Source organism: Phoxinus phoxinus, assembly GCF_949152265.1.
Source record: "Phoxinus phoxinus genome assembly, chromosome: 1".
In the NCBI taxonomy this organism is placed as follows: Eukaryota; Metazoa; Chordata; class Actinopteri; order Cypriniformes; family Leuciscidae; genus Phoxinus; species Phoxinus phoxinus.
In genome coordinates this window covers 40,821,096-40,893,184 of record NC_136876.1, presented here as the reverse complement: position 1 = coordinate 40,893,184, position 72,089 = coordinate 40,821,096, and the positions used below count along the sequence as shown (strand labels likewise).

At 37.9% G+C, this 72,089-nt stretch overlaps 3 protein-coding genes across 3 annotated transcripts; all 3 read right to left on the bottom strand.

Annotated features, from left to right (window-relative positions):
• Window positions 1–22,418: 22,418 nt before the first annotated feature.
• On the bottom strand, window positions 22,419–23,930 carry LOC306995707 (ecto-ADP-ribosyltransferase 4-like). The gene is made up of 2 exons (XM_079607510.1): window positions 23,387–23,930; window positions 22,419–23,313 (listed from the first exon to the last, which is right to left on the bottom strand). The coding sequence occupies exons 1-2, from the start codon at window positions 23,435–23,437 to the stop codon at window positions 22,522–22,524; spliced, it is 843 nt and encodes a 280-aa protein (XP_079463636.1). The 5' UTR covers window positions 23,438–23,930; the 3' UTR covers window positions 22,419–22,521.
• A 17,797-nt stretch (window positions 23,931–41,727) lies between these two features.
• Window positions 41,728–44,366, bottom strand: LOC306995697 (ecto-ADP-ribosyltransferase 5-like). Its single transcript, XM_079607499.1, has 3 exons — window positions 44,273–44,366; window positions 43,555–43,639; window positions 41,728–43,478 (listed from the first exon to the last, which is right to left on the bottom strand). The coding sequence occupies exons 2-3, from the start codon at window positions 43,603–43,605 to the stop codon at window positions 42,687–42,689; spliced, it is 843 nt and encodes a 280-aa protein (XP_079463625.1). The 5' UTR covers window positions 43,606–43,639; window positions 44,273–44,366; the 3' UTR covers window positions 41,728–42,686.
• Window positions 44,367–56,716: 12,350 nt separating this feature from the next.
• Window positions 56,717–66,251, bottom strand: LOC306995674 (cytochrome P450 2K6-like). Its single transcript, XM_079607469.1, has 10 exons — window positions 66,025–66,251; window positions 62,205–62,367; window positions 61,865–62,014; window positions 60,493–60,653; window positions 60,111–60,290; window positions 59,894–60,035; window positions 59,382–59,566; window positions 59,161–59,302; window positions 58,805–59,057; window positions 56,717–57,061 (listed from the first exon to the last, which is right to left on the bottom strand). Exons 1-9 carry the CDS (start codon window positions 66,220–66,222, stop codon window positions 58,870–58,872), a joined length of 1,509 nt encoding a protein of 502 aa, XP_079463595.1. The 5' UTR covers window positions 66,223–66,251; the 3' UTR covers window positions 56,717–57,061; window positions 58,805–58,869.
• Between the last annotated feature and the right edge of the window lie 5,838 nt (window positions 66,252–72,089).

Below are 72,089 nucleotides of genomic sequence, written 5' to 3'. Positions count from 1 at the left end.
AACCTATGACCTTGGCATTGCAAGCACCAATGCTCTACTTTTTGAGCTACAGGAAAGCTCTTTCAAAAATGCAGCACTTTGATAGATATTAGAAGATCCTCCTTGTGTAAAAAATACAGGGGGAACGGATTCCGACGGCTGTTTTTTTGCCGTCGGATTCTGTTCCCCCTGTAAAAAAAAAAAAAAAAATCTGACGGAATCCGTTCTGCCACTCCCTTTATGAGAGGTGTTGATGTACTGGCTTAAAAAAAATCATATTTTATTTTGTGTGGGGATGGAGCTTATCTGGCACCAGTCTAAAGAAAAATATTTAAGAGTTTTTACTTTTTTTATGATAGGAAAATATGGGATTAAAAAAACTCTGCAACCCGGGACTTGAACTTGTGTCACCAGCTCTATGTGTCAGTGACTGACCACTGGGCAAATTTCGCTTTCCCTGGGAATCGAACCTATGACCTTGGCAATGCAAGCACCAATGCTCTACTTTTTGAGCTACAGGAAAGCTCTTTCAAAAATGCAGCACTTTGATAGATATTAGAAGATCCTCCTTGTGTAAAAAATACAGGGGGAACGGATTCCGACGGCTGTTTTTTTGCCGTCGGATTCTGTTCCCCCTGTAAAAAAAAAAAAATCTGACGGAATCCATTCTGCCACTCCCTTTATGAGAGGTGTTGATGTACTGGCTTAAAAAAAATTATATTTTATTTTGTGTGGGGATGGAGCTTATCTGGCACCAGTCTAAAGAAAAATATTTAAGAGTTTTTACTTTTATTATGATAGGAAAATATGGGATTAAAAAAACTCTGCAACCCAGGACTTGAACTTGTGTCACCAGCTCTATATGTCAGTGAACTGACCACTAGGCTGTGGGGACCTTATAATTTGGAGCACTTTGATAGATATTAGAAGATCCTCCTTGTGTAAAAAAATACAGGGGGAACGGATTCCGACGGCTGTTTTTTTGCCGTCGGATTCTGTTCCCCCTGTAAAAAAAAAAAAAAAAATCTGACGGAATCCGTTTTGCCACTCCCTTTATGAGAGGTGTTGATGTACTGGCTTAAAAAAAATCATATTTTATTTTGTGTGGGGATGGAGCTTATCTGGCACCAGTCTAAAGAAAAATATTTAAGAGTTTTTACTTTTTTTATAATAGGAAAATATGGGATTAAAAAAACTCTGCAACCCGGGACTTGAACTTGTGTCACCAGCTCTATGTGTCAGTGACTGACCACTGGGCAAATTTCGCTTTCCCTGGGAATCGAACCTATGACCTTGGCATTGCAAGCACCAATGCTCTACTTTTTGAGCTACAGGAAAGCTCTTTCAAAAATGCAGCACTTTGATAGATATTAGAAGATCCTCCTTGTGTAAAAAATACAGGGGGAACGGATTCCGACGGCTGTTTTTTTGCCGTCGGATTCTGTTCCCCCTGTAAAAAAAAAAAAATCTGACGGAATCCATTCTGCCACTCCCTTTATGAGAGGTGTTGATGTACTGGCTTAAAAAAAATTATATTTTATTTTGTGTGGGGATGGAGCTTATCTGGCACCAGTCTAAAGAAAAATATTTAAGAGTTTTTACTTTTATTATGATAGGAAAATATGGGATTAAAAAAACTCTGCAACCCGGGACTTGAACTTGTGTCACCAGCTCTATATGTCAGTGAACTGACCACTAGGCTGTGGGGACCTTATAATTTGGAGCACTTTGATAGATATTAGAAGATCCTCCTTGTGTAAAAAATACAGGGGGAACGGATTCCGACGGCTGTTTTTTTGCCGTCGGATTCTGTTCCCCCTGTAAAAAAAAAAAAAAAAATCTGACGGAATCCGTTTTGCCACTTCCTTTATGAGAGGTGTTGATGTACTGGCTTAAAAACAATCATATTTTATTTTGTGTGGGGATGGATCTCATCTGGCACCAGTCTAAAGAAAAATATTTAAGAGTTTTTACTTTTATTATGATAGGAAAATATGGGATTAAAAAAACTCTTCAAGCCGGGACTTGAACTTGTGTCACCTAAGAATCACCAGCTCTATATGTCAGTGAACTGACCACTAGGCTGTGGGGACCTTATAATTTGGAGCACTTTGATAGATATTAGAAGATCCTCCTTGTGTAAAAAATACAGGGGGAACGGATTCCGACGGCTGTTTTTTTGCCGTCGGATTCTGTTCCCCCTGTAAAAAAAAAAAAAAAAAATCTGACGGAATCCGTTCTGCCACTCCCTTTATGAGAGGTGTTGATGTACTGGCTTAAAAAAAATCATATTTTATTTTGTGTGGGGATGGAGCTTATCTGGCACCAGTCTAAAGAAAAATATTTAAGAGTTTTTACTTTTATCATGATAGGAAAATATGGGATTAAAAAAACTCTTCAAGCCGGGACTTGAACTTGTGTCACCTAAGAATCACCAGCTCTATATGTCAGTGAACTGACCACTAGGCTGTGGGGACCTTATAATTTGGAGCACTTTGATAGATATTAGAAGATCCTCCTTGTGTAAAAAATACAGGGGGAACGGATTCCGACGGCTGTTTTTTTGCCGTCGGATTCTGTTCCCCCTGTAAAAAAAAAAAAAAAAAATCTGACGGAATCCGTTCTGCCACTCCCTTTATGAGAGGTGTTGATGTACTGGCTTAAAAAAAATCATATTTTATTTTGTGTGGGGATGGAGCTTATCTGGCACCAGTCAAAAGAAAAATATTTAAGAGTTTTTACTTTTATTATGATAGGAAAATATGGGATTAAAAAAACTCTGCAACCCGGGACTTGAACTTGTGTCACCAGCTCTATATGTCAGTGAACTGACCACTAGGCTGTGGGGACCTTATAATTTGGAGCACTTTGATAGATATTAGAAGATCCTCCTTGTGTAAAAAAATACAGGGGGAACGGATTCCGACGGCTGTTTTTTTGCCGTCGGATTCTGTTCCCCCTGTAAAAAAAAAAAAAAAAATCTGACGGAATCCGTTTTGCCACTCCCTTTATGAGAGGTGTTGATGTACTGGCTTAAAAAAAATCATATTTTACTTTGTGTGGGGATGGAGCTTATCTGGCACCAGTCTAAAGAAAAATATTTAAGAGTTTTTACTTTTTTTATGATAGGAAAATATGGGATTAAAAAAACTCTGCAACCCGGGACTTGAACTTGTGTCACCAGCTCTATGTGTCAGTGACTGACCACTGGGCAAATTTCGCTTTCCCTGGGAATCGAACCTATGACCTTGGCATTGAAAGCACCAATGCTCTACTTTTTGAGCTACAGGAAAGCTCTTTCAAAAATGCAGCACTTTGATAGATATTAGAAGATCCTCCTTGTGTAAAAAATACAGGGGGAACGGATTCCGACGGCTGTTTTTTTGCCGTCGGATTCTGTTCCCCCTGTAAAAAAAAAAAAAAAAATCTGACGGAATCCGTTTTGCCACTCCCTTTATGAGAGGTGTTGATGTACTGGCTTAAAAAAAATCATATTTTATTTTGTGTGGGGATGGAGCTTATCTGGCACCAGTCTAAAGAAAAATATTTAAGAGTTTTTACTTTTTTTATGATAGGAAAATATGGGATTAAAAAAACTCTTCAAGCCGGGACTTGAACTTGTGTCACCTAAGAATCACCAGCTCTATATGTCAGTGAACTGACCACTAGGCTGTGGGGACCTTATAATTTGGAGCACTTTGATAGATATTAGAAGATCCTCCTTGTGTAAAAAATACAGGGGGAACGGATTCCGACGGCTGTTTTTTTGCCGTCGGATTCTGTTCCCCCTGTAAAAAAAAAAAAATCTGACGGAATCCATTCTGCCACTCCCTTTATGAGAGGTGTTGATGTACTGGCTTAAAAAAAATTATATTTTATTTTGTGTGGGGATGGAGCTTATCTGGCACCAGTCTAAAGAAAAATATTTAAGAGTTTTTACTTTTATTATGATAGGAAAATATGGGATTAAAAAAACTCTGCAACCCGGGACTTGAACTTGTGTCACCAGCTCTATATGTCAGTGAACTGACCACTAGGCTGTGGGGACCTTATAATTTGGAGCACTTTGATAGATATTAGAAGATCCTCCTTGTGTAAAAAATACAGGGGGAACGGATTCCGACGGCTGTTTTTTTGCCGTCGGATTCTGTTCCCCCTGTAAAAAAAAAAAAAAAAATCTGACGGAATCCGTTTTGCCACTCCCTTTATGAGAGGTGTTGATGTACTGGCTTAAAAAAAATCATATTTTATTTTGTGTGGGGATGGAGCTTATCTGGCACCAGTCTAAAGAAAAATATTTAAGAGTTTTTACTTTTTTTATGATAGGAAAATATGGGATTAAAAAAACTCTGCAACCCGGGACTTGAACTTGTGTCACCAGCTCTATATGTCAGTGAACTGACCACTAGGCTGTGGGGACCTTATAATTTGGAGCACTTTGATAGATATTAGAAGATCCTCCTTGTGTAAAAAATACAGGGGGAACGGATTCCGACGGCTGTTTTTTTGCCGTCGGATTCTGTTCCCCCTGTAAAAAAAAAAAAAAAAATCTGACGGAATCCGTTTTGCCACTCCCTTTATGAGAGGTGTTGATGTACTGGCTTAAAAAAAATCATATTTTATTTTGTGTGGGGATGGAGCTTATCTGGCACCAGTCTAAAGAAAAATATTTAAGAGTTTTTACTTTTTTTATGATAGGAAAATATGGGATTAAAAAAACTCTGCAACCCGGGACTTGAACTTGTGTCACCAGCTCTATGTGTCAGTGACTGACCACTGGGCAAATTTCGCTTTCCCTGGGAATCGAACCTATGACCTTGGCATTGAAAGCACCAATGCTCTACTTTTTGAGCTACAGGAAAGCTCTTTCAAAAATGCAGCACTTTGATAGATATTAGAAGATCCTCCTTGTGTAAAAAATACAGGGGGAACGGATTCCGACGGCTGTTTTTTTGCCGTCGGATTCTGTTCCCCCTGTAAAAAAAAAAAAAAAAATCTGACGGAATCCGTTTTGCCACTCCCTTTATGAGAGGTGTTGATGTACTGGCTTAAAAAAAATCATATTTTATTTTGTGTGGGGATGGAGCTTATCTGGCACCAGTCTAAAGAAAAATATTTAAGAGTTTTTACTTTTTTTATGATAGGAAAATATGGGATTAAAAAAACTCTGCAACCCGGGACTTGAACTTGTGTCACCAGCTCTATGTGTCAGTGACTGACCACTGGGCAAATTTCGCTTTCCCTGGGAATCGAACCTATGACCTTGGCATTGAAAGCACCAATGCTCTACTTTTTGAGCTACAGGAAAGCTCTTTCAAAAATGCAGCACTTTGATAGATATTAGAAGATCCTCCTTGTGTAAAAAATACAGGGGGAACGGATTCCGACGGCTGTTTTTTTGCCGTCGGATTCTGTTCCCCCTGTAAAAAAAAAAAAATCTGACGGAATCCATTCTGCCACTCCCTTTATGAGAGGTGTTGATGTACTGGCTTAAAAAAAATCATATTTTATTTTGTGTGGGGATGGAGCTTATCTGGCACCAGTCTAAAGAAAAATATTTAAGAGTTTTTACTTTTTTTATGATAGGAAAATATGGGATTAAAAAAACTCTGCAACCCGGGACTTGAACTTGTGTCACCAGCTCTATGTGTCAGTGACTGACCACTGGGCAAATTTCGCTTTCCCTGGGAATCGAACCTATGACCTTGGCATTGAAAGCACCAATGCTCTACTTTTTGAGCTACAGGAAAGCTCTTTCAAAAATGCAGCACTTTGATAGATATTAGAAGATCCTCCTTGTGTAAAAAATACAGGGGGAACGGATTCCGACGACTGTTTTTTTGCCGTCGGATTCTGTTCCCCCTGTAAAAAAAAAAAAATCTGACGGAATCCATTCTGCCACTCCCTTTATGAGAGGTGTTGATGTACTGGCTTAAAAAAAATCATATTTTATTTTGTGTGGGGATGGAGCTTATCTGGCACCAGTCAAAAGAAAAATATTTAAGAGTTTTTACTTTTATTATGATAGGAAAATATGGGATTAAAAAAACTCTGCAACCCGGGACTTGAACTTGTGTCTGGGAATCGAACCTATGACCTTGGCATTGCAAGCACCAATGCTCTACTTTTTGAGCTACAGGAAAGCTCTTTCAAAAATGCAGCACTTTGATAGATATTAGAAGATCCTCCTTGTGTAAAAAATACAGGGGGAACGGATTCCGACGGCTGTTTTATTGCCGTCGTATTCTGTTCCCCCTGTAAAAAAAAAAAAAAAATCTGACGGAATCCGTTCTGCCACTCCCTTTATGAGAGGTGTTGATGTACTGGCTTAAAAAAAATCATATTTTATTTTGTGTGGGGATGGAGCTTATCTGGCACCAGTCTAAAGAAAAATATTTAAGAGTTTTTACTTTTATTATGATAGGAAAATATGGGATTAAAAAAACTCTGCAACCCGGGACTTGAACTTGTGTCACCAGCTCTATATGTCAGTGAACTGACCACTAGGCTGTGGGGACCTTATAATTTGGAGCACTTTGATACATATTAGAAGATCCTCCTTGTGTAAAAAATACAGGGGGAACGGATTCCGACGGCTGTTTTTTTGCCGTCGGATTCTGTTCCCCCTGTAAAAAAAAAAAAAAAAATCTGACGGAATCCGTTCTGCCACTCCCTTTATGAGAGGTGTTGATGTACTGGCTTAAAAAAATCATATTTTATTTTGTGTGGGGATGGAGCTTATCTGGCACCAGTCAAAAGAAAAATATTTAAGAGTTTTTACTTTTTTTATGATAGGAAAATATGGGATTAAAAAAACTCTTCAAGCCGGGACTTGAACTTGTGTCACCTAAGAATCACCAGCTCTATATGTCAGTGAAATGACCACTAGGCTGTGGGGACCTTATAATTTGGAGCACTTTGATAGATATTAGAAGATCCTCCTTGTGTAAAAAATACAGGGGGAACGGATTCCGACGGCTGTTTTTTTGCCGTCGGATCATGTTCCCCCTGTAAAAAAAAAAAAAAAAATCTGACGGAATCCGTTCTGCCACTCCCTTTATGAGAGGTGTTGATGTACTGGCTTAAAAAAAATCATATTTTATTTTGTGTGGGGATGGAGCTTATCTGGCACCAGTCTAAAGAAAAATATTTAAGAGTTTTTACTTTTATTATGATAGGAAAATATGGGATTAAAAAAACTCTGCAACCCGGGACTTGAACTTGTGTCACCAGCTCTATGTGTCAGTGACTGACCACTGGGCAAATTTCGCTTTCCTTGGGAATCGAACCTATGACCTTGGCATTGCAAGCACCAATGCTCTACTTTTTGAGCTACAGGAAAGCTCTTTCAAAAATGCAGCACTTTGATAGATATTAGAAGATCCTCCTTGTGTAAAAAATACAGGGGGAACGGATTCCGACGGCTGTTTTTTTGCCGTCGTATTCTGTTCCCCCTGTAAAAAAAAAAAAAAAATCTGACGGAATCCGTTCTGCCACTCCCTTTATGAGAGGTGTTGATGTACTGGCTTAAAAAAAATCATATTTTATTTTGTGTGGGGATGGAGCTTATCTGGCACCAGTCTAAAGAAAAATATTTAAGAGTTTTTACTTTTATTATGATAGGAAAATATGGGATTAAAAAAACTCTGCAACCCGGGACTTGAATTTGTGTCACCAGCTCTATATGTCAGTGAACTGACCACTAGGCTGTGGGGACCTTATAATTTGGAGCACTTTGATAGATATTAGAAGATCCTCCTTGTGTAAAAAATACAGGGGGAACGGATTCCGACGGCTGTTTTTTTGCCGTCGGATTCTGTTCCCCCTGTAAAAAAAAAAAAAAAATCTGACGGAATCCGTTCTGCCACTCCCTTTATGAGAGGTGTTGATGTACTGGCTTAAAAAAAATCATATTTTATTTTGTGTGGGGATGGAGCTTATCTGGCACCAGTCTAAAGAAAAATATTTAAGAGTTTTTACTTTTATTATGATAGGAAAATATGGGATTAAAAAAACTCTTCAAGCCGGGACTTGAACTTGTGTCACCTAAGAATCACCAGCTCTATATGTCAGTGAACTGACCACTAGGCTGTGGGGACCTTATAATTTGGAGCACTTTGATAGATATTAGAAGATCCTCCTTGTGTAAAAAATACAGGGGGAACGGATTCCGACGGCTGTTTTTTTGCCGTCGTATTCTGTTCCCCCTGTAAAAAAAAAAAAAAAAATCTGACGGAATCCGTTCTGCCACTCCCTTTATGAGAGGTGTTGATGTACTGGCTTAAAAAAAATCATATTTTATTTTGTGTGGGGATGGAGCTTATCTGGCACCAGTCTAAAGAAAAATATTTAAGAGTTTTTACTTTTATTATGATAGGAAAATATGGGATTAAAAAAACTCTGCAACCCGGGACTTGAACTTGTGTCACCAGCTCTATATGTCAGTGAACTGACCACTAGGCTGTGGGGACCTTATAATTTGGAGCACTTTGATAGATATTAGAAGATCCTCTTTGTGTAAAAAATACAGGGGGAACGGATTCCGACGGCTGTTTTTTTGCCGTCGGATTCTGTTCCCCCTGTAAAAAAAAAAAAAAAAATCTGACGGAATCCGTTCTGCCACTCCCTTTATGAGAGGTGTTGATGTACTGGCTTAAAAAAAATCATATTTTATTTTGTGTGGGGATGGAGCTTATCTGGCACCAGTCTAAAGAAAAATATTTAAGAGTTTTTACTTTTATTATGATAGGAAAATATGGGATTAAAAAAACTCTTCAAGCCGGGACTTGAACTTGTGTCACCTAAGAATCACCAGCTCTATATGTCAGTGAACTGACCACTAGGCTGTGGGGACCTTATAATTTGGAGCACTTTGATAGATATTAGAAGATCCTCCTTGTGTAAAAAATACAGGGGGAACGGATTCCGACGGCTGTTTTTTTGCCGTCGGATTCTGTTCCCCCTGTAAAAAAAAAAAAAAAAATCTGACGGAATCCGTTCTGCCACTCCCTTTATGAGAGGTGTTGATGTACTGGCTAAAAAAAAAATCATATTTTATTTTGTGTGGGGATGGAGCTTATCTGGCACCAGTCTAAAGAAAAATATTTAAGAGTTTTTACTTTTATTATAATAGGAAAATATGGGATTAAAAAAACTCTGCAACCCGGGACTTGAACTTGTGTCACCAGCTCTATGTATCAGTGACTGACCATTGGGCAAATTTCGCTTTCCCTGGGAATCGAACCTATGACCTTGGCATTGCAAGCACCAATGCTCTACTTTTTGAGCTACAGGAAAGCTCTTTCAAAAATTCAGCACTTTGATAGATATTAGAAGATCCTCCTTGTGTAAAAAATACAGGGGGAACGGATTCCGACGGCTGTTTTTTTGCCGTCGGATTCTGTTCCCCCTGTAAAAAAATAAATAAAAATCTGACGGAATCCGTTCTGCCACTCCCTTTATGAGAGGTGTTGATGTACTGGCTTAAAAAAAATCATATTTTATTTTGTGTGGGGATGGAGCTTATCTGGCACCAGTCTAAAGAAAAATATTTAAGAGTTTTTACTTTTTTTATGATAGGAAAATATGGGATTAAAAAAACTCTGCAACCCGGGACTTGAACTTGTGTCACCAGCTCTATATGTCAGTGAACTGACCACTAGGCTGTGGGGACCTTATAATTTGGAGCACTTTGATAGATATTAGAAGATCCTCCTTGTGTAAAAAATACAGGGGGAACGGATTCCGACGGCTGTTTTTTTGCCGTCGGATTCTGTTCCCCCTGTAAAAAAAAAAAAAAAATCTGACGGAATCCGTTCTGCCACTCCCTTTATGAGAGGTGTTGATGTACTGGCTTAAAAAAAATCATATTTTATTTTGTGTGGGGATGGAGCTTATCTGGCACCAGTCTAAAGAAAAATATTTAAGAGTTTTTACTTTTATTATGATAGGAAAATATGGGATTAAAAAAACTCTGCAACCCGGGACTTGAACTTGTGTCACCAGCTCTATATGTCAGTGAACTGACCACTAGGCTGTGGGGACCTTATAATTTGGAGCACTTTGATAGATATTAGAAGATCCTCCTTGTGTAAAAAATACAGGGGGAACGGATTCCGACGGCTGTTTTTTTGCCGTCGGATTCTGTTCCCCCTGTAAAAAAAAAAAAAAAAATCTGACGGAATCCGTTCTGCCACTCCCTTTATGAGAGGTGTTGATGTACTGGCTTAAAAAAAATCATATTTTATTTTGTGTGGGGATGGAGCTTATCTGGCACCAGTCTAAAGAAAAATATTTAAGAGTTTTTACTTTTTTTATGATAGGAAAATATGGGATTAAAAAAACTCTGCAACCCGGGACTTGAACTTGTGTCACCAGCTCTATGTGTCAGTGACTGACCACTGGGCAAATTTCGCTTTCCCTGGGAATCGAACCTATGACCTTGGCATTGCAAGCACCAATGCTCTACTTTTTGAGCTACAGGAAAGCTCTTTCAAAAATGCAGCACTTTGATAGATATTAGAAGATCCTCCTTGTGTAAAAAATACAGGGGGAACGGATTCCGACGGCTGTTTTTTTGCCGTCGTATTCTGTTCCCCCTGTAAAAAAAAAAAAAAAAATCTGACGGAATCCGTTCTGCCACTCCCTTTATGAGAGGTGTTGATGTACTGGCTTAAAAAAAATCATATTTTATTTTGTGTGGGGATGGAGCTTATCTGGCACCAGTCTAAAGAAAAATATTTAAGAGTTTTTACTTTTATTATGATAGGAAAATATGGGATTAAAAAAACTCTGCAACCCGGGACTTGAACTTGTGTCACCAGCTCTATATGTCAGTGAACTGACCACTAGGCTGTGGGGACCTTATAATTTGGAGCACTTTGATAGATATTAGAAGATCCTCCTTGTGTAAAAAATACAGGGGGAACGGATTCCGACGGCTGTTTTTTTGCCGTCGTATTCTGTTCCCCCTGTAAAAAAAAAAAAAAAAATCTGACGGAATCCGTTCTGCCACTCCCTTTATGAGAGGTGTTGATGTACTGGCTTAAAAAAAATCATATTTTATTTTGTGTGGGGATGGAGCTTATCTGGCACCAGTCTAAAGAAAAATATTTAAGAGTTTTTACTTTTATTATGATAGGAAAATATGGGATTAAAAAAACTCTGCAACCCGGGACTTGAACTTGTGTCACCAGCTCTATATGTCAGTGAACTGACCACTAGGCTGTGGGGACCTTATAATTTGGAGCACTTTGATAGATATTAGAAGATCCTCCTTGTGTAAAAAATACAGGGGGAACGGATTCCGACGGCTGTTTTTTTGCCGTCGGATTCTGTTCCCCCTGTAAAAAAAAAAAAAAATCTGACGGAATCCGTTCTGCCACTCCCTTTATGAGAGGTGTTGATGTACTGGCTTAAAAAAAAATCATATTTTATTTTGTGTGGGGATGGAGCTTATCTGGCACCAGTCTAAAGAAAAATATTTAAGAGTTTTTACTTTTATTATGATAGGAAAATATGGGATTAAAAAAACTCTGCAACCCGGGACTTGAACTTGTGTCACCAGCTCTATGTGTCAGTGACTGACCACTGGGCAAATTTCGCTTTCCCTGGGAATCGAACCTATGACCTTGGCATTGCAAGCACCAATGCTCTACTTTTTGAGCTACAGGAAAGCTCTTTCAAAAATGCAGCACTTTGATAGATATTAGAAGATCCTCCTTGTGTAAAAAATACAGGGGGAACGGATTCCGACGGCTGTTTTTTTGCCGTCGGATTCTGTTCCCCCTGTAAAAAAATAAATAAAAATCTGACGGAATCCGTTCTGCCACTCCCTTTATGAGAGGTGTTGATGTACTGGCTTAAAAAAAATCATATTTTATTTTGTGTGGGGATGGAGCTTATCTGGCACCAGTCTAAAGAAAAATATTTAAGAGTTTTTACTTTTTTTATGATAGGAAAATATGGGATTAAAAAAACTCTGCAACCCGGGACTTGAACTTGTGTCACCAGCTCTATGTGTCAGTGACTGACCACTGGGCAAATTTCGCTTTCCTTGGGAATCGAACCTATGACCTTGGCATTGCAAGCACCAATGCTCTACTTTTTGAGCTACAGGAAAGCTCTTTCAAAAATGCAGCACTTTGATAGATATTAGAAGATCCTCCTTGTGTAAAAAATACAGGGGGAACGGATTCCGACGGCTGTTTTTTTGCCGTCGTATTCTGTTCCCCCTGTAAAAAAAAAAAAAAAATCTGACGGAATCCGTTCTGCCACTCCCTTTATGAGAGGTGTTGATGTACTGGCTTAAAAAAAATCATATTTTATTTTGTGTGGGGATGGAGCTTATCTGGCACCAGTCTAAAGAAAAATATTTAAGAGTTTTTACTTTTATTATGATAGGAAAATATGGGATTAAAAAAACTCTGCAACCCGGGACTTGAACTTGTGTCACCAGCTCTATATGTCAGTGAACTGACCACTAGGCTGTGGGGACCTTATAATTTGGAGCACTTTGATAGATATTAGAAGATCCTCCTTGTGTAAAAAATACAGGGGGAACGGATTCCGACGGCTGTTTTTTTGCCGTCGGATTCTGTTCCCCCTGTAAAAAAAAAAAAAAAAATCTGACGGAATCCGTTCTGCCACTCCCTTTATGAGAGGTGTTGATGTACTGGCTTAAAAAAAATCATATTTTATTTTGTGTGGGGATGGAGCTTATCTGGCACCAGTCTAAAGAAAAATATTTAAGAGTTTTTACTTTTATTATGATAGGAAAATATGGGATTAAAAAATCTCTTCAAGCCGGGACTTGAACTTGTGTCACCTAAGAATCACCAGCTCTATATGTCAGTGAACTGACCACTAGGCTGTGGGGACCTTATAATTTGGAGCACTTTGATAGATATTAGAAGATCCTCCTTGTGTAAAAAATACAGGGGGAACGGATTCCGACGGCTGTTTTTTTGCCGTCGGATTCTGTTCCCCCTGTAAAAAAAAAAAAAAAAATCTGACGGAATCCGTTCTGCCACTCCCTTTATGAGAGGTGTTGATGTACTGGCTTAAAAAAAATCATATTTTATTTTGTGTGGGGATGGAGCTTATCTGGCACCAGTCTAAAGAAAAATATTTAAGAGTTTTTACTTTTTTTATGATAGGAAAATATGGGATTAAAAAAACTCTGCAACCCGGGACTTGAACTTGTGTCACCAGCTCTATGTGTCAGTGACTGACCACTGGGCAAATTTCGCTTTCCCTGGGAATCGAACCTATGACCTTGGCATTGCAAGCACCAATGCTCTACTTTTTGAGCTACAGGAAAGCTCTTTCAAAAATGCAGCACTTTGATAGATATTAGAAGATCCTCCTTGTGTAAAAAATACAGGGGGAACGGATTCCGACGGCTGTTTTTTTGCCGTCGGATTCTGTTCCCCCTGTAAAAAAATAAATAAAAATCTGACGGAATCCGTTCTGCCACTCCCTTTATGAGAGGTGTTGATGTACTGGCTTAAAAAAAATCATATTTTATTTTGTGTGGGGATGGAGCTTATCTGGCACCAGTCTAAAGAAAAATATTTAAGAGTTTTTACTTTTTTTATGATAGGAAAATATGGGATTAAAAAAACTCTGCAACCCGGGACTTGAACTTGTGTCACCAGCACTATGTGTCAGTGACTGACCACTGGGCAAATTTCGCTTTCCTTGGGAATCGAACCTATGACCTTGGCATTGCAAGCACCAATGCTCTACTTTTTGAGCTACAGGAAAGCTCTTTCAAAAATGCAGCACTTTGATAGATATTAGAAGATCCTCCTTGTGTAAAAAATACAGGGGGAACGGATTCCGACGGCTGTTTTTTTGCCGTCGTATTCTGTTCCCCCTGTAAAAAAAAAAAAAAAATCTGACGGAATCCGTTCTGCCACTCCCTTTATGAGAGGTGTTGATGTACTGGCTTAAAAAAAATCATATTTTATTTTGTGTGGGGATGGAGCTTATCTGGCACCAGTCTAAAGAAAAATATTTAAGAGTTTTTACTTTTATTATGATAGGAAAATATGGGATTAAAAAAACTCTGCAACCCGGGACTTGAACTTGTGTCACCAGCTCTATATGTCAGTGAACTGACCACTAGGCTGTGGGGACCTTATAATTTGGAGCACTTTGATAGATATTAGAAGATCCTCCTTGTGTAAAAAATACAGGGGGAACGGATTCCGACGGCTGTTTTTTTGCCGTCGGATTCTGTTCCCCCTGTAAAAAAAAAAATAAAAATCTGACGGAATCCGTTCTGCCACTCCCTTTATGAGAGGTGTTGATGTACTGGCTTAAAAAAAATCATATTTTATTTTGTGTGGGGATGGAGCTTATCTGGCACCAGTCTAAAGAAAAATATTTAAGAGTTTTTACTTTTATTATGATAGGAAAATATGGGATTAAAAAAACTCTTCAAGCCGGGACTTGAACTTGTGTCACCTAAGAATCACCAGCTCTATATGTCAGTGAACTGACCACTAGGCTGTGGGGACCTTATAATTTGGAGCACTTTGATAGATATTAGAAGATCCTCCTTGTGTAAAAAATACAGCGGGAACGGATTCCGACGGCTGTTTTTTTGCCGTCGGATTCTGTTCCCCCTGTAAAAAAAAAAAAAAAAATCTGACGGAATCCGTTCTGCCACTCCCTTTATGAGAGGTGTTGATGTACTGGCTTAAAAAAAAATCATATTTTATTTTGTGTGGGGATGGAGCTTATCTGGCACCAGTCTAAAGAAAAATATTTAAGAGTTTTTACTTTTATTATGATAGGAAAATATGGGATTAAAAAAACTCTGCAACCCGGGACTTGAACTTGTGTCACCAGCTCTATATGTCAGTGAACTGACCACTAGGCTGTGGGGACCTTATAATTTGGAGCACTTTGATAGATATTAGAAGATCCTCCTTGTGTAAAAAATACAGGGGGAACGGATTCCGACGGCTGTTTTTTTGCCGTCGGATTCTGTTCCCCCTGTAAAAAAAAAAAAAAAAATCTGACGGAATCCGTTCTGCCACTCCCTTTATGAGAGGTGTTGATGTACTGGCTTAAAAAAAATCATATTTTATTTTGTGTGGGGATGGAGCTTATCTGGCACCAGTCTAAAGAAAAATATTTAAGAGTTTTTACTTTTATTATGATAGGAAAATATGGGATTAAAAAAACTCTTCAAGCCGGGACTTGAACTTGTGTCACCTAAGAATCACCAGCTCTATATGTCAGTGAACTGACCACTAGGCTGTGGGGACCTTATAATTTGGAGCACTTTGATAGATATTAGAAGATCCTCCTTGTGTAAAAAAAAAAACAGCGGGAACGGATTCCGACGGCTGTTTTTTTGCCGTCGGATTCTGTTCCCCCTGTAAAAAAAAAAAAAAAAATCTGACGGAATCCGTTCTGCCACTCCCTTTATGAGAGGTGTTGATGTACTGGCTTAAAAAAAAATCATATTTTATTTTGTGTGGGGATGGAGCTTATCTGGCACCAGTCTAAAGAAAAATATTTAAGAGTTTTTACTTTTATTATGATAGGAAAATATGGGATTAAAAAAACTCTGCAACCCGGGACTTGAACTTGTGTCACCTAAGAATCACCAGCTCTATATGTCAGTGAACTGACCACTAGGCTGTGGGGACCTTATAATTTGGAGCACTTTGATAGATATTAGAAGATCCTCCTTGTGTAAAAAATACAGGGGGAACGGATTCCGACGGCTGTTTTTTTGCCGTCGGATTCTGTTCCCCCTGTAAAAAAATAAATAAAAATCTGACGGAATCCGTTCTGCCACTCCCTTTATGAGAGGTGTTGATGTACTGGCTTAAAAAAAATCATATTTTATTTTGTGTGGGGATGGAGCTTATCTGGCACCAGTCTAAAGAAAAATATTTAAGAGTTTTTACTTTTATTATGATAGGAAAATATGGGATTAAAAAAACTCTGCAACCCGGGACTTGAACTTGTGTCACCAGCTCTATGTGTCAGTGACTGACCACTGGGCAAATTTCGCTTTCCCTGGGAATCGAACCTATGACCTTGGCATTGCAAGCACCATGCTCTACTTTTTGAGCTACAGGAAAGCTCTTTCAAAAATGCAGCACTTTGATAGATATTAGAAGATCCTCCTTGTGTAAAAAATACAGGGGGAACGGATTCCGACGGCTGTTTTTTTGCCGTCGGATTCTGTTCCCCCTGTAAAAAAAAAAAAAAAAATCTGACGGAATCCGTTCTGCCACTCCCTTTATGAGAGGTGTTGATGTACTGGCTTAAAAAAAATCATATTTTATTTTGTGTGGGGATGGAGCTTATCTGGCACCAGTCTAAAGAAAAATATTTAAGAGTTTTTACTTTTTTTATGATAGGAAAATATGGGATTAAAAAAACTCTGCAACCCGGGACTTGAACTTGTGTCACCAGCTCTATGTGTCAGTGACTGACCACTGGGCAAATTTCGCTTTCCTTGGGAATCGAACCTATGACCTTGGCATTGCAAGCACCAATGCTCTACTTTTTGAGCTACAGGAAAGCTCTTTCAAAAATGCAGCACTTTGATAGATATTAGAAGATCCTCCTTGTGTAAAAAATACAGGGGGAACGGATTCCGACGGCTGTTTTTTTGCCGTCGTATTCTGTTCCCCCTGTAAAAAAAAAAAAAAAATCTGACGGAATCCGTTCTGCCACTCCCTTTATGAGAGGTGTTGATGTACTGGCTTAAAAAAAATCATATTTTATTTTGTGTGGGGATGGAGCTTATCTGGCACCAGTCTAAAGAAAAATATTTAAGAGTTTTTACTTTTATTATGATAGGAAAATATGGGATTAAAAAAACTCTGCAACCCGGGACTTGAACTTGTGTCACCAGCTCTATATGTCAGTGAACTGACCACTAGGCTGTGGGGACCTTATAATTTGGAGCACTTTGATAGATATTAGAAGATCCTCCTTGTGTAAAAAATACAGGGGGAACGGATTCCGACGGCTGTTTTTTTGCCGTCGGATTCTGTTCCCCCTGTAAAAAAAAAAAAAAAAAAATCTGACGGAATCCGTTCTGCCACTCCCTTTATGAGAGGTGTTGATGTACTGGCTTAAAAAAAATCATATTTTATTTTGTGTGGGGATGGAGCTTATCTGGCACCAGTCTAAAGAAAAATATTTAAGAGTTTTTACTTTTATTATGATAGGAAAATATGGGATTAAAAAAACTCTGCAACCCAGGACTTGAACTTGTGTCACCAGCTCTATGTGTCAGTGACTGACCACTGGGCAAATTTCGCTTTCCCTGGGAATCGAATCTATGACCTTGGCATTGCAAGCACCAATGCTCTACTTTTTGAGCTACAGGAAAGCTCTTTCAAAAATGCAGCACTTTGATAGATATTAGAAGATCCTCCATGTGTAAAAAATACAGGGGGAACGGATTCCGACGGCTGTTTTTTTGCCGTCGGATTCTGTTCCCCCTGTAAAAAAAAAAAAATCTGACGGAATCCATTCTGCCACTCCCTTTATGAGAGGTGTTGATGTACTGGCTTAAAAAAAATCATATTTTATTTTGTGTGGGGATGGAGCTTATCTGGCACCAGTCTAAAGAAAAATATTTAAGAGTTTTTACTTTTATTATGATAGGAAAATATGGGATTAAAAAAACTCTGCAACCCGGGACTTGAACTTGTGTCACCAGCTCTATATGTCAGTGAACTGACCACTAGGCTGTGGGGACCTTATAATTTGGAGCACTTTGATAGATATTAGAAGATCCTCCTTGTGTAAAAAATACAGGGGGAACGGATTCCGACGGCTGTTTTTTTGCCGTCGGATTCTGTTCCCCCTGTAAAAATAAAAAAAAAAATCTGACGGAATCCGTTCTGCCACTCCCTTTTTGAGAGGTGTTGATGTACTGGCTTAAAAAAATCATATTTTATTTTGTGTGGGGATGGAGCTTATCTGGCACCAGTCTAAAGAAAAATATTTAAGAGTTTTTACTTTTTTTATGATAGGAAAATATGGGATTAAAAAAACTCTGCAACCCGGGACTTGAACTTGTGTCACCAGCTCTATGTGTCAGTGACTGACCACTGGGCAAATTTCGCTTTCCCTTGGAATCGAACCTATGACCTTGGCATTGCAAGCACCAATGCTCTACTTTTTGAGCTACAGGAAAGCTCTTTCAAAAATGCAGCACTTTGATAGATATTAGAAGATCCTCCTTGTGTAAAAAATACAGGGGGAACGGATTCCGACGGCTGTTTTTTTGCCGTCGGATTCTGTTCCCCCTGTAAAAAAAAAAAAAAAAAATCTGACGGAATCCGTTCTGCCACTCCCTTTATGAGAGGTGTTGATGTACTGGCTTAAAAAAAATCATATTTTATTTTGTGTGGGGATGGAGCTTATCTGGCACCAGTCTAAAGAAAAATATTTAAGAGTTTTTACTTTTATTATGATAGGAAAATATGGGATTAAAAAAACTCTGCAACCCGGGACTTGAACTTGTGTCACCAGCTCTATGTGTCAGTGACTGAAAAGACCATTCATATAGGGACACATATTTTCTTTTCATAAAGGATCACCAAACTCCCCGCTTATATTTGCATGTTTTTTTTGTATTTAATATAATTTCAAGATGGAATGTTCAGAAATTATTATTACATGATTTGTTCAGCATTCATTGCTGTCTGTCTGTCTGTCTTCTTGTGAGTGTTCATCTATTTACCTGCATTGTTTTTGCTGACTTAAATTTTTTTTGTGAGTTTGTTTTTACTATATAAATAAATGTCTAACTATTTTAGTTTGTCTTGTTTTTTTATTTATTAGATTAAAAGATGTTTTAAACAAAATATACAATGACCATGTGTAAAATTAATAAAACAAATTGAGAAAAAAAAGAAAAAAAAGATTCGATTCATTTTAAGTTTAGAAAAGCTTATTTTTCCCCATCATTAAATAGTATCAAAATGTTCAGATTTAGGCATGACAAGAAATACAAATATCAGTAACAACAACCCGATCTCACGGCAATTCGTACGAATTTTACGAGGTGGCTAATTCGTACCAATTCATACGACCTCACTCGTACGAATTTGCACGTTTTTTGCTAAATTGTACATATTTTACGATTTGCCAAAATCGTATGAATTCATACGAATGACCTACCCCTGACCCCGCCCCTAAACCCAACCGTCACGTGGGTTTAGACAAATCGTACAAATTCGTACGAGTGAGGTCGTACAAATTCGTACGAATTAGCCACCTTTTAATCACTCGTACAAATTCGTACGAATTGGTCGTGAGATAGCGTTGGTAACAACGAGATGCATGTACAAGTTAACTGATTAGCACACTGTTAGACCTTACCGTTTTTTTTTACAGTAAAATACTGGCAACACTGTTGCCAGTAATTTACTGTTATTTGTACAGTTATTTACTGTATTATACAGTTTGTTACTGTAAAATGCACTAAATTAAAATTTGACTTAAAACTAATTTCACTTGCAGAAACCGACTGCCTTAAATTGACCAACTGTAATTTAAATGTGTAAAACTAAAATGTGTAATGCATTAATAATGTGAGAAAAGAGTTAAGAACTTCCATTAGAAACCATTAAAAAACTTAAGTACATAAAAAGATTTCCACTGAACCAGCAATTACATTCTGTTAAATAAAGCAACATGCAGCATATCATCGATGTTTCTAGATCTTCTGCTGGACTGAAGCACAGGCTCTACTCTTCAGCACAATGGTGACCCAAAAAACTACATTTTACAGTAAACTACTGGCAACAGTGTTGCCAGTATAAACCTGTTTTATAACTTACAGTTTATTACTGTTTAAATACTTTTCGTGGGTGTGTCTTTTTATCTTACACTGTTAACCCTTTCAACCCCACAGGAACATCCGCACTACAAAGAGTAAAAAGTAACATTGACAGTGTTGCAGTGAGATCATTAAGTGAATATGTAAGTGATTGTTGAGCATTAGTGATGAACACCTGCTGTTAACAAGCAGAATCACTGAAGGAAAGAGGAACACAAGAACAGAAAATAGAGAAACACAAGAACTACAACTGACTTCCAGCCATTACACATTATTACACGTATTATTAACCAGTTTGACTTTATTTCTGTCATCCATCTACAGAAGTAGTTATTGAGATGTTTAATTGAAAATGTTTGATTTGAAGTTACCATTATAGAGATCAGTGTTTGCTTTAGTTGGGTCGCTGATGCCAACACATTATTTTTTCTCTTGCTGCTTGAGCTGTGTTTTTGCAAGTCACACTTGTGCACACACACAGTTTGTGAATGATTGTGGTTATATTCACTATAATGACAAAATCCTTATGTGGCCTGTCCATTCACTAATAAGTTAGTTCTCACTCATTCAGAGTTTAATTCTCAATCAAAAGTGTTACCACCACTGTGAAACAACAGCAACAATGACTAATTTATTTGTAACACATGCATAACCAAAAATAAAAGAGCTACACTGTCTTGTAGAAACACAGAAATATCACAAATTAGAACATGCATCTCAACAATGGTAGGAATATATATATTTTTTAATTATTATTCATGCAGCAGAGCATGCTGGGAGTTTTATACTATCCTGGTACCCAGCATGCATTGCGACATGAAACTTTTGATCATCACCATTGTTGAGATTCATATGATGATTGTTGATGTCTGTGTGTGTCAGAGTCAAGCAGGAGTTAATACAATTTTAATGCACTACATGATTTCAAAAATTTTCAGTTGACCTGATTTCAGAATTATTGCTTTATTTCATGTAGTAGATTATCAGATATATGGTATTAAACCAGAAAGTCACAGCTCACATATATTAAAAAGTAATAAATCATGTATGATTTTGAAATCACAAAACCAAAAACTCCTGATCAACTTCCCCTTGACTTTTCTTGCTGTAACAAATGTGCTTTATACATTCACGGTTACAGCAGCCGGAGAGAGATGAATGAACAAAGTCTTTCAGTTAAGGTACAAGAGACCAACTAAAGCAAATACGGATCTCCATCATGGTGACAACAAACTTTATTATTAACTAAATCCCTGTTCATTCTCAACAAGAACTTGAAATAAATAATGTTAAACTGGTTTCACACTCAGTGTGGCTGGAAGTCAGTTGTAGTTCTTGTGTTTCTCTTTTTTCTGTTCTTGTTTCTCTGTCCTTCAGTGATTCTGCTTATCAGGAGTTCATCAGTGTCTCAATTCACTCACTTCTTTTCATTCAAGTGGACTATATTAGTGAACTAGTGTAGGGAATAGGGAATGAGGGTATAGAGTGTGATTGGGAACACAGCCTCTGAGTGTCACAGTATATTCCTGTAGGTATATTCCTGTATATTACTGTTTTAATGGAAAATGGTATGATATTGTAAGAATGTGGGCTTTTTCTACAGTAAGGGCTAACAGTGCAGGTAAACACAAAATAAAATTTGCAAAATTAGTAAAAAGTTACAGAAAGCAGCATGGTTTCCACTGTTAAACAATAAACAGTTCAGGTCACTTCTTGTTCCAGTGCTATTCAACACAAACACAGTCTCACACCAGAGATCTGGCTGATCTGTTCTGTTCATGACAGCAGTGACTTTAAACGTCTCATATGGAGGAATCAGCACCTCTTTCTCATCGGGATACTTTGAATATTTAGTCAAATTAGCACCTTCAAAATATATGGGCTGGTTTTATATGTCAATTGTTCCTTTTTCTAATAGGTTTATATGGGCATATGGGCATATATATTTTATATATGTGGATATATTTAATATATGTATATTTCATATATGTTCATATACATTTCCGTATGGGGGTACAGGTATCTAGAAAGCAAACTCCTATAAAAATTGTTCAGTTATGTGATGCAATGCCATTACATAATACCCCCCCCCCCCCTTCCAGTTCCAAAAAACTTGAATTATGCAACAGAAACCAACCTCTTTGTTCAAAACACTCATCAATCAATTTCAAGTTTATTACCACGAAAAGTTGACAGCATTCCTTGTGTGTTTTCTTCTGAATCTGTATCACTTCTGTTAACAGATAGTGACTTGAATACCATTGGTATGCCACTTTTTTATATCATTTTAATATCAGTGTATACACATAAATGGTGACTGAATGATTCAGTAAAATTTAGCTGATATCTTGGCATTCTTTTAACCTTCTTGACAATATGTGACATGTTGATAACTAGTATGAAGAGTGTACAAAGAACATAAATACATGTCTAACTATTTTAGTTTGTCTTGTTTTTTATTTATTAGATTAGAAGATGTTTTAAACATTCAAACAAAATATACAATGACCATGTGTAAAATTTATAAAAATATATATTTTTTAAGCCAAAGTATTTACCCAAATTGAGAAAGAAAGAAAAAAAGATTTGATTCATTTTAAGTTTAGAAACGCTTATTTTTCCCCATCATTAAATAGTATCAAAATGATCAGATTTAGGCATGACAAGAAATACAAATATCAGTAACAACGAGATGCATGTACAAGTTAACTGATTAGCAGGTAAACACAAAATAAAATTTGCAAAATCAGTAAAACATTACAGAAAGCAGCATGGTTTCCACTGTTAAACAATAAACAGTTCAGGTCACTTCTTGTTCCAGTGCTATTCAACACAAACACAGTCTCACACCAGAGATCTGGCTGATCTGTTCTGTTCATGACAGCAGTGACTTTAAACGTCTCATATGGAGGAATCAGCACCTCTTTCTCATCGGGATACTTTGAGTATTTAGTCAAATTAGCACCTTCACAAGTGTAGATTTCAAAACAAGATTTATTTCCAAAACCCTGTATTATTTTACGATCAAGAGATGAGGATGAAAATGAGCTTAATCGAACCTCTTTGCTCTGAACATCAAATTCAACATTTGTACCACGATAAGTTACATAGCATCTATTGTGTGTTTTCTTCAGAATCTGTATTGCTTCTGTTAACAGAAAGTGAAGAGAATACCACTTGAATGTCCCCTCTTTATATTGTTGTTTGTCAGTACGAGTGGCACTCGTGAAATTACTATATACTTTAGAGTCTTTGTTAGTGTACACATGAATGGCGACTGAATGAATCTGTTGCAAGTTATCCTCTGCTTTCTTGGCTTTCTCTTCACCTTCTTGCCAAGTCTGATTAAATTCAGCTGAGGCAGATTTTTCCTTCTCTAGATAAGTTGTGTTCACCAGGTTTGCCATTTCCCCAGTACAACCGTCATATTGATCATCAACTGAATTCAGTGCGAAATCCAATGGATATATCTTTCCTTCAACAGCAGCGCTGTGATCCTGCAGCAACAGAAATCATAATGATCACATCATCAGTGTTCATGTCTGTAATATTCATAGAACACAAGCTTACCTGTCCTAGAGCAGCTAAAATGAGAAGAAAAGCTTCAGTGATCCGCAGCATCTTGATTCAGTCAAATCCCTCAGACGATCTAGTAGATCTGAAGAACCAGAAACACAATAGCGTCTCACAAATACTAAATCTATCACTGCAATACAAGGCACAAATAAACTCTGTTCGCCAACATAAGACAGTTTTAAATTCATAGTGGCAGAACTGTTTGAAATAATCACTTAAGCCTGTGATGTTCACTGATATTTTGACCTTTTACTTTATCCCAAACTTACCTGAAAATACTGTTGTCTCTTTTTTGTCAGATACTGTTCTTTGCGTTATTTTTCAGGAGTAACGACGAGAAGTGAAGAACAGAAAAGTAATTTGCTCACAGCCAGACAGCAACGACACAATGTGGCTTATTTATATTGCAAATAATCTCTGTCATCATCTAGTTTATCTTTTCTGAACTCTGCCCAACTCCATGGAATCTCCTAAGTTCAGAAAACCTGCCTGACAGGCCCATACGGAAATGTAATATATGACATATGTCCCTATATCGCTAGTGACGCCGTCATATATTCTAAATACAATATATTGCTATCACATATATCTACATATATGTTGATATAGATTTTTAACATATATAAATTTGCTATATTAAATTAGTATATATTAATATGATGTATATGATTATTATTATGTATGTTTTGACCATATATGTCACCGATATGTTTAATTTATATATGCCAAACTATTTACTATTTAACTATTTATTTCAAGTCTACATATCAAGTCTACATATCCACATTTCATTTAAATTTCTATCTCATTATCCACATTTCATTTCAATTTCTATCTCATTTTCTAATCTTTTATAAATAAAATGTATTATTATTTATTATTATTTTACCTCTTCTTGACCAGCTCATAAAAACAAAACAAATACTACACAAATTCTATTTGAAGATATGTGACATGTATATAAAAAAGACACTACTATACATACATAAAATATATGGGCTGGTTTTATATGTCAATTGTTCCTTTTTCTAATAGGTTTATATATGGGCATATATATGGGCATATATATTTTACATATGTGGATATATTTAATATATGTATGTTTCAAATATGTACATATATTACATTTCCGTATGGGGGTACAGGTATCTAGAAAGCAAACTCCTATAAAAATTGTTCAGTTATGTGATGCAATGACACATAATTGCATCACATAACAATTATGTGTCATTGCACACACTCAAAAAAATAAATTGTTGAATGAACATGATTTAATCGTATCACCCATTATGCATCTAAGCAAGATTTGAATATTTTATTTGAACACAATATTGATTTGTAAATTGAACATGATTTTAATATGTCAATGCAACTTATTTGCAACTAATTGAATCAACATGTTTGTATTGTGTTAGACTAATCAAATGTATTCTCATTCACTCAAAGCACAGGAAAGCAGAATCACCAAAGGAGAAAATCAAATTTTTAAGTCACCATTATGGAGATCAGTGTGTGTTTTAGTTGGGCTCTTCACCCTTAAATTATTAACTAAGTTTTGTTTGGCTGCTGTACATAAGTTATAACAGCCAGATGAACAAATAGGAACGGTGATCTGATGATGTTGGTTGTGTATTAACATAACCATTATTTCACAATCATTTAACCTGAATCACTGAACTCATATAGAGTCCAATATATGAGTTAGGTTTATTTTATTAAGTTTAGCTGCATAATAGGTTTAGCCTTTTCAATGAAATTTAAACGATCAAATCAATAAAAAAAAAATATATATATATATACACACTTTTCTTTTTTAGGCACACACAGACATCAATAATCAGTGTATGAATCTCAACAATGGTGACATTTATAAAGCATGTTGCAGTGCATTCTGTGTTGCACCAATCAAAACTAATTCATAGCTCCCATCATGCATTGCTTCATGAATAAATAATGAGGTTATGATCAGAGGTGATCTGTTTCTCACCATTGCTGAGATTCATACGCTAAATCTTGATGTCTGTGTGTGCCTAAAAAAAGAAATGTGTATATATATTTTTTATTTTTATTGATTTGATCATTTAATTTCATTGATAAGGCTAAACATATTATGCAGCTAAAATTAATAAAATAAACCTAAATCATAAATTGGACTCTATATGAGTTTAGTGAATCAGTTTAAATGATTGTGAAATTATGGTTATGTTAATACACAACCAACACCATCAGATCACCGTTCCTATTTGTTCATCTGGCTGTTATAACTTATGTACAGCAGCCAAACAAAACTTAAAGTCAATAATTTAAGGGTGAAGAGCCCAACTAAAACACACACTGATCTCCATAATGGTGACTTAAAATTTTTATTTTCTCCTTTGGTGATTCTGCTTTCCTGTGCTTTGAGTGAATGAGAATACATTTGATTAGTCTAACACAATACAAACATGTTGATTCAATTAGTTGCAAAGAAGTTGCATTGACATATTAAAATCATGTTCAATTTACAAATCAATATTGTGTTCAAATAAAGTATTCAAATCTTGCTTAGATGCATAATGGGTGATACGATTAAATCATGTTCATTCAACAATTTATTTTTTTAGTCCATAATGCAATGTTGCATTGCACCTCCCCCTCCCCCTCCCCCTCCCCCTCCCCCTCATTTTTATTACATAATTTAATACATAATTTTTATTTGTATTTTTATTGATTTGATTATTTGAATTTCATTGAAAAGGCTAAACATATTATGCAGCTAAAATTAATAAAATAAACCTAACTCATATGAGTTCAGTGATTCAGGTTAAATGAATGTGAAATAATGATTATGTTAAAACACAACCAACACCATCAGATCACCTTTTCTCTTTGTTCATCATCTGCTGTTATAACTCATGTACAGCAGCCAAACAAAACTTAAAGTTATTAATTTAAGGGTGAAGAGCCCAACTAAAACACACACTGATCTCCATAATGGTGACTTTAATTATGGTTTTCTCCTTCAGTGATTCTGCTTGTTAACATCAGGTGTCTTCAATTCTTACTGAAGGAATTTGTTCAATAACTTTATGGCCATGTCAATATTGCTGAAATCCATTGTTAAATATACCAGTTTAAAATGTAAAACTTACATGCTGCTCCGTAAAGGTGATTACAGTTTTAATGTATTTTTTACAGAATTGTTCTGGCAACCAAAGTTGCCAGCATTATTCCGTAAAAAATACGGGATTTTTTTTTACAGTGAAGGCTCCAGAGCAGTAACACAACTCTGGGTTAACTTGATGCGCCCGGCGCGGGACGCGTGTCCTCAGCCATTGCTGAAGTGGACGCATGTGAAGCAAGCCCAGCCGCAGTACCGCTGAGGCCGTGAGACCTAGCATCCTCTGAAAACATTTGAGAGGAATGATACTGCCAGCTTTGAATGATGCCGCTAGGCACTGTATTCGCAGCGCGCGCTGTGACGTAAGCCGCGCTGTCATGGACACCGAGTCCAGATCTGTACCCAGAAAAGAGATCCTCTGGCTGGGAGACTCAAGCCTTCTAGATGGCTGAGTAGTAAAGCCTTATGCGTCATCAGTTCCGCCTCTGACTGCGCTAGAATTAGCCAGTCATCCAAATATTCAGTACTCGCATACCCCGTTGTCTCAGGGGAGCGAGTGCCGTGTCCATGCACTTCGTAAATGTACGAGGTGCTAAAGACAGGCCGAACGGAAGGACAGTGCCCCTTTTCTCAGTTGATTCGCTATTTCGGCGCGAAGTAGGTGTGCTACTTCGCTTTTCACCGTAGTTTCGGCCACGGCTCGAAAGCGCGGGGTCTGTGAGCGAACTGCAGTGAGTATCCTAGCTTTAGGATGTTCAGCACCCATTCTGACACGCCGGGATAACTTTCCATGCTTTCGCACGTATGGCTAGGGGTAGAATAGTATTTGGGCTCTGGTCGCTGCGTATTAAGGAGGCCCGAGTGGGCTGATACATTGACACTGCGGTTACAGTGTGTATATGAGGCGGCACGCTGACAGCAGCGGCCGATCCGCTTACATGTAACACACCTGTTATGGGAAAAGGGAGGTGTTTTATTGAAGGAAGCCCTATATGTGTGTGTGACACAGGGCACACTTTTTATACTTAAAACATTTGGGGTGTTTATAGATGAGAGCCTTAGGTGAGTGTGTGACACTGAACGGGCAGTGTTTATGAGTAGGGGTGAGCACTGAATAGCGGGCACATTTCCTACATTTGAAACACAAGCGGCTATAGACGATTTTATTGATACTGGCCCCGAATGAGTGAGTGACACTGAGCGAGCTGTGCTCATAATGCTATTTTTTAGATATATCTGGGTCGCCGTGAAAACGGCGTTTGGGTACAGGCGAGCAGGTTGTGAAACGGGCTCGTTGGCTGTGAAATACACTCTTCCAGTCACCTCTGCTGAGGGGACTGCGAGAGCGAAGCGTGCTATCTTCGATGGTGGTCCATCCGCACTTAACCGTTTGTGTTTTCTTAAAGTCAGGAAGACTTGGAAGGCTCAGGGTTCAGCGCAGTATTCGGCCTAGGTCCCCGGAGGGGAGACGGCCTGCAGCAGCTCGAAGAGCGCGAGCGCTGGTGTGAGTCTCTCGGCTGACGGCGCTGTGTTCCGGCCAGGCGGCTGCTTCTTAGAGCGGCCTGTCGCGGAACTTGAGCGTCTCGGGATGAAGTATTGCATGGCCTGCGACGTCTTCTGCACCTCGGATTAGCGCTCAGTGAAGCATTTACCGGAGAAGGTTGGCCTGGTAAATCTGAAGCACCGCCATCGAGTGAAGCGCTGAAGCGGCCTGACTGGCAGCGGCGTAGGCGCGATCAATGAGGGCTGAAGTAGTTCGGCAGGCTTTAAACGGCAAAGCAGACTTAGACTGCCATCCGGCAAACGGTGGGCAAAGGTGTGTTGCCCCAGCTTCCTCGACGGGAGGAATGCAGAGGTAGCCTTTGTCTTGCGCGCCGTCCACAGTTAGCCTGGCTGAAAATGGAGCATTCCAGCACTTCGAAAGTTCCTCGTGATGTTCGGGGAGGAACGGAGCGGGCCTCGTATGGGGCGTAGGGTGGCGTCCAGAGAGAAAACAGCCGTCAAGCCGGTTGGGTGCGGGATCCTCAGGCAGCAACCAATCGAGGCCGAGGTCCTCCACGGCCTTAGTCAGGAGGCGGAGAAGTTCCGAGTCGACACTTGCGCGTACTCCACTGGACTCTTGCAGCGAAGGGGCGGGTTCCGGGATGGGACGGGATGTTGGGGGCGGCGGTGGGAGCAACATGGTGGGGGAACTGTTATACTTTCATATACAAAGGATATGGGCACTGGATGGCGCAGCAGGAACGGCGGCTGAAGGCGGCAAGAAGACGGCCGGCTTCCTCAGTCACTTGCTCTGCGATGCATATGGCTCGTCCCTCTGCAGTGCCTTTTCAACGACGCAGGCTTCTTCCGGAGATCCAGCGATGTGAGTGAACACTTCGCTGAAGAGATCAAAGATCAAAGAGCACCCTATCAGGGTCTGGCTTATATAGGCATAAGCCACGCCCATTCTGGCAGGCCGTGACGACTGAGGTTCCCTCATTGGTGCTTACGTCACAGGCAGCTTGCCGATAGGTTGCAGCAAGTTGCCGCAGAGCAGCCAATAGGCGCACGAGCTGCCTCGCCTAGGTCTGCTCGCTGTAGCAACATGCATTTTTAAATAATACAAAATTATGGATCATTTTTGGTTTCAGTATTCTCGAGAAATGGGATTTTCCTGTAGCGTAAGCTAGCTTACGCAACACGAGAGTACTCTCGCAAGAGAACCCCTACATTTTTGTATTTAGTTTGTAACTTCGTTAAGCTGGTTCACTAATGTTAAGTTGCACAAAACGTTTTGGATCATCCCTATTTTATCTCAGAAATACAATATGAGAGAATAGAAACATCCACGTTGTGAATATAAATCTGAGTATCATCTGCATAAAAGTCATAATTAAGCTCAAGTGATCTTAAGAGCAGTCCAAGCGGAAATATACAAATGCTAAAAAGTAAGGGGCCTAAAATTGAACCATGAGGGACACCAGTAGTGACAGAGCCAATCTCAGAACGGAAACCACTCTTCATTTTATAAAACTGCATTAATAAATTTCCCTCAAAAGTGTTCAGTGAAATTCTACTTACATTTGAAATAACTTGGTCCTCAGATTTTGTACTTCTATGGTGCTTTTAGTCCTAATGTCAAAGAAGACCTTCTGAATGAACTCAAATATATATATATATATATATATACATATATATATATATTTGAACTCCTTATTGTTCTCCAAGTTTAGTGAATACAACAAGCCCAAACGGACAATGAATACATCTGTAAAGTATCCCACGTTTTCCATCACCAACCTCCTCTTCCAGGACAATGACAACACTGAACATACTGCAGAGCAATCTCAAGAATTCTCCTTTTCATTTTACTTGACACTCCCATGCATCTGTAATCCGTAAAAACGATAAAATAACAGTATTATTACTGAGTCTATAATGAATAAACAATGAATACAGAACATCCTCTCTGCCCTCACTTTGTTGGAAAAAGTTCCACTTTTTAATTGTCTCTGAAAATGTGTTTTTGTCTCAGCTTTATACAGAATGTTTCAACGCAATAATGCAACAAAGTTTTTTTCCGGCTGTACAGCAGATCTAGAAGAAAATAGCGTCATAGTCCAGCTGTAAGTTCAATTTCAATTTCGATTAACAATTCAACATTCTAAGAAAAGTTGATTTGTAACATTAACATAAAAATCTCCAGTTTCCTTAATGTTACTAGAATGTTATTTAAAGTATGATGTTCCTGAGACATTATTTAAATCTGTTTGTGGATTTGTTTAATCCTCCTCTTCTGAGATCTTAAGAGATTTAATGTCTTAGTTTATCTTTAGTTGATTTCATCTAAGGCGGTGTCTGAAGAAAAGTAGTAGTTTGTGTTCTTATTTTTTCTTTTTCTTTCAGTGCTTGTTTACAGCAGGTGTTTGAATGAATTACCAGCTTCACTTATTTCTAACCAGACTGACTTTTTTTCTGTCAGACGTCTACAGCAGTTCTTATTGATAATTAACAGAGGTTTAGATGTTGATGTTTGGTTGAAAATGTATTTTTGGGTCACCCTTATGTTGATCGGTGTTCATTTTTGACCCTTGTCTTTTATTTATTTGCATTTTTTCAGCAATTGCACATATTGATGGACAACTGACTGCATTAAAGTGGTTTAAACAACTGTTTTTTCTGTAATTGTTGACTTAATTTAATACAATACCATTGTATTCTGCAGTTGGGCTGATAGGTTGTTACACCAGTGCAAGGTATGTTTTGCACGCTGGGACCATTTTGGGACCTGGTGGACCAGCATATGTTGTCTTTTGAGTGCTGGTATGCAAGACCACAACAAAACTTACTTATGTGTGTCATATCACGTTTCTTACTGTGTGTTTGTAGTTAAATAAAGACAAAGACCTTTTTCCAAATTAATTTTAATAAATTATTTAATGCTGAAAAACGCATGTTGCTGGTTCCACTGTTCAGCTTTCAAATATGGTCCCAATCTATAGAGAGTAAAAGTAAGACTGAAGCAGCGTTGCTGTTAGTGGAATAAAGTAGATTCACTCTGCAAGTGATGATTGAGCAATGGACACCTGCTGTTAAAAGCAGAATCACTGAAGATAAGAGGAACAACAAGAACAGGAAAAAAGAGAAGGGATAAGCAGAAACACAACTACTGACTCACAGCCTATGAAATCATCTGCAAATAAAATCAATGATCTCACCTGAACAACTCCAAAAACAGCATTACCATATTCACTTACAAACCAGTTTGGCTTTATTTCTTTCATATGTACAAAGGTTGTTGAATCCCTTTGGGCACTTGGCCATTGACTTTGGCTGAATTAATTATCTTTCAGCAATTGTTGGAAATGCATGCTGTCACTTTTTTCGACAATATTTCATGCTCCTGATTGATATAACTTTTATGCACTTTTTTGAATCAGCTGGATTTTGACACATGTGAGTTCCCAAATGAGTATGAAAGTTTTTAAAAACAACAACTTTCAATTTATAAATTTCCCCACTAAGCAAAATGATGTCCAAAACACGTCTTTTCAACGTCTTTGTCACAAAAGTCGGACGTTGATAAGACGTCCACTGAGGAGCCAGAATGAAAGTTTTTATGACGTCTTTTTTTGACGTGTTCTGCACGTCCGATTTAGACGTTCATCGAACCTTCGTATAAGGTTAAAAACTAGTTCAAATGTGGCCATTGTGGACATATTTTCAACATCATTTATGGTCTCATTTAGACATAATCACTTTGACTATTGCTGTCAGATGATCTTAGTGAGAATTAACAGAGGTTTAGATGTTGATATTTGTTTCATTTGAAGTGTCACCATTGTGGTGATCAGTGTTTGCTTTAGTTGGGCTCTTGGTTCCCTTTCTTTTTACTTTAACTTGTTTTATGGCTGCTGTAACTTTATGTTTATAACATAATTGCTGTTGCAGAGAAAGCCAAGAAAAAGTATGAGGTGTTATCAGCTCAATGTTAACATAATCATTAAATTGGTTCTATTAGCATTTAAATTTTCACTTGTTTGAGGGTAGAAAAAAAGCATGTCCACATTAATGTAGTCACACACAGACATAGAGATTTTGGATATAAATCTCAACAACGGTGGCAATCAAAACAAAAAAGCTTGGGAATTAAGGTACCCATCATGCATTGCTGCATGAAGCTTTTTTTATAGTCACCATTGTTGTGAATCATATGCAAAATATTGATGTCTGTGTGTGACTAGATGATACATTTGATCAAAAACATCATGTGCACATGTTTTTTATATATCTTCAAAGAAGTGATTATTTTAATAATTTTGGTAAAAATCATTTTTGCAGATCCACAAAGATGGTGGTTATGAATGCCACAGCATCTGACAACATTACATGCTTGTTTTGTGATGATTTCACCAGCATCAATAAGCTGAAAACACCAGATCTCCTCATTGTTTGCTTTCTCTGCCACTACAATTGTGCTATACAAACACAATTAACGCAGTCAAAGAAAAGCTAAAGTAAAAGGAAAGGGAACAAGAGCCCAACTAAAGCAAACACTGATCACCACAATGGTGACACTTCAAATGAAACAAATATCAACATCTAAACCTCTGTTAATTCTCACTAAGATCATCTGATAGCAATAGTCAAAGTGATGTCTAAATGAGACCATAAATGATGTTGAAAATATGTCCACAATGGCCACATCTGAACTAGTTTTTAATCTTGTACGAAGGGTCCATGAACGTCTAAATCGGACGTGCAGAACACGTCAAAAAAAGACGTCATAAAAACTTTCATTCTGGCTCCTCAGTGGACGTCTTATCAACGTCCGACTTTTGTGACAAAGACATTGAAAAGACGTGTTTTGGACATCATTTTGCTTAGTGGGTCATTATCAAATTGTTATAAACTGTCCAATTGAAAGAGCTCATACACTCAAAAAAATAAATTGTTGAATGAACATGATTTAATCGTATCACCCATTATGCATCTAAGCAAGATTTGAATATTTTATTTGAACACAATATTGGTTTGTAAATTGAACATGATTGTAATATGTCAATGCAACTTCTTTGCAACTAATTGAATCAACATGTTTGTATTGTGTTAGACTAATCAAATGTATTCTCATTCACTCAAAGCACAGGAAAGCAGAATCACCAAAGGAGAAAATCAAATTTTTAAGTCGCCATTATGGAGATCAGTGTGTGTTTTAGTTGGGCTCTTCACCCTTAAATTATTAACTTTAAGTTTTATTTGGCTGCTGTACATAAGTTATAACAGCCAGATGAACAAATAGGAACGGTGATCTGATGGTGTTGGTTGTGTATTAACATAACCATTATTTCACAATCATATAACCTGAATCACTGAACTCATATAGAGTCCAATTTATGATTTAGGTTTATTTTATTAATATTAGCTGCATAATATGTTTAGCCTTATCAATGAAATTAAATGATCAAATCAATAAAAATATATATATATATATATACATATTAATATACACATTTATTTTTTTTAGGCACACACAGACATCAAGATTTAACGTATGAATCTCAGCAATGGTGAGAAACAGATCACCTCTGATCATAAGCTCATTATTTATTCATGCAGCAATGCATGATGGGAGCTATGAAAGAGTTTTGATTGGTGCAACACAGAATGCACTGCAACATGCTTTATAAATGTCACCATTGTTGAGATTCATACACTTATTCTTGATGTCTGTGTGTGCCCAAAAAAGAAATGTGTATATATATTTTTTTATTTGTATTGATTTGATCGTTTTAATTTCATTGAAAAGGCTAAACCTATTATGCAGCTAAAATTAATAAATTAAACCTTACCCATAAATTGGACTCTATATGAGTTCAGTGATTCAGGTTAAATGATTGTGAAATAATGGTTATGTTAATACACAACCAACACCATCAGATCACCGTTCCTATTTGTTCATCTGGCTGATATAACTCATGTACAGCAGCCAAACAAAACTTAAAGTTAATAATTTAAGGGTGAAGAGCCCAACTAAAACACACACTGATCTCCATAATGGTGACTTAAAATTTGATTTTCTCCTTTGGTGATTCTGCTTTCCTGTGCTTTGAGTGAATGAGAATACATTTGATTGGTCTAACACAATACAAACATGTTGATTCAATTAGTTGCAAAGAAGTTGCATTGACATATTACAATCATGTTCAATTTACAAACCAATATTGTGTTCAAATAAAATATTCAAATCTTGCTTAGATGCATAATGGGTGATACGATTAAATCATGTTCATTCAACAATTTATTTTTTTGAGTGTAATACCTGTTATTAAACAAACTGCTTATAGGATTTTGCTTTTATTAGGCATTTTCCTTGGTTTTTATATCTCTAAATGTTTTTGTTTTGCAATGTACACAAGCTCTTTTTAATTGATTTTAACTGATTTGTGATCAGATATTTTGAAACAGGCCAATTCCTTTGATGCTTTAAAACATTCCAGTTTACCAGTGACATTGATTAATGTAATCATAACTAACACAATTATAACGTTTCACAAGAGGGAGCAAAAGAAATTATGAAGTTATAATCATATAATTCAATAACCACGTTTTAACCATATTGTTTTTCATTTACATCATTAATGTGTATAAATATGCAAGCAAAAAATGCTTGCCCCCAAAACACTGCTTACATACAGACTGCCGGTCTGAAACCAGCAAGACCATATGGTTTGACCTCACCTGACCCAGCCTTATTCGTTAGTTGCCATTCTAAATGTTTAAAGGATGTTTCAAGAATGTTGTTTTAAGAACATTTTCTCCAAACATTACGAGGAACATATTAAAAAACTTATACAAACAATGTATCAATAAAGTTTTTGTGCTAACCTTTTGAGAACATTATTGAAGTCCAGATAACACTGAATAAACGTTCTATTAACTTCACTGGAAGTATGTTTGTGCATAACTTTGAGAGAACTTTGCCAGAACGTTAGCCAAAGTTATGAGAAAGTTCCCTGTCAACTGCCTCTCTCAAATAGAGAACAAACCATAAGCATATTAGCAGTTAAAATTGCTTCTGGCAAACGAATAGGAAGATCAGAGCAATTGGTGAACGGCACTTAAAAACAACAAAATGTATCATATACCAAGCAGGACCAACCTTCTTGAAAAAAGTATTCTTGTGAATGTCACAGCTGGTCATATGAGGGGGAATAATGGATAATATTCACTCCAGAGACCTCAGCGCAGAGTCGTGCCCGTCGTGTCAGAACCGACAGAAAACAAGAGAGATATTGTGTTGAGTAGATTGTGATCATGGAATAGTTAATCTTTTACTCCAGATTCCTGCAGGACACACAAACACACCCATCAGTTCAGTCTTATTAAGGGTGACATTAAATGAGTCAGTAGATGGACAGAATTACTGATACTACTCAAACATTTGGACACACCTAAATTGTAAATAAATCTGCAAGCAGCAGTTATGAAGCCAATGATCTGAACCAATTTTGATGAAGATTAGACAAACCAAGTAAAAGTGAAAAACAGATAAATGAATCAGTACTTTTTAGGCTATGGTATAAAAAAGATACAATAAATGTCCATCAATGACACGCAGGTGGTGCTGTAAACACCGTACAAGTGCATTCGGCCTTCATGTTCTTCCATGTAAAGCACTTTGAGTTTTTGAGCGCTTTGAGTACCCAGAAAAGCGATATATAAATGTAAGTAATTCGCTATTTTGAAACAATTTGTTTAAAATAATGTGGTAACTACACAAATCACTGCATTTTTTTCCATTCTGGGTGCATCACATACAACTCATCCATGGCTCCCAGAATGCACTGCAGCATAAAGCATGTCATCGTTGTTGAGATTCAAACACTGATTATTGATGTGAGCTTGATAAAAACATGTGTTCAATTGGTTTAGAGAACAATGTGTTTTCAAAATACTTGAGAGTATCTGAATAAAACACTGCAGAACATTATGCTGCAGAGTCACAAATCAAAATAATAATTAAAAAAATAAATCAATAACACATCACCCATACGATCAAAGTTCAGATACTGGATAAGATCAGGCTGCTTCCTTATTATATTTTTGCTTGGCTTCAACATAATGAATGTGTCTTTTAAACACAGTTACAGAAGTCAGAGAAAAACTGATGTTAAAAAGTCAAGAGTCCAACTAAATAACACACTGATTGCCATTATGGTGACTTCAAGTCAAACATTTTATTAAAACATCAACATCTTATCCTCTGTTACTTTTGTAGACGTATGACAGAAAGTGAAGCTGGTAATGCTGTTTGTTGAGTTGTCCACATCGAGTGCCCGCTGGGAAACTTCATGCTTTAAACTTTATAAGAGGGATAATGTTCTAACATGTTGTGGCAAGCAGGGCGAGGGCCGGGAGCTGTGGGAATGAACCGAGGCCGGTGGCGCCAGTGTTAATGAGTGTCACCTGCGTGCCACACCGGTCTCGAGTCTCAAGGAGAAGCTCCGGAAGGATGAAAGGAGAAGCAATGACCGTGAAGGATGAGAGAGGACTTGCAGCTGTGTCTATAAACATCTAAACCTCTGTTAATTCTCAGCAATAACTTCTGTACATGTATGAAAGAAACTGGTTTCTAAACTGGTTGGGCCCTGAAAGGGCCTTAAAGGATTAGTTCACCCCAAAAGGAACATTTTTTGGGGTGAAAAATCAGAGGAGGATTAAACAACTCCACAAACCGATTCAGATTATTATACCAGATTCACTTATTACTAACCAGACTGACTTTATTTCTGTCAGACGTCTACAGAAGTTCTTATTGAGAATTAACAGTGGTTTATTTGAAGTCACCATAACAGTGTTTAGTGATTCCATTAGTTGAGCTCTTAACTCTTATTTAATCTTTTATCTTTAATTGCTGCTATGTGATTGTGATTGACAAACACATTTGCCGCAGCAAAGAAAGCTAAAGAGAAATGAGATCAGGTGATGATGGTTTCCTGATGGTGGTTTTATAATCATCATGAAATAACCAGATTTTCTGATGTAATTTGATTCTAATCAAATACAATTTGATTGAGCTATCAATACATGTATGATACAATCTCTGTGTTCCAGCAATTCTGCAGCAATACGATTTTGACAACAATGAGCACAACAAATTAGTCTATAGTGAAACACACAGACATCAACAATCAGCGTATGAATCTTTTTTCTGTTCTTGTTTCTCTGTCCTTCAGTGATTCTGTGTGTTAACAGCAGGTTTTCATCAGTGTCTGAATTCACTCTCTTCTTTCCATTCACTCTCTCAAGTGAGCTATATTAGTGAACTAGGGAATAGTGAATGAGGGTACATGGTGTGATTTGGAACACATGCAGCCTCTGAGTGTCTACTTTGAGCACTGTATATTCAAAATATATTACTGTAGATTACTTTCTCGAAAATTACAAAAATTACCCAGAATGCACTGTTTTACAGTTTTAATGGAAAATGGTATGTTGCTGTCAGAACTTTTCCAGATTTTTTTACAGCACGGTTTTACTGTTTTACATGTGCGGGCATGTGTTCATGAAACAAGATCAAATAATTGTAATATTTTAAAAATAATAATAATAATAATAATAATAATTAGAAACTGAAGCAACAATTAATTTTAAGTTCAGAAAAAAAAAATGTCCCATCACTACTAAATATGATGTAACTATCCCTTTTTAAGCATGACAATCAATGAGAAACATACCTTTAAATTATTGGCAGGTAAACACTATGTAAAATAATAATTGCAAAATTAGTAAAACATTAAGGAAAGCAGCATGGTTTCCATTGTTAAACAATGCACAGTTCAGTTAACTTCTTGTTGCTATTCAACACAAACACCAGAGATCTGGCTGATCTGTTCTGTTCATGACAGCAGTGACTTTAAACTTCTCATATTTCAGAATCAGCACCTCTTTCTCATCGGGATACGTTGAATATTTGATTACATCAGCACCTTTACAAGTGTAGATTTCAAAACAAGATTTATTTCCAAAACCCTGTATTATTTTATGATCAAGAGAGGAGGATGAAAATGAGCTTAATCGAACCTGATTTGTTCAGTCAAAAATAATAACTTTAAAATTTAGAATTAATTTCTAATTTCAGTAAAATTTTCATGTTGAGTTTACTTAAATATACAAGTGCACTTGAAATTAACACTAAGTTAAGGGAACTTTATTGTTTAAGTACATTAAATGATTGTCAAGTTTGGTGAACTAAACAATTTAAGTCAAGAGCGCCAAGTTAAGTAAACTTAAATATGCACGTTTTGGGAGACACCATTACTCAATTAAATTGAGGGAACGAGTTTACTCAAATCAATTGAGTTCAATCAACTTATTATGGTTTTCATTGCAGGTTTGCCATGTTCTCTCTAACCATCATTGAAATAAGAATATGTGCATAGATTTACACATTAAAACTGTTTATCAAAAAAAGAACTATTTGAATAATCACTTAAACCTGTGATGTTCACTAGAAGTGTATTGACCTTTAATCACAAACTTACCTGAGAATACTGTTGTTTCTTGTTGTCCGATTCCGTTTCGTTATTTTCAGGACCAACGACGAGAGAAGATCAGAAAAGTCTGTCCCTCACAGCCAGACGACAACGACACTTCAAATTGAGAGAAGATGAATGTGGCTTTTGTATATTGGAAATCATCCATGTCCATGTCTTTTGGGTGTGTGTCTGTGTGTGTGTGAGATACATGATGTATTTACAGTACACTGTAAAAACATGTATGTTTTCAACCCGATCTCACGGCAATTCGTACAAATTTTACGAGGTGGCTAATTCATACAAATTCATACGACCTCACTTGTACGAATTAGTAAGATTTTTGCTAAATCGTACATATTTTACGAGTTGCCCATTTCGTGTGAATTCGTACGAATGACCTACCCGTGACCCCGCCCCTAAACCTATACCCATCACGTGGGTTTAGACAAATCATACAAATTCGTAGTGAGGTTGTAAGAATTCGTACGAATTAGTCACCTTTTAATCACTCGTACGAATTGGTCGTGAGATATCGTTGATGTTTTTCGAAAACTCTCATAATTCTTTCCTTCTGTGAACGAAGTGTAAATATGTTACTTTAATATTAGACAAATATATTGGTACCATGCTATCTCGTTGCAGCATATACTGGTATTCTTAGTGTACAATTGTTTGTCCAGATGAAGTATTTCAGTAAAGTCAACACAATGGATTATTCTTTTTCAGTTTACACAAAATAATAAATTCCTCCTGCTACAACAAACGTCATTCTTTTTTGTATGAAATCACCATTCTCATGTCAGTACATCAAACATCTGTCCTCACTTGCTTTATGGAGTCTATAGACCATCATTCATTCATTGTCTCGCATGGGAACGGTTAACAATATCACAAAGATCGTTTTGACTGTTATTGTCTGAAGAACATCTCCCTCAAATGTGCGTTGATCTGTTGAAAGCTCTAGGACGAGTTTGAACAAGTATGTCCAACACAACACCATTTAAACGTGGGTAGACCGTTTATTCCAAAAATGAATTAGCTAGTAAAATATAAACTGTTGGTGGCGCTAGAGGGTTTGAGAGACTTACACATTTGGTCAGATTATTTTCAGAAACTGCCCTTATAACTGTGCCAAATTGCATAACATGTAATCGTACAGTTCTGCCTGAAAACATACATACAGATACAATAGATGTGAATGCAACAATCTTCACAGCTCTGTTAATGGACCTGGAGCTGTACAGGTCCATGATGGAGGGCAGGGGGCAGCCGATGATACGCTCTGCTGCCCGGACGACTCTTTGTAGCCTGGCCTTTGCGCGGGCTGACGCAGAGGCACACCAGACCGTGAGGGAGGATGTTAGCACACTCTCAATGACCGCTCTGTATATTTTTAGATAAGATAAGTTTTCAAACTGTCAAATGAACCTGTTATAACATGCCTCTCACTTTACAGCATCCTCCACCTATAGGGTTGGTATGTGATGTGAGAGATGTGTAAAATTCATGTAGAACCAAAAGAATAGTACTAGAATAGCATCTACATAAATTGAGAAAATGGGGAGTTATTTAATTTTAAGAAAAGCTTATTTTCACCTATCACTACTAGATCTTTTAATCATCAAAATCATCTATTATTAACAGGTAACTACTTTTAGTTAGTGATTAGATTAGCAAATCATTCTACTTTATGATGATGAGAACTATATCACCTGATCATCTTTGTTTCTGGCTTCTTTTACAACAATTTATGTTACACAAATAAAAAAAAAACTGACACAAAAAGCCAAGAGTAAAACTGACCAACTAAATCAAATAATGATCATCATCAAACATTTTCAATCGAACGTCAACATCTAAACCTCAAAAATAACTTCTGTATGTATTGACAGAAATAAAGTCAATCTGGTTAGTAATAAGAAGCTGGTAATGCTGTTTGTGGAGTTGTTTAATCCTCCTCTGCTGAGATCTTCACAGATTTAATGTCTTTTATCTTAAGTTGATTTAATCTAAGGCCCTGTTTACACTTTTTTCACCCTGTTTATATTTTATCAGATGTGCCTTTCGTTTACACTGCGTTTTTGGGGCTTAAAAACGTAAAAAAGTTAATCCACCCTCCAGAGTGGAAATCTTAAAAACGCTCCACCGTCGCGTTCCCGTCTAAAGGGTAAAAAACGCAAAAGTCTACTAGGGAGAGAAGTAGAAGGAAGGTTGTACGCAGGCGCGCGGACTTGGTGTTGTTGTGTGGCAGTGCTTCACATTGCCACCTAGCTGCCTGGAGTGCATACTACATTGAATTTCACACACTTTTTGCATCACCATATGCACGCAGATTTCCCCCCTATAACGCTCGTCTAATCGCAGAATAAAAGAACATAACGCAACGCTACTTTTGCGTTTTCTCTTCAGATAATTTCCGTGTAAACATAGCCTAAGGCTGCGGCTGGAAGTCAGGAGTAGTTCTTTTGTTTCTCCTTCCTTCGGTGTCTTCAATAATCAAACATTCATCAGTCAATTAATCACTTTATTGTCTTTAACTCTTCACTGTTACTTTAACCAGCCTACTGGTGGTTCAATTATGAATGTCCAAAATCCTGAACCACCCCTTTAATATCTTAAATTCTGCTCTGTACCTCATACAAAACTATACTGCCAGATAGGACTGCGACTGCAACTGCAAAACATCGTCATGTGAACGACTTTTGGTACCGGTTTTGACATTTTCGCAGTAAATAAATTATTGTGATTACACTTTTCTCTCTGTTATGTTTTTCTTCATAATTTGTAGCCTAACGTTACATAGTTTTAAGAAATGGTTACAGGTTTAGGAGTAGGATTAGTGCCTCAAAATATATTTTTACACATCTCTGTCCATTATGTTTTATCATTTTTATATTATAAAATGGGTATGTTTAGGTTTGGGAGTAGGGTTAAGGGATCTTAAATTTATCTGTAAAATGGAAATACAGATATCTTTATGATATGAAATATTCGTAAATAGTTAACGTTTTGTAGCTGTAAAATCGTAATGTTGCAGATACGTCCATAGTATACGTGTCAGCATCTATCCAAACGTACAAATAAGTACGTTTTGAAAATTACGTATTAATACCTACGTATTAACAATGAGACCAGGCTGACCAGGCTTAACTCTTTCCAACTAACTGGCCATGATGCAGACATAGCAAGATTGAGGAGACCAAGTTATAATAAAAATTTGCATTTATTATGTTTATTGAATAATCTGTATCTGACCACCACAAATTCAATCTCTGTTATTCAAGCAAAGCAAAAGCAATGGAAACTGCTACACAACATTGTCATATGCTTATCTCAACTTACTTGTGAAGACAATACAGCACACAACATAACATTACATTACAGTAATAGAAAAGAAAAACAAGTAAATCAATACAGATCTTTAAATCATTTACGTCACAATTGCATGATCAAATAATTTTCGTAGAATACAAAAAGAATGTGGATAATTAAGTGTGGAAGTGAAGTAAACAATGTAATGATGTAAATTCAAAGCACTCAGCATACAAATTGAAGTATTACTTTAGTTCAAGCGGTACAGAAAGGCATTAGTAATGCCAAGATCGTGGGATCAAATAACAGGGAAAACAAAAACTGGTGGCAGTGCCGTTCTGACCAATTTTCTGCCTAATATGAATTTCTCTATCAGTGTGATTGAGTTTGTTCAATTGTTATCCTGTCAGTTGTATAAACACAACAAAAACTCCAGTGTTAAATTAACTCTGATGATGATTATGTTAAAACATAATCAACACCACCAGATCACCTTTTCTATTTGTTCATCTGATTGTTATAACTCAGTTAATGCAACCAGACAAAATAAAAAGTTACAAATGTAAGTGTCAAATGCACAACTAAAGCAAACTATTATCTCCATAATGGTGACTTAAAAATGAGATTTTCTCCTTTAGACAGTGATTCTGCTTGTTAACATCAGGTGTCTTCAATAATGCTCAATCATCACTCAATTAATCACTTAGTTATCTCATTAAATGCAACAATGCTTCAGTATTAATTTAACACTCTTGGGTGTGGAGTCAAATAAACTACCAGGAGAGTTCGTTTAACACTGAAGTTTAGGCTGCTTTTATATACTTATTTATACAATACAGATTGTAGTTTCAAAGTAGCTTTACCGTGATATTCCATACATTGTGCAAAGGTCATTTGAGCATCTGCATTTACTTACAACTGATTTACCAAAAGCCACTGAGCAATTCAGTTCACTTCTTTTTCCAGAGCTTTCCAACTTGTACACAGTCTCACACCAGAGATTTTTCTGGTCTTTTCTTGTCTTAACAGCAGTGACTTTAAACGTCTCATTTGGAGGAATCAGCACCTCTTTCTGTTCAGCATACTTAGAATATTTGATCACATCAGCACCTTTGCAAGTTTTGATTTCAAAACAAGATTTAGTTCCAAAACCTCGTGCGACTTTACGATCAAGAGAGGATGACGCAAATGAGCCGAAGCGAACCTCTGTGCCTGTGACATTCTTATAAAATTCAGCGTTCGTACCACGATATGTTGACTTGCATTTGTTTTGTTTTTTAGTCAATATCTGTACTGCATCTGTTAACAAAAATTGAAGTGAATACCATTTGAATGTCTGGTCTCTGTAGTTTTGTTTACCATTATAAACAGCCATATCAAAAGTGCTATATATGCTAGAATTAAGGTTAGTGTACACATACAAGGCAATGGAATGATTCTTTGTCAATTTATCTTCTGGCGCTCTGGCATTCTTTTCACCTTCTTGCCACGCCTTTTTGAATTCAGTTGAGTTATTGATTTCCTTCTTTAGATATTTATTCCTCACCAGATATGCCATTTTCTTTCCACAGGCCATATATTGATCATCAACAGAATCCAGTGCCATATCCAATGGATATATCTGTCCTTCAACAGCAGCAGCGCCGTTCTCCTACAGAAACAGAAATCATAATGATCACATCATCAGTATTCATGTCTGTAATATTCATACTAGAACACAAGCTTACCTGTCCTAGAGCAGCTAAAATGAGAAGAAGAGCTTCAATGATCAGCAACATCTTGATTCAGTCAAATCCCTCAGACGATCTAGATCTAGTGAAGAACAGACGATGAAAGACAATGAGAACAGTTTTTCCACAAAATCTCCAATCACTTCAAGAGAAATATGGACAGATGTACACACTAAAAATTTTACACCATAAAGTTTTACCCTGGTGTACTTGGAATGTTCTGCTAGATAGCAAACCATTAGAAAATAATGAATGAGGGCATTAATCAATGAATTTATAAATAAAGAATAATACATTTAACCCCTTTAAATCTTTTACAATACCTTCTTGCCATCCAGAGGCGTGCATTCTGCAAGTGAACGGCGCCTTGTGGTGCCATCCCAAAAAGGCACAATATCACTATTATGGACCTTTACCTTGACCGTTCCAAGCTGGTGGAATGACATGCCTAACTCAACCCGAGCTGCTAAATTTTAAACATTGTCAAGAAACTGTGGAAGACGCATCTCTTTCGTCAACACTTGACCCATTAACACTTACTATTCTATCTATTATAAAAATAAAAAAAAATAAAAAAAAACATTTCTACATGCATGTACTGTAACTGAGACTGTATGTCCTACTGTTAGTTTGATTGCTTCTATTGCTCTCCTCATTTATAAGTCGATTTAGATAAAAGCATCTGCTAAATGATTAAATGTAAAATGTAAATTACCTTGGAATATGTTTTTTTTGTAAGGTTCTTCACTTGCTCAGGAACATTGATGAGAGAAGATCAGAGAAGAGTCATCCAGTCAGGCGACAACAGCAGTATTTAAACCATTAAATAAGGAAGCTTGCTTTTTTGTTACATCATGCAGTTTGACCAATGTTTGTGTTACGTACATGGCCAACCGGCCAATGGTGACGTGCGAGAAGGCGGGACCTAAAGCAATGCAAAAACACATTTCTACCCATCACTTGTTTAGCGTTCATGTAAACACTACATTCAGATTCATCAAACAGAATGAGTTCAGTCCGATTGAAACAAAATTTGTGCATGTAAACATAAGGAATGGCGACTGTAGAAAGCAAAAGACGAATCCCAGACATTTCGGGCGATCTAGAAATCCCAGCTGGACGCATTTTTTTTTAGGTCCAAATAGAGGACATGTCTGGGAAAAAGAGGATGTATGGTCACCCTAAGTAAAATCTATTAAGGTTTTCAGAGAATCTTGCATCAGGATGTGAAACTGCACTATAGCATATTCTTAAATAAGCAGGCCTTTGGTTCCCTTCAGGCTCTTTACTCATGATGTACATGTCCTGTTCCTTCACAGCAAAATCCCCAGAGTTAAATTAACTCTGCTCAGATAACATTTGGTCCCTCTCTATAGAGAGTTAAAATAACTCTGAATCAGAGTTAACGTTAATGAGATTAAGTTATTAATTAAGTGATGATTGGACATTAATGATGAACACCTGCTGTCAAGAAGCAGAATCACTGAAGGAAAGAGAAACTCAAGAACTACAACTGACTTCCAACCACAGCAAGATCTCAGCAGAGGAGGATTAAACAACTCCACAAACAGCATTACCAACCTCACTTATTACTAACCAGACTGACTTTATTTCTGTCATACGTCTACAGAAGGTCTTAGTGAGAATTAACAGAGGTATAGATGTTGACGATTTATTGAAATTTTTTGGATACCATTCTTGGTTTTGGTTTTGAAAACGGAGACATTTCCCTTCGGATGTGCCCCTCGTTTACACGCAAATGGATAATTCTCCTCTGAAAACGATTCTTTTTTGAAAAACGGAGACATTTCCCTTCGGTTGTGCCCCTTGTTTACACGCAAACGGAGAATTCTCCTCTGAAAACGATTATTTCTAAAAACTCCGGCCAGAGTGGAGATTTTGGAAAACTCCGTTTTCACGTTTGCATGTAAACTGAGAAAAACGGGGTTTTAGGCAGTCGACGTCACAGTATGCGACAGAACTTGTGCGACCTATATTTTCGGGATTCTGATTGGCTAACGTGGGCTTGAGCTTCTCGTTACACTGCCACCTATAGGTTTGGCATGCTCTTGACGGCATATAAACGGGTTCGTGTAAACGAAGACTTTTCTGAAAACGGAGAGGGGTGAAATGTCCGTTTATAAAAATAACCGGCTACGTGTTTTCTTTGATCCTATTGAAAAATACACCCTAGAAAACAGTATAAGACACACATAGTAGAACTACCACATCTCCGTCACAAACATGGCGTCAACATAACCCACAACTGTAGCCATCAACATGCCCACATACAAAAATCTGAGTAGCGGTTACAACGAAAATTAAATTCTGCTTAATTTATTCTGTTTCTACGGTTCCTTTCATCATTCTAAATGTAATGCCACCAATGGTACTGTATGCTGCAAACGCTGGACACTTTGACTGCAAAGATATTCAAGGCACTGTATTTCCTCATCATAATTCTTTAAATATATTAGATTTAATTAAAGTTTATGAAATTGTTTTATTTAGAAATGTCACGTTTGTGATTTTTGTTTTGTTTTTTGTTCATTCTTTATTTAAATGATTGGCCTACATATTCGGAAACAGGTGCAGTTAGTTGCTGGCGTCAGTCGCAAATATTAAAATAAATATTTGTGAAGACAACTGGCCACAGCTAGTCTTAAATTATGTGGACACCGCACTCTAAACGACTTTAAACAACGACTTTATTCATCATAATGAATTCAACACTCATAGCTATGCCCCTGAAATGAGGTTTAGATGTTGATTTTTTTTTTGTATTTCATTTGAATTCATCATTATGGCGATCAGTGTTTGCTTTAATTGGGCTTTTGACTTTTGTTAACTTATTTCTCTTTCAGCACTTCAAATAGACTTTATTCAGAGCAGTGCCATGACATGTATTAAAGCGAGTTTGTGAGGAATAGAATAGATATAGTTCTGCAGTTAAAACACAACAACCTGTATAAAGCTTCTAGATCACTTATAATTTTCCGTTTCATCAGCAGAACAATCCAAAAACACATTAAATAACAGTACAACCCAATGAAGTGATGCATGTCTATCCCTCACAGCCTTGCTTTCATTCCCGTCAAAGATGGTGTTACTGTGAATAAGGTCTATAGCGCTTTCAGAGAACATTTGCGCATTGATAAAGAAAAACACTAAAGGCGGATCAAAATGTCTGCATTAAAGTGGTTTAAATCACTGCTTAGTTTCATTTAACTGTGTGAATTGTATACATTTCTGTAACACAAGCGACCTCCTTATAACAGATCACTCTAAAATGTAATGTAGACATGCATTTTCTGTAAAGCTGCTTTGAAGGGATCTCTATTGTGAAAACTAAGCGCTGTACAAATATATGTGAATTGAGTGATTTTTGAGCATTAGTGATGAAACACTGAAAGAAAGAGGAACAAACATTTGAAGTCATCATTGTGATGATCAGTGCTTCCTTTTAGTTTTTCTCCAGCTGCTGCACTCAGAAAACACGTTTACTGTGTCAGAAGTCAAGATGCAATAACATCAGGGCCTGGTTTTTCAAAAGGTTTAATCCGGATAAAATTGATCCGGATTTAGTAATCCTTTTTTTTGCGATCCGTGATCACGTAATCCAGTTTACTTTTGAGCCAGTTTTTTAAAGCAACATCGGATTGGATCAATCTGATCCGGATAGGAACTTTTCAGGATCACCAAATCTGGATAACCAGTGCTCAAACAGGATAGGAAATCACAATGTGGAACTATAGATAGGTAAAGAGCAACAAGTAGAATAGCCAGTGTGGGGTCAATATAAGTTTCTTTTTATTTGACATGAAAACACACAAAAAAGAAAATAAAAACAAGAAAACCCCCACCCCATCCTCTTCCAGCTCCGCTCATCTGAGACCTACAACACAAACACTGTACATTGAGGATATTTATAACAAGTTTAAAATATAGATGTATTTAATTAAAAAAAAAAGACTTAATGGAGTTCTTAAGAGGATGCTTTGCATGCCTTAACTTCCTGAGAGCGGAACCACAGAAAGCATGCAACATAACCCTTGCCTGTATTGTCCTGCACAACATCGCTACTAAGCGCAATGTCCCTCTCTGTGCTGACAATGATGCAGCTGAGCCCCTTGGAGACCCTAACCAACCTCCTGCATTCTCCCAGAACGAGCAAACAGGACGTGCAACAAGGGACGCAATAGTTAGACACTATTTCTGATTTGGATTTGTTTTGGATTTCAAAAATCAGTGATTGCCATTCTTTGCATTTTTTTGGTTATTCTGCAATCATTGCATGCATCACTAATAAATATTCTAAAAACAAAAATATTTTCGATTGTGATGAATATATATATTAATTAGTGACAATAAAATGTATTGTTTTTGGTCAATTTTGACAGCTGTTTGGGGGATTATTTTATGAGGCCAAACTCTTTCTACTTTGCTGTAGGCCTATAATACGTTAAAGCCTATCACTGTAGCCTGACGGATAAACAAATAAAATGAAAACCTTATGAATAAATAGGATATCTTGTAAGATACTGCATGATCCAAATATAGTATTATTTGATACATTTTTAAAGTTTTCATTACATTTTGGGCATGAAATCCACGCTGAATCCACCCTTCTGATGGGATCAGTTTAATCCAGATTTTTTGGATCAAAGTGATCCAAATCCTACAAAAAGTTCTGAAAAACCCAAACTAAAGGTTTGATCCGGATCAAAACCAAGATTGGATTACGTGATCTAATCCGATTATGTAATCCGTTTTTTCTTTTGAAAAACCCATTTTCAAGATTTGATCCAATCCGTTATCCAAAATCCTAGTGGATTACTTTTGAAAAACCGGGCCCAGGTGATGTTGATTGTTAAATAATGTTATGCTTCATGCCAGCACACAAAACTCATTCATGGCTCCCAGCATGCATTGCGGCTTACATACATTTTTCAGCTGGAGTCTTTTACTATTTATATTTGAATCTTTTTTCATTGTCACCATTGTTGAGGTTTGTATGATGAGTGTTGATGTCTAACCTTTAAAGAAGAGAAGGGGTAGAAGATACACAGAATGCTGTTGTGAAATATGTGGAGTATAGGATTATATTATAAGATCTAGGTCTATACACATATATATGTAATATTAAAATAGTTGTAGAGGAAATGTTGATGTTTAAACTTTAACACAAGAAGTTAAAGCATTTACACAGATCTCTTTAGTGTTACAAGGGATCTTTCTATCACAATGGATTAATTTTTACTTGTTTTATTCATTCATGTTTTGATTTCATAATTAAAAATAGCTGTAAATGTATTCATTTAAACAATGTAATAATTTAAGGCATAAACAATGAGCTCATTGAAGTAATGCATACATGTTTGTTACAATGTAATAATCTCCAGCACTGTTCAGTGTTATTTTAACACTCTGTGGACACCGATGCTGTGCGGTGTTCGTGAAATACCGATTTTGCTGTGTAACATCCAACCTTAAGACATTTTTAAACCAGAAAGTTAGTGATCCTTAATATTTAAAGAATATTCAAAGAATGTTGTTCAAAGAATGTTTTCTGCTACTATTATGAGGAGACATTTAAAAAAAATTAAATGTAAAGTTTTTGTGCTTACCTTTTGAGAACATTTTTAACTCCTTGTCAGAACATTAGCCAAAGTTAACGTTCCCTGTTAGCTGGGATAGCTTTGCGTACATGCAAATTTAATTTTGGCAGTCCTTACTTATTTTGATTATTGTATACTGTGATTTAGATGCACATATCGCCATTAGCCATTCAAATGTGTTCGCTGCATTATTTGATTAATTCTGTTGCACTTTTAAGCTTTCTTTTAATTTTCACTATAGCTACTGCAAGTAATACACACGATTTACCATGAAATATATCAATAGCTAGTTATTTTGTGACTATGAAGTATAGCTGTTTATCTTAGCTATCTCACATGTGTTCAGTTAACAGTAATGCTCTAAGGGCGCCATCTTGTGGGCATAGGCCTACATATTATGTCTGTTTATTTACCTAGAAATAATAATATGGTGTTTTATTTATTTATACCTTTATATAATTCATACCTTTGAATATTTATTTTTGCATATTAATTGTGCTTGTGAAATGTTCATGTAAATTCTTTACTCACTCGTGTAAGTTTATTTCTGCATTGTGTTTCAGAATGACACCTATTTACATTTGAATTGTCATCAGTAAACTCATTGAAAGACATTCTGGAGTCTGCAGAGTCAATTTCGTTGATTAGCTTAGCCACGAGGCCACAATATACACAATTCAGTTAAGTTGATCTTAAATGGAGTAGGCCTAGATAACATGTTTCCATTGTGAAGAGCTACTGACTGAATCAAGACATTTTTTTTGAGCATAATATTCACAGTACGCACATTGCATACTGCAATAAAGTAGTTGTATGGTAGTATGCCATTCCGAACACAGCATGCTTTCAGTGTTCTTGAGTTGTATTTAGCAGATTCTGGCAAATATATCTAGGTATTCCATGCATATAGAAAATGTGTATACTACGCAGAGTATACACACTGGATACTGCAGAAAGAGTAAGAGTAGTATGATAGTATGCCATTTCGAACGCATCCGCTGAGTGGTAGGCAACCCTATAGGCTCCCAACTGGTTTAACCTATATAGTGTTCAGCCAATGGGAACGCATCACACACCCGATCTAACCAGATAAATGTCCAGATGGATCAAAAGTATGCGAATTGACGTCTGAGATCACACGTTGTTTGCACGTTGATCAGAACGTGTCAATTACGTGCCGAACTCAGTAGACGAAGAGGTTCCACTTCAACGCGTAGGCATGTCTAGTGGACGACGCTCTAGCAGAAGTGATGGTAGCCATCACCGCTGGTGGTAGGCCCAGTCAACACTTTGATCTCACAGTGATCTCTCCATATGATCACAATGTGAGGTCACAGTGAGTTAAAAGTGTAACCGCACTGTGCACTCATATTATGGTCACAATATGAGCTCATCCCAGCTAAAAATGTTATTGGACGTGGACTCCAACATCACTCAGATGTCAAATTTTGGTTGAAAATTAAAATTGGGTTGACGTCTAAACATTTTTCTGATGTCAGGATCCAACTTTATTAAACAACTCCACAAATAGCATTACTAGCTTCACTTATTACACACAAAAAAAAAATCTCAAATTGTAAGCCACCATTATGGAGAGCAGTGTTTGCTTTATTTGGGGTCTTGACCCTTATATTATTGACTTTAGATTTTGCTTGTCTGCTGTTACTTATTAATAACAGTCAGACGGACCAAGCGAAATTATGATCTGATGGTATCGGTTATGTTTCGGCATAATCATATTGTGATCTGAAATGATCAAAACATATTTAGATAGTTTGGTTTAACTTGTAAATACTGCAGCTCTATGTTTCTAAATCATATGATTTTCAGTATTTTTAATATAATCCAGTAATAATTGTTCTGATCAAAAACACAGACATCAATAATCAGCCTCTGAATCTCAACAATGGTGACAAGAATAAAGCATGTTGCAGTGGCTGCCACCAATCAACTCATTAATGGCTCCCATCATGCATTGCGGAATTAATAAATTATGATCTGATTTGTCGAAGTAATTTCCTTTTCCTAATTGAATATTTTGCTCATCACCATTGTTGAGATGCATAGACTGAATCTTCATGTCTGTGTGTGCCTAAAATGAAGTTGTTGTTTTTTCCAAAACAACTTTAAAATAAATTATTCTGTATTTATTTATCAAAAATTCTGGATATTAATGTAGAATCACAGTTATGCTGTAATAAACAACATAAATCTAAATCAGAAATAATGATTGTCATAACATGACCAATTGATCACTTTTTTTCTTTGTTCATCTGTCTGTTATAATAACAGCAGGCACACAACATTTTAAGTAAATAATATAAGGGTCAAGAGCCCAACTAAAGCAAACACTGATCTCCATAATGGTGGCTTACAATTTGTGATTTTCTCCTTCAGTGATTCTGCTTGTTAACATCAGGTGTTCATCACTAATGTTCAATCATCACTCAATTAATAACTTAATTATCTCATTAACTTTAACACTCTTGAGTGTTCATTAAACACTCATATTTTAACACTTTACACTCTTGAGTGTGGACTCCTATAAACTCCCAGGAGTATTAATTTAACACTGGAGTGTTTGCTGTCAATACAGTTTTTGCTGTGTATATACTTCACATTTGCTCTTTCTATAACAAACACAACAGCCAGAGAAAAACTAACATCAAATAGTCAAGGCCAAAGAGCCCAACTAAAGCAAACACTGACCTCCATAATGGTGACCAAACCAAACAACTACTTTCAAACCAACTTCGACATCTAAACCTCTTTTAAGAGGATCAGTCCTGTGTCTGCTGGGAAACTTCCCGCTAAACCCTTATAATAATGTTAGGGGATAATGTTCTATCAATGTAATCACTAAACATTTTTAAAATGTTTTTAGAGACTGTTATCCTACTTTTTAGGAGAACATTCTGGTAACAAAAATAAAATTAGCTACAGAAACCATAACATAATATAATGCTCTCAAAACATTCATAGAACAATAACATTTCTAGCTGGGATGAGCTCATATTGCGGCCATGAGCACACAGTGAGTGCGCTGTGAGGTTACACTTTTAGCTCACTGTGAACTCACATTGCTCACGTTTTGACCACATGATGAGATCACTGTGAGATCACCGTGTTGACTGGGGGGTACTCAAACCTACCTCCAGTCCAGAAGCCACATGTGGAGGTTCCGAAGATCTGGACGAGGGTGCTATAGGGTGCCCCGTCTCTGAGAAAGGAGGTCCTTCCTCAGAGGAATTGACCAGGGAGGTGCTGTCGCGAGCAGCAGGAGCAACTTTATCACTCTCTATGGGCTTCTCCCTTGACTTTATCGGACTTTATGCCTCCACGTCCCCCCGATTGCTTGCGAGCTTCTCCGCTGGTCTATACGGTAATTTCTCTACAGTGCGACAGAGAGTCGCAAATTATAGTTATATAATAATATAGTTATATTAAATATTAAAATATTAAATAATAGTTATGACGCAATCATTAGCCTATTTTTACAAAAACGGCTTCTACGGGGCCATAACGTCAGATACAAAGTAATGGAGCCTTTTTATACATTGTTGTGTTTCTTTAGAAATAAATAATGGACAAATGGAGTCTTTGGACGCCACAGATGTAAAGTTATTTGCTGTCAAAGTGACGCCAAAAAGAATGGGAGTCAATGGAATACTAACAGCAGGTGAAGTTCTGCTACAATGGCGGCTCCCGTGGAGGCTTCATTTTCCGGCGGATGGATTACCCCCTTGGTCATTTACCAACGTCCTTTTTACACACTCCTGTGTAGTAGTCCAGTAGGTGGCGGTATATATCATAAAGATATGATCCGCCATTAATCAGAAGAAGAAGAAGAAGAAGTCACTCTCGCGGTACTTGGATGTCATTAACCGATCGGTCTGTGCAGCTCCGGTTCAAGTCGAACAAGCCTAAGACCTGGCAGACAAATGGCTGAGGGAGGAAATATCAGGGGGGCAGTGTTCCGAAAGACATTGAAGCCGACCTGGGCGCCGCCATTGGCTAGCGGACCCCCACCTGCTGTTAGCATTCCATTGACTCCCATTCATTTTGGCGTCACTTTGACAGCGAATAACTTTACATCTGAGGCGTTTAAAGACAACGTTTGTCCATTGTTTATTTCTAAAGAAACACGAAAATGTATAAAAGGCTCCATTACCTTGTATCTTACGTTATGGCCCCGTAGAAGCAGTTTTTGTAAAAATAGGCTAACGATTGCGTCATACCCGCGCGACTCTGTCGCACAAGTCCAAAAATTAATGTATGGACAGGCAGAGAAGCTCGCAAGCAATCGGGAGGACGTGGAGGCATAAAGTCAAGGGGGAAGCCCATAGAGAGTGATAAAGTTGCTCCCGTTGCTAGCTCATGGACAGCAAATACCCACGCTCTCCGTCTCTGCGAGATTCGGAAGGGAATGATTCAGATTTCTCTCGGCACAGCTACTAGAAGACCTACAGGTTGCTCACGTCACATCTACGTCGTCAAGCTCAGTTTGAGCCTGCGCAGTTCGCCTGGCGATCAGGAAGTGAGTGCTTCTAATTGACTTAATTTCTCTCCGTTGAAACCTATGGGGTCGCTGTGTCCAGTTTATATACTGTCTATGGGAAATATGCTAATACGGGACAGTCCGTCAGTGGTCGTGGGTGGAGCATGTGCAGTATGACATCATATTGCTCAGAAAATCCAAAGTGCTTGATTACTGAGTGTTTAGGCTTTTTTTTTTGAGGATTCAAAAAGAGGTGAATGTATTTTTTTCATTGGATGGTGGTTGTGTCCACTCACTGCAAAGACACATTTATATGCAAACACCATATGAAAGTGATTTTTTCATCCGAAGACCCTTTTAAAATACACATGTAGTAAAAAAAAAAAAAAAACATTCACACAATTTTAAAATTGTTGTTTGGTTACAGCACCACCCACTGGTCAAAGTGTACCCATACATCACTGAAGTTGATTAAGAATACCAGCTGTGAACAATAATCAATTTTTAACTGAACATTTAGTCAAAGGCACGTTTTGATAAAACATCAATACCTAAATGCCTGTTAGACATGACTAACAGACGTAGTTAATCTGGTTAGTAATACGTGAAGCTGGTAATGCTGTTTGTGGAGTTGTTTAATCCTCTGTTTAGTTGCTGATCTTCAGAGATTAGGCTTGTTTGAGATTAGCAAAATCTGCGCAGAACCGATCACCGGTGATCACCGCGAGATGCATGCCGGTTAGAAATGTGTCCGACTGCGTTCCGCCTTGCTCTGATGTCACGCAGACGTATGTCAAAAATCTCTCGCGAGCGCAAGGCACACCTGTCGGATTCTGCAGTCGAGCGCAGTTGCTCTCCACCGACTGCGCTGATCAAAAGCATGATGGGAAACGACTTGCTGACGACACAGCTTAATGCTCATTGGTTTAAACAACCGTGATGTATTGTTCTTTTTTAAAATGTTTGAATTTAAAACTCTGATTTCGTGTTTTTATGTGTACAAATTATGTGTGAGTATTCCCAAACTCTCTGACAGTGCGATCTCTATGGATTATGTGATTATGTAATTTTTATATAAAAAAAAAATATATATAGGCCTATACACAGGTTTCTTGTATACAAACAATACCGGATGCGCGCGCATCCAAGAGGCAAGACCGCTATATGTTATGCCGAGTTCTGTAAAAGAACATTGTAATTAACGTAGATTTCGCATTGTTTGTACATTCTTGTTGACTCAATAATAAACTGCAATTTCAGAGTTGAATCTGTTTGCTTGTGTTTCATTTGCATATTAATATAACATTATGTAAAACGTTAGGTAGTTGACTAGTATGAAATTGTCCAACTAAGTTTGCGAATCATAAAAACATGACATACCCTATGCATTTAGGTTAGTTTACAGCACTACAGCTCCGCGTTATCTCTGCTTCTGCTAGATATAGCCGTAAAAGCCTGTTGCTTTCTGCCTCTTAGATGCGCGCGCATCTATGTGATGACGTTGCACAGAAACCCGTGTATAGCCTAGGCTATATAGGCCTATATAAAAACACGTACTGTATTAAAGAAAAAAATGATTGATAAACACGTAGCCTATTTGGAGTGGGATTGAATAAGTGCTTTGGGTGTCTTGTTCATTATATTTATTTTCATATAAAAGCAACAGAACTTAAATTACATCCAGTTTATTACCAACACTGTGCACGAGCGTGAATTCCGTGAATCCCGCGATATCCATCTTTGATCTCACAGGTGTCAGTCAGATCCACTGCGAGAAGAGAGAACTGTCTGGCTTGCCTGCGCTTTTTTCACTCCTCCCCTCACTGCAGCCGCCTACTCTTGACTACACTTCAGGCGAGGCAAGGTGCATCTCAAACAAGCCTATTGTCTTCTTTTATCTTTGTTGATTTGTGTCTGGAAGTCAGTTGTAGGTCTTTTGTTTCTCGTTTTTTTCTGTTCTTGTTGTTTCGGCTTACTATCATCAGGTGTTTTCAATGGTCAATTATCAACTAATTTATCACTTCATTATCTCATTATCTTCATTACTGCTACACTTTTAACACTCTGATGTGGACATGTGTATAGTGTTAGTTTAATACTGGGGATTTTGCTGTGTAGGTTTACATACTGCATATCCCAGCCACCGCCCTAGCCATTATTTTTATTCAAAGGAGACGTAAGCATGTTATCCAAGCATTATTGGCAATGAAAGCCTCTTAATACTTAGGAGCGGCTGCGTATGAGTTGTTTCTGGGTGTGTCTCCCTCATATCTGCTTCAAGGTAATTTCTTAATGGTTTAAAATCCAGTATTTCCGTAATTATTTTGTTTAATACAAGAACTCTGTCTCGTCTTCTGTCCAAATGTACCACGCCATCTGCTTCAGGTGACCTGTAAATGCGCCAAAACTGTTCCTATTGCAGTTTTGCAGAATATGTTGAGTGAGGTGGTCTTTTGTTTATTTTTTTACCACAACGTACCCCAGCAGCAAACAGGCCTGCAACGTGAAAATGAAAGACTTTCATATTGATTAAGGTGAAGTGTGAACTCATATTGCCGGCTTAGTATTTGGTTGAAGAGTCCTTTGAGTTTGAGAGATAGAGTTTGGGGACTCAAATTTAAAGTATACATAAAAAGAGGGGAACAAATAACTAATTACAAAAAGTTAATATGTGTAATTGTAAACAGATTTATGTGTGTGAATTGGTGAAATTCCTATTGATTATTTAATTTATTTGATTTTACATTTTGAAAATATCCTGCACATTGATCATTTAACATTTATTTCAGTAAATTGTTAATTCAGTTTATTAATTTTAGTTACAAAGGGGATAAATATACATTGGGACTTCTTTTTTGGTAAAACAATTACTTTATTAACAGAAGATAAATCCTAAAATCCTAACTATTACTTTAATAACAGAAGTTAAATCCTAAAATCCTAATTCATTTTTGTTTGTGTGATTTCATTTTAAAGTTTAAGGGACCCAAGGAACTAATTAACAAACACAGTTGCACAAAATAAGCACACTTGGCTCAAAAGATTTGATAAAACAAAGTTTATTCATACAGAGTCAGAGCGCTCCCTTTTATATCTACAAAGGAAAGGGTTAAAAGCACTACATTAGTAAAAAAAATTACAGGGCAAACTTTGTTTTTTTGAGTCAAGAAACCATCTGTAGGTAACTATTTCCACCTTTCTTCCATAAGTGCAATTTAAATGCTAACTTTTTCCTCAGGTTTAAGGATTAATAACAACATTTGATTAATTTTGATAAATACATTTACATATTAAACATATTCTTAAATACACTTCTTACATAAGAAGAGCAAAGGCACTATCTAAAAGGAAGCATTGAATAAACATTGAATGCATTTCCAATGGAAACTGTAGCGTATATGCCTCGGACTCTGGGTCCGTATGAATTAGCTCAAATGATCCATAGGGAATTTTAATAACTAATCATGAATATGATTAATATTTTGCATATTACAGTTACATTAAATTGTCGAAAGTGAAAGTGGATTATATGAATATATGAATAATCAATCACAACGAATTATAATTCCTCATTCATATATCAATAATCTTATTTCAGATCGATTATGAGATAATCCTTAAGGGAAATTCATGTAATTATCAAATCGGTGTTCGTCCAGCGACCAACCGTCAGATTAAATGATCAATTTCTCAATAAAGCTATCCTTTCTTATAAACTCCAAGAAATATTAACTTTCTGGCCGTGAACATTAATTTTCCTGTGTTTATAAAATTAAAACTACTCAACGTAGTAAATAATAAGAGCTGGTAGCTCTTGGATCTTTAGATCTCATTGACTCGTTTTTACAAGCATTTTCACGGAAACAGTTGAATATATTGTTTTAATAAATGCAAACTACAGAATATAGGCTACTACACAAGATACACGTTATATGTCTATGTACATTTACTTACAGTTAACAAACAAGACAAAACGGGTAACAGATGAGAGGGAGAGAGAGAGAGAGAAAGAGAGAATGTTCTGAGGAGGTGCGCGCGCCGGAGCACGCGCTGAGATTGCAGAGAGAGGGAGAGAGAAAGAGAGAATGGTCACGTGTGACCATAGAACAGCAAAATCACAGACCTTCGAGAGAACCAACAAAATGCATCGAACCTTAAAACATTGAAACTCGTTAGAGTGGATACTTGCAAAGGTCGTTTGTATGCACGGTAGCTGTGTCCAGCCTGCGTGTGTTCTCGGGGCAGAGTGCGCGCGCTCGTGTTTGCGGAGCGCGCTTGTCCGCGGGAGATTTGAAGAAGGCCTCTTTTGGAAGTGATATGTTACTGAAGGAATTCAGGCTTCGTTCGTTCGACTCGTAGGTGGAAACGAACCAAGGAGAATTTGAAAATGAAACAAAAGAAACTTTATAAAGAAAATAAAAAGAGACGGACTCCAGAGGAGTCGAAACAGACTGTTCACATGACGAGGTCGGGTAGCGAGAGCAGGAAGCAAGAAGAGAGAGCAGGAAGAGAGTTTGGCTTTTAAGGAATGTATGGCTCCCGCCTTCTTGGGCACGAGTAGCCAATAACCTTCAGTGTTTCGAAAGCGGGAAACTCTCTTTGTCTTGTCGAGAAGACCCCCGGCTGTGTAGATTTATGACAGAGCTTTGGCTTAGTCATTTCTATGACTGAAAAGGATTCATCTAGTAATAATCATATCATTGCAGTCTATTATCGAGATTCAACTCCGTTAGGTCTCAAGATTTAAAATGGTATCAAACACATTCAGGTTACGGTTACAGGAATACAACATTTGATTATTATGCATTAGTATAGGCATTTAAGGTTTGATCTGTCATGACACAAGTCCATTTGTTAATGTCTTAAATATGATTCTGTTGAAATAAAAAGTCTCTTGGTGTGTGTGTGCGTTTCTTCCAGAGGGTGATAGAGAGACAGAGTTTCTTCTGTTTTATGGCATGTGAGTGTCCGGTTACGTGCTCATGCATGCGTTTGGACAGGAAGTTTGGGGGCTGGGTTCTATGGGGAGCCACCAAAACCTCTTGTCTGTTCAGACCGTGAATGAAGTGATTAAAGAATCACGATTCATTAATTTGAAAAGCAGCTGTCATTGTCAATGTTGCTACAAAACCTAAATTAATAAACGCAAATATATGATACATAATCACAAATGTCCAATAAAAGGTCATATTAACTTTAAGACCGCTTCACTGCGCACAGTTTGTGTGGGGCTGGGTTCAGGGTGAAGCCCACCGCTGGTGTGAGATCCAGATCATCCTCAGACACTCCAGGAGGAGGAGTGAAGCGGAAATGCTGAAGGAGGGAGGTGAAGAACAGGAAGAGCTCCATCCTGGCCAAACTCTCTCCAGGACAAGCCCTGCGGCCTAATAAAAACAATAAGTGAAAAAGTATTAACCAAAATCACCTGTGATGACACAATATAATTAGTCGTATTATTAATTAGAACTAATTTGAAGTCCAGTGCACCTGCAGAGAAGGGCAAGAAGGCGTCATTTTTGACAAACTGGCCCTGCTTATTTAGGAAGTGTCTTGGGTTGAAGCTGTCAGGAGTTTCCCACTCATTTTCATCCCTCAATACAGATACCAGTAGTGCGAACACACTAGTACCCTGCACAAAACACAAATGATCAGTGATAAATGGAACAAACACATAATCAAGAACACAGAATGCTCTTGATGAGCCAGACCTTCTTGATGAGGTATCCGTTCAGATGAACGTCACAGGTGGTCTGATGGGGGGTACCAAGGGGTACTATGTTTGCAAATCTCTGCGTTTCATGGATCACAGCATCTGTATATGGTAAGTTCTTTCTGTCTTCCACTACTGGCTGACGTCCACCAATCTCTCTGTCAATCTCGTCTTGGACCTCGGCTTAGATAAATTCACAAGAAAGACCTCAGTGTGAAAGTGTAGCATTACTGAATACTTGACTCTGTTTGACACTTTCCATGGTTTGAAATGAGATTTGCAAACGTGTAAAATTCAAATTGATATGAAATAATGCAATAGTCCTGGTTTTGACTTGACTGATCGAGGACTCTTTGTTCAATTTAAACAATGATTTTTTTCCCCTTTGAAGTGGGAAATAAAATAAATATTATTGGAGTACGCTTTGGAAGAAAATATTATTGAAACAATTGTCACTCAGAAATCACTTTTTTTCAGTGTATGCATTAAGATGGCCATTTGCAGTCATACCTTGTATTTCAGGGTATTTGGCCATGAGCAAAAGACTCCAGCGTAGCGTTGTGGCCGTAGTGTCAGTACCAGCACCAAACAGGTTGTTGATTGTACATTGTAAATTCATTGAATGGTACAAAGAGTCTGTTTTGCCAGATTCCTGCAGAAGTCATGACAATGAAAGCCAAAAATGGTAATTGCAAATATATATATTTTTTTTAAGTATAGACAGTACCTCGTCCTTCTGCTGTCGTATCAGAAAAGAATCAGCGATTCCTCTGGGCTCCTGAGGGTTCAGAGTTTTCTTCAGACCTTTTAATATTTCCTCACTTTGTTTGAATGTTTCTCTGACATTATTCACAATACGTTGCTGATTCCTCACAAAAGGACGAAGCCAAGGAAACATGTTGTAGAGCTACAAACAAGAAGAATTGCAAAGAATCATATGTACCATTTCACACTACATACACCTTGACAAATACTCAAAAGATCATGCATTATAAACAATACATCTTTATTGTACTTTATTGTACAATAAATCTTTATTATTCAATCTTTTGAATAAAAAAAAATAAAAAAATCCGTGTATTGGTGGATTGACAGGAATGTCTGGGTACCTGAACTGAAGCTGATCCAGTCATCTTCATGTTTTCGTAAGTTCGTTTGACCATGTGATGTAACTTAGTGTTGCTGTATTCAAATCTGGTGCTGTAGATAATGGCAGAGACAACGTTCGAAACAGCCATGGCCATTGGCAGAGTTGTATCAAATGGTTTTCCTGCACATGGGCGAGCAAGTTGTCAATACTCAAATTTTAAAATATTGCTGATTACTTACAAAGCACTAAATGGTTTAGCTTCCCAGTACTTGAGCGAGCTCTTAGCGCATTATAGTCCATGTCTATTGCGATCTCAAAATTCCGGCCAGTTTTTCTTAATACATATCAAAATTGACTGGTGGTACCCAGCTAACAGAATTTTGTCATAAGAACGTTCTCCAAACGTTCAGTGTTGTTTCCGGGAATGTGAAAATGTCCAGTTTTCTTGACGTTAGAGGAACGTGTTTTAAAAGGTATACCTTAAGTGAACTTTGTTTAAGTACATTAAATAATCGTCAAGTTTGGTGAACTAAACAATTTAAGTCAAGTCTACATAAGCACCAAGTTAAGTAAACTTAAATATGCACGTTTTGGGAGACCCCATTACTCAATTAAATTGAGGGAACGAGTTTACTCAAATCAATTGAGTTCAATCAACTTATTAGGGTTTTCAGTGTAGTTTAGATCAGCCGGAACCGTGAACCCTTTCCATAAACCCTGATGTACTTGGTACATCATAAGAAGGATGGCGTCTACCCTAATATTAGTCTCTCTGTTTGTCTCGAGGTTTACCAGGTTTACCGCAGTCCGCCGGATTCAGGTCGTATACAGATCTGATGAAGGACCTGCGCCTGGACACGACGACAGCGCAGTCCTGAAGTGTCAACTAGTCTCTCCCCTGTGAAGGCCTCCCTCCCTTCCCTTTACCTCTGTACAGATAAAACGTTGTCTGGATAATTCCGGTTCACGTGGCTAAGCGGAAGCAATAAAAAAAAATTCTGTATTATAAATTTTTCAAGGCTTGTACCTTGGAACCTAATATATGGTTTGCGTTCTCGAGCCACCAGGCACTGTTTTGAGCAAATGAGCGGCCAGATCGCATTAGTTTTTTTTTTTTGTTAGAACGGTGACGTGTTAGCGGCCCCTAAGTTAATAACTGATGATCGTTGCGAGGAAGTGAATCAATCAAAACTAACTTAAGCTGGACAATAACTTTATTCTAGAGCTGCTGTAAAGACAAAACCATCTCTGATACTTTAATTTCCTATTATCACTGTAAAGCTGCTTTGAAACAATCTATTGTTAAAAGCGCTATATAAATGAAGGTGACTTGACTTGACTCAAATCAGTTTCAGTCATCTTCATCTTGTTTTTGTGGTTTACAATCTTACCTTCAAATTTCTCAAATTCCTCTTTTAAATATTGTGTTTCTTCAATGATTATCTCTTCACTTCTTTTCTTTCCCATTCCAAAATCTCGCAGGTTTGTGAGAGCAAAGCGTCTCATTTCTCTCCAGTTTTCACCATTGGAAAACACGATCCCTATAGAAATAATGTATTCATTACTCCAAAGGGGACCTCACATTTCTAACTTGAATACAAAGAGATGTATTTATTTTTATTTTAAACTTTATTTACAAGACAAGTCTAAATGCTGAATTAATTTGACATTTACATCGACAAAAAAAAAAAAAAGTTTGTTAAATGATCATCTGAAGATGTGAACCCTTACCATATCCCTGGTTGAAATCATGGAATATGGGTGTTATATCTCGGTCTCCAAACTCCTCGGAAAGGTTCACTAGTGCGTGTTTGATGGTCTTGTATCCTGACAATATTACCACTTTTTTGGGGCCCAAGTGTACCGTGTAAACTGACCCATACTGTTTTGACAGCTGCAAGAGATAAAAGAATATGAAAAGCTATAAATAGCTATTAAATCTTTCTATCTATCCATATCTATCCACTGGCATCCAATGGGCACGTAGAACATCCATAACATGCCCTCACTGGTCACACATTACCCATAACTATTAGCCAAGTGGGAACAGTGACCAACATTTGAATGAACACATAATCTGTCTGTCTGACTGTCTATCTGGCACAAAGCAAAATTCCCAGAGTTAAATTAACTCTGCTCAGAGAACATTTGGTCCCATGCTAAAGAGTGTTCAAGTAAATCTGAATTTAATAAGTTAAGTTAATGAGATAATTAAGGAATTAATTAAATGATGATTGAACATTAGTGATGAATATCTGCTGTTAACAAGCAGAATCACGCGTGTGATCATAGGTAACTTAGCAACAGTGGAGACTCAGACTGTCAGCTGTCAGCCGAAGACGGTGCTGTGTGGTGTTTTGAGAATATCAGCTCTGATGGATATTTGTAAAAAAAATAATCTTAGTTACCTTTGATCACGCGTGTGAACTCGACAGTCGACTACTGTGGACTTCGACCGAAAACAGGAAGTAAATACAGGTATGTGCGCTTGTTGAATTAACATCATTTTTATTAATATCTTTCACATCTCATGCAGTCAGATTCACTCGTGTTCACTAAAGGAATCACTCAACATGGCTGGGCACTTGTAATGACACATCAAGGATGTTAAGAGGATAAAAGCAGGTTTAAAACTTGCCCCATTCAAGTCAATAGGGTGCAAACTTTAAAAAGAGGATAACACGGTGTAGGCAACACCGATTTTTGTCTTTGTTCTCTGTATTGACAGCACTCCAAATTTACAAAAAAATTAGCTCAATGTTAAAATTGACTGGAGTTCTCCTTTAAGACAAGTGAAATCGCAATGCTGTTTGAAGAGTTGTTTAATCCTCCTCTACTGAGATCTTTAGAGATTTAACCTCTTTTATCTTAAAGGTGGGGTATGTAATTCTCTTTTTTGGCCATTTTTTCAAAATCACTTAAAATCCTATTCCTAACCCACTTACAGCCACTGAGTTAGAAGCACTGATATAAAAATTAAGCAATTTAATCATCTGTGGAGCAGGCAGGACTCGAAAAACTCCAGCCAATCATTTCCAAGACCACCTAGAATCATTGGACAGTAAGTGTGTCAATCAATCGGTCGTACCATTGATTGGTCCATGTTCTTTGAATGGGTGGAGTCAAAGGAAAGAAGGTAGGACCATTTGAGTTGTGTATTTTCAAAATCTACCGGCCGTTTTGCAAATCACATACCCCACCTTTAAGTTGATTTCTTCTAAGTCTTCAGTTGATTTCTTCCTAGCCTAACCCTGGAAGTTCTTGTGTTTATCTTTCCTTCAGTGATTCTGCTTGTTCACAACAGGTGTTCATCACTAATGCTCAATCATCACTTAATGATCATCACAAGCACTTAATTATCTCATTAACTTTAACACGGATTCAGAGTTACTTTAACTCTCTTTAGAGTGGGACCAAATGTTCTCTGAGCAGAGTTAATTTAATCCTTGGGATTTTGCTGTGCATCAGCTTATCTATGATCTCTCATTGTGCATTTGTCAGCTGGCATAACTGTCTCCCTGGTTAAACATTACCACTGACTTTTACTCTAGTGATTGTGAGAACTGGGTGACCTACATTTTGTCATTTTAAACACAGTGAGCTTGCCAGTGAATTCCTACTTGACACATGTAGTAATTAAGCAATAAAGAATGAGAGGAAAGGCCCTATTTAGAATTTGGTCGGGCATTGTCCTTGAGCCATGATATGACACTAACCCCCGGTTTCACAGACAAGGCTTGCTTGCACTGCTTGCACTGACACATCTTAAAATGTGTCACTGTCATTGTTTTTACTCAAGATGCACTCCAGTAATGTTTTTTTTCTTTTTCTGAGGCTTGTTTATAAAAGGAACTTAAATGCACTAATTAAACTAAGGACTAATCCTAGCTCAGAATGATTACACTAATCCATCCATCCATCCATCTGGATAAGGTCTCATTTGTCTGTCCTACCCGCTCACACATTAACCCCTGAGACCCGTAATAAACTTGATCTAAGGCCCCGTTTACACGGTGGGAAAACGCAGATATTTCTCTGCGTTTTGGCCTGTCATTTACACGAAAACGCCGTTTTTATCCCAGAAAACGATCATTTCTAAAAACTCCGGCCAAAGTGGAGATTTCTGAAAACGCCGGTTATATGTTGTCGTGTCAACTGGGAGAAACGGGGTTTTAGGTTCTCTCTTGTCGATTCTGAGGATTCTGATTGGCTTGCATGGCTTTATCCTTCTCCCTACACTGCCGCCCATAGGTTTAGCATAGTTATAAAGGCGCTCGACGGCGTATTTATGCGGGTTGTGTGCACGATGTTATTATTGAAAATGGAGGGGGAGAAATATTCGTTTCTCTAAATACTCGGCTATGTGTAAATGTGGCCTAAATCTGGTTTTATAGTTTTGCAGTCACAGGGCTACTATCATCAATGAGGTGAAATTCATAACACAATAAAACCCAGATTAGACTCTGAACCAGATCAGCGAATGAGACAATAACATGACGATTACATCTTAATCATTAATAAAGGCAACATTGTATTATCACATTTTCTCTGACTGTTCTTGCCATAACAAACACAGCTACAACAGACAGAGAGAAACTAATGTTAAAAATCAGGTCAAAGCTTTTTGAAAACGGTTTCCCAAGTGGATAAATTTGAAAGGGTTTTCACGTTGTAGTGTTCACTGTGTATAGATATATACCCCTTGTTCTGTTCAGTTCTCTGTTGGTTCTTGTTAATGTATTGTTTGGTTTGCATTCATCCATTTGTTCTTCTTAGAATTTGTATAGTTAATGTCTGTTGAATCTCCTAAGTTACACAATCAAGTGTAAAGAGTCCCAACTAAAGCAGACACATATCACCATATTGGTGACTTCAAACCAATGCTGGCATACAGACATCATCACAAGTGGTTATTAGAATTACACAAATCATCACAATATTCTTCATGAAAAATGAAAGGTTCCTTACAACAGACTCAGGGATGATATAATTTCAAAGCCTTTGTGTTCAAAGGATTTGACTTTTTCTAAACGGAATTAAAAATGGACTTTATATCAGAGAACATTGTAAAATTGGGATTACAGTGAACGGTTCTGGCTTTTTTAAGATTTACCCAGAATGCGTATGTGCACATCAGTGACATCACCAACTACTTGTCTGACATGCAAATTACAGCGTTATTAGTCGTTTTCACAGATCCGTATGAACAGGGATCGTTTTGATAAAGCAGTGATCTGTACAAAGAAAAAACATTTCTGTTTTTAGCACATCGTTGTCACGTAAACGTACCCTTACACTGCTTCAGTGTTATTTTTAACACCATGCTGGTGGTTCCCATTTAAACACAGAGCAGTGTTAATTTAACAACAGCTATTTTGCTGTGCATAAGGGAACAATCTGGCACACACTATATGAAATTAGGTCAAACAATAATAACAGGGAACACAGGCAATTGGGAACAGGCAAACCAGAACAAAAACACAATGAAACTAAACCAAAATAGAACTATTACAATAGAAGGTAAAATCATCTGATTTAAATGTTTGCTCACCTCCCACAGGCTCATGTAGGTTTTCTTGAGGTCCAGCATGTGCAGGTTCCCCAGCAGTGGCAGTGGTTTGGGTCCTGGAGGATATTTCCCCTCATCCTGAGAGCTTGAGCTGATGGAAAAGAGACAAATAATCAAAAACAGCAGCAGGGCAAGTATTGTACCTGTGCCCTGCGAGAGTAACACTTCTGTTAAAGCCATGGTCAGAGATCTCGTTTAGGTTTGATATTGGTTGTAGTCTTGCTCTTATGTACTCTGTAGGTATAGGAGGAGAAGTATAGGAGGGGCCATAAGTAGGGTAACCTTAACTCAAAATTGCATATCTGTCGAAAATAAGATGGTTTAAAAAAATAAGCTAACCCAAATTATAATTGCAAACAGTGCTGCTTGATTTTGCATCAATAAATCCAGACACAGAATAGGATGTTTTACCAGTATTTGTACTGTAAGAATAACAGCCATTGTCTTTTTTCATGTAGAACAGCATATAAGGACATAAAAAATAAGTATTTAAAGAAAATATTTAAAAGACACTGAACTTTATGCTTGAAACAATGTAGAATGCATTTACATTTAAATTGTTCATTAATAAAAAAAGTATATATATATAAAACTGCATTGGGCAAGAACAGCAATCTTCCACAACACACTGTGAACACCAACCTGCATTTCTGGGACAAGTCAACATAGTTTAAATATTAACAGTTGAACTGTTCAATAGAACAACTTGTCCCTCATGCCACATATTTTTTACCACTTTTGTATGACCTCTCAGTATACATGTCACGATACACACACGGGTAAAGGGTCAGATCCAAAAGCAGTGTTTATTGGGTAATCCGTACTCACAACTAGTCCAGGCAAGGGTTAGCCTGGCAAGCCAGACTTACATCAAGATGTTTAGTCTGGCAACTCTCCATGGACGTGGCTTACTCCAAGGGGCGGGATAAACGGTTGTCTCTCAAAATCCCTCTGCACGCAATAGGATAGAGCTACAACCAACCAGAGCAACGAAGAAGGTGACGTAGTCTGAGCGGCAAAGATCCGGTCCAGCAAAACTCTGAACACTTCTTCCTTTTTTAAGAATGACTTAGGTGCTGTTATTTGCTCTTTTCTTAAAGAAAAACTTCCAGAGTCTGCGCGGGACCTCCAGAGTCGCGGCCAAAGCCGATTCGAAAGACCACTGTTCTCCATCCGCAGCCGCCATTCTTTGTTTTCAAGTGGCAGCCGTCGCAACTCTGTCGTCATATGTTAAGCCCGCCCCCGCCTACTCTATACACGACGTGATTGGCCTGACCCAATTTAGGTTTTTGCAGCTAGAAGGTCTATGGAGAGTTGCTAAATACATTGTGCTGCCGCTAGGGTGCGTCTAGATTTCTAGGCTGGGCAAGGGTTGTTGTGACATAAAACAAGGACTCCGTAACAAACACTAGAAAAGACAGGGTATATATACACAAACGCTAGCAAGATGACGGGAGACAGCTGTGTGCAATGAAACAATGAGTGATGGTAAATGTAGTTAACACATGTAGGACACTGTGGGGGAAGAGGACCTCTAGTGGTTACCCAGGGACACACAACCAGACACTGTGACAATAAATGTTTATTATGAATAAATAAGTCCCTGCTGGTAAAACAAAACAAAACACAAGCCTAATCGGATTTGCTGTGCGCAGAACTATCACCTATTGATTTATGCTCATTGATTTATGCTCATTTCTTTCTGAAAAAAAAGAAAAAGAAAAGTATTCTAGCTGCAAAATGTGTTAGGCATTTGAAAGGGACTCAAATAGGGTGTGAGAGAAATGATCTGATCTGAATTATGGTTTCCACTCATGCAACAAGATCAATCCAACTGGGGAAAAAAGCTTGTTTTGCTTGTTTCGCTGGTTTCTCATTTCAGTCAGGTCTGTTGAGTGTTGTGGACACTTTTCAGCTACTAAGGACAGAAGATCAGCTTTCTGCCAAACCACATGAGCACCAGTTCGAACAGGCTTTGAGACCAGTTTAAACCAAGCAAACAGGCACCAACGCATTTAATACTGGTAGCAGCACATTTACATTTTCATGGTATGCAGATGATTTCACTTGTTGTCACATGTATTGTATATACATGTATATAAGTATATAAGCATTCTATATTAAGCTTGTGTTTATTGACATGACAAAAAAGAGAGAAAAAAATGGATGGTAATCTTTCCAATGTGAGGAATCGTCTGCCTGTCTCTCGTTATAAGCGCTGCCTTGCCCGCATTCTCCACCAGTGGCGGGACAGGGCAAACGACAGACACAGTGGGGGTGGTGTCAAGCTTTGCAGAGGAATGTATTAACAGAAATAAACATAAATAGTCCAAAAATAGGGGTAATAAAGTTTTATAAAAAAAAGGGGGATCTGGTGTCCTCGTTGTGCCTGGGAATAGTTGCACATTTATAGCTCCGGCGGTTGCACGTGCCTTTGGAGGCTCAGGCGGCTCGGCGGCAGGCTCGCTGGAGGCTCGTGCGGCTCTTCACTGGATGCTTGTGCGGCTCAGCGGCAGGCTTCACTGGATGCTCGTGCGGTTCGGACACAATCGGCGGTTCGGCTGCAGGGGTCACTTGGAGGACCCGGCAGGCTTCCCTCCGCGCTCCCTTCCTGGACCCATAAGGACACCAGCGTGCATGCACGGGGGAAGAGACCAGTCTCCCGAGGAGAGGCGCGCTCGGCATTTAACAGCGGCGGTGATGAGGCCTCATTCTAGTCAGGTGTGCCCCATCACACACCGCCAATTCTCCAATTCGGCTCCTCTCTAATCACACCCACTCCAGTCGGGAACCTGGCGGAGGGCAGCGAATTAAGGGACGAGGGAGAGGCAGACGATCCGTCACACCATTAATCAGCAGAACTGCATATCAAATCGTTTACATAAAGCAACCCATTGTCTCTTGTGAAGACTAAACTTACTGTAGATATGGATTTAGTTTTCTCCAATGCTACTTAATAATAAATACTGTGGTAATCGACCCTTTCACAGGTTCTTACACCCGGCGCAATGCGGCGCCAGGCGTGACACAAGTGTTTTTTTACTGGTTAAGCCCGTTTCATTTGTTTAAATAGCAAATGCATGGGCCCATTTGTGCGCCCATGGGCGTGCTGGTCTGAAAACAAGGTGTGTTCAGTCGCATTATTGGCGCGTTGCTATTTTGAGGCAACTGAAATGGACTGCTCCATTGACCAACAAAAACCTTGGGTAAAGTGAATGGCGCAATTTTTCCTTTTTGTTATTTAATGAGCACTTTAGTAATATGCGCATATGGCGGGATCAGACCCAAACCTATTGGGCCCGGATGCTCCATTGCTGCTAACATATGCGAAACATGATGCGAGAATACCTCCGTAAAATCGGGAGATTATGGAATACATTAGTGCATGGAAACGAATGGTAAAGGCGATTTGTATGCGGAGGTTCAGCTGTCGGTCTGGGGTTCACTCCAAACTTTGTTAAAGCAGTTCTTATTGTGTCATCATCAGATATAAGCGAACATTCACCTTGATCATCCGTATTATCATCATTGTCAATCATTCCTGGTTCCCTGTCTGAAACGAATTGTCCATCCGAAAACAGTGAGTATGTGGCTGCCACGGAGACAAAATCAATGTCATCTGGACAAAATGCGAGATCAGGCTAGAGACGGAATACCAGTCTCTTCACTGACTGATTCCTAAACCTCAGAAGCTAGCTGGGGTTGCAGTTTTGCCAAGAACAAGAACAGTTTTAACCTTAACCTTAACCCTTTTTCCCAATCCATCAGCCAATTTATCAACTTTACGAGCTAGTTCTTTTTTGTCTTTCTTTTGTTTCGGAAGAGGAGTGGAGGACGATGCGTTTCTTTTCATACCTCCTTCCAGGTACGTGTCACATTGCTAGGGGCAACATGCTGCAATGGATGCATGGGTCTTCCGGGACTTCCCTAAGGTGCTCAATGTCTAGGCAGCTTGGATACTGGTCATGCACGTCGTCAAGTCCCACGTGGCAGGACGAACACTGTACAGACAGGATCTTTATAGAATCAGAAAAATGAAAACACCAAACCCCTACACAAAAATGTTTACATAGCCTAGAACTCAACAAATAAATTCAGAGTGCCCATTGGCTTTTAAACCTACAGCTGTTCAAAAGGCTCCTTCAATATTCTTTATTTGACCAATCGAAACATGCAACGTCACCACAGTGCCACTAGCAGCAGACACTTGCAGCGTTTCCATTGCAGATTTGCACAAAACTTTTGCGATATTTTCGAAATGATGCCGTTTCCATTAACCAATGTTATGTGACTGAAACTTAGCTTTTTCCTCTCGCGATAAGTAATTCCAACAATTATGGCAACAAATGTTGGTAGATTTACATACTGTATATCCCAGCCACCGCACTGGCCATTATTTTTAATCGAAGGAGACGTTAAGCATGTTATCCAAGCATTATTGGTAAAGAAAGCCTTTTAATACTTAGGAGAAAAAAGAAAAAAAAACGCTCAGCGAGCAGAACCCTCTTGACGAGTCACGAGTCTCCCAAGGGAATGATTTGAGTGCGACACATCCCACTCCGGTTCCGGGTGTGGCAGAAACATTGTCCGGCCTGATTAGCGCTGATGCACTGCAGGTGCGAGAGAGAGAGGTGCGGCGTTCACACAGGCTTCCTGCTCCACAAGCCAAAAATAAAAGGGCCACTCAGAGAAGTTTCAGGGTGGTGGCAGGTTGTCTCGGAGTGGTGTTGGTTGCGGGCTTGCTCGGGGAGTATGTCTGGGTGTGGGGACCGCCCATGGAGGTCTGCTGGATCAGAGTTCATCTGTGGGAATCTGCTGGACTGATTTATCGATTGGATCTGCGCTGGGAAGGGAGAGAGCAAGATAAGTGAATTGATTTCATCTTACAAACATTCGAAAAGCTTGAAGAGGACGCAGTGAATGTAAATCTGACTGTTGGGGAAGCGATGTGTTTCAGAGTGTGCTGGAGAGGGAGTATAACGAATGGATTGAGGCCTCTGATCAGCCCTATCGTGTGAGTGAATTGCGTGAGTGAATTGCAGTGCTTTTGCCCCATTGATACACATTGATTCCTTGCTGTGGATTTGAAGTGAACACGAGTGTGGTGTGCTTTTGCTGAGAAGCGGCCCCAACCCCTGCTTACACGTTTGTGAAAAGTTATTATACCTGCTCTCCACCAGAACCCCAGTGTGATATGCAGCATTGCTGGTGAAGTAAACTTTTAATCCACTGTCTCACTCACGTGCATGACGAAAAGTGTTCTGTACTGAGAAGAATCCCTTCCTTCCTACTTACCGTCTGAGTCTGGAAGTATGCAGCACCACTGGTGAAGTAAGCTTCTGAATTATCGTCCCACTACCGTGCACTGACAAAGTATTCTGTACTGAGAAGAATCCTTACCTCCCTACTTACTGTCTGAGTCTGGAAGTATGCAGCATCGCTGGTGAAGTAAGCTTTTAAACCACTGTCTCACTACTGTGCACTGACGAAAGTATCCTTGACTAAGAAGCATCCTGACCTGCATACTCACGGCCCGAGTCCTGAAGTGAGCCGTATCAATGGTGAAGTCGCCGTCAGGGCGAAACTGCGACGTTCGATTAATACCTACCCGTAGCTGAAGAAGACCTGGAGGACACTGAAGTCTATCACGCTTGTGCTCATTGATGCATTGTGTTCAATAAAGATTTTATTCCTTTGAAATTTTCTCTTGTCTGCGTCATCCATCTGTTGCGGACCTGCGGTGTCGGCTCCTCACGGTGGTGTCTAAGTCAGGGGTGGCCGGTTATCCGAGTCCGCCCCGGCCCGCACCGGTGACGGTTACATTACTAAATAAAACACAATACTTTTTTACGCAATGGCTTAAATCCCTTAAATTGCTTGAACCCCCATAATTTCAGCTCACAGCTAAATTATAAAACTTCCTTATGAGTAATTTAAATGCAAGTAGGCTTCAAATCATTAAATTATAAGCATTAATATAATAGTGATGTACCAATTTGGGGTTCCCTGTATATTTTAAAGCATTAGTTGAGAGAGATATTTGCCAT

What these genes read in the sequence shown, in the direction of transcription:
- LOC306995707 (XM_079607510.1), bottom strand. Translation starts at nt 23,437, where the DNA reads ATGCTGCGGATCACTGAAGCTTTTCTTCTCATTTTAGCTGCTCTAGGA. An exon ending in TTTTAGCTGCTCTAGGACAG is followed by an intron (nt 23,314 to 23,386) that starts GTAAGCTTGTGT and finishes CTGTTGCTGCAG; the next exon opens with GATCACAGCGCTGCTGTTGA.
- LOC306995697 (XM_079607499.1), bottom strand. Translation starts at nt 43,605, where the DNA reads ATGTTGCTGATCATTGAAGCTCTTCTTCTCATTTTAGCTGCTCTAGGA. An exon ending in TTTTAGCTGCTCTAGGACAG is followed by an intron (nt 43,479 to 43,554) that starts GTAAGCTTGTGT and finishes CTGTTTCTGTAG; the next exon opens with GAGAACGGCGCTGCTGCTGT.
- LOC306995674 (XM_079607469.1), bottom strand. Translation starts at nt 66,222, where the DNA reads ATGGCTTTAACAGAAGTGTTACTCTCGCAGGGCACAGGTACAATACTT. An exon ending in TACGACAGCAGAAGGACGAG is followed by an intron (nt 60,036 to 60,110) that starts GTACTGTCTATA and finishes TGACTTCTGCAG; the next exon opens with GAATCTGGCAAAACAGACTC. An exon ending in CTTCTTGCCCTTCTCTGCAG is followed by an intron (nt 59,058 to 59,160) that starts GTGCACTGGACT and finishes TGTTTTTATTAG; the next exon opens with GCCGCAGGGCTTGTCCTGGA.